Below are 72,089 nucleotides of genomic sequence, written 5' to 3' on the forward strand. Positions count from 1 at the left end.
CCAAATCAAACAGGATTCTCTCATGACCATACTAAATGCACACTGCACAGCCCTTAGCTGTTTGTGCACAGTGGAACCCGCCTAACCCTCGCCGGATTTTAAGGTCTCTCTCAGGTCAACCGGTGACCTCTGAGGTCAGGTCAAGTGGCCCAAGGTACGGGTTCGGTTTTGGCGAATAACTTCGCAAAAAATGATTGCAGGGCCGCGATTTTGACAGCATCGTATTCGCCCTGCTCAGGCGCGTCGAATGGTATTCTTTTTATTTGGGTGAGGCCAACTTTGGGTGTTGACCTCGGGTTACGGTGAGGTCAGAGATCCCAAGGGCACGAACTTGGTCGAAGGAGGTCATGTCACATATCCTTCGATTTGGCAGGTCTTCCCGAGTCTACTGGTGGCTTTCCCGACTCGCTAGCTCAATTTGATCAGAAGTTATTGTCGAAAAACTTATGACACTAGTGACGTCATCAATGACGTCACGCAAGCTCTTGGTGCAAAAATGAAGCATCGAACCTTGTAAAGAGTGCATGAAATAATCACGGTTGCGTGTGCTACAGCTAGTCTGAGATCGTTCTGGGCTCCAAAATAGCTGTTTATAAGTTTCCCCCATTGGCTTATAATGGTGACTTCATATGACCGGCCTGACCTCATGTGACCTTGAATAAAAAAGCGAGATATACACGTTGTGAGACTTCTGGAGGATACCAGGTCCTGCAAGTTTCATCTCCCTGTGAAATCTGCTTTGACACTGAGGGCGTTGCGAACTTGCGGTATCTGAGGACCGTGCAGAGGTTCACTTATGACGTCAAAGGTCAGTGACCTGACCTGACCTGAAAAAGCTTCTGGTATTGCAAGATCCGGCTTGAATCAGAGGTCAGGTTCATCACTACTCGGTACGTTCCGAGCATTCGAGAAAGCAACCATCAAGATGTAATTGAATAATACCGTTTAGGATGACATCTTCCCGCTTATCGCCATATTCCAGCGTTTTATGTATGTACAGTATGTCTAAAAAGAATGTACCGTCGCCACTACGTGGCGCTGGTGTCGCGAGCCGGTAGTTGGCTGAATCCGCACCAGACCACACATTCCCAAGCGCTAGGTGACAGCTGCGCAGCGGCCGGTAGTAGCGTAAGCCCGAACCTTCGTGACACGACCCCGGGGGGGGGGGGGGGGGGGAGCGGGCGGGGCAGCGCGTGTAGGGAGGGGTGCTCCGGCAAGCTGGCAGTTGTCGCGGCCAAAGGTCAAGGGGTCACACACCAAGCGAACGGACGCTGATGTGGGTTCGTGGGGATCATGAACTTGTGTGTGGTAGGTGCGTCTTGCGATGCACGGCTGATACGCCAGGTCTAAGCCAAAGGATTCAGGAGAGAGCTGAAGAAAAACACCTGGTCAACTACGGCGAATAATGGTGCTGAAAAATGGAAAGTATGGGTCAATGCAAGCCTTCATGACTATAAACAACTTTTCTGAGGACGCAAAGACCAGCATTGAATAACGATATCCGGATCGAAATTAGCAATGATTTATAATTACATGCCGAACTAATAGCGCTGCAAAACCCTCCTAGTAAATTGTCAAGTCGGATTATACCCACTTGAATTAAACTATCCTAAATAAAATTGTTAATTAACTTTCTAACACTGACGTTCTTTATCATACGATAAGTATGGGGTTAACCAAGATTCAGCATCTTCCGCGTTCAAACAATCACATGTAAGGCTAGAACATTAATGGCCAGGTAAAAACATGGTCGGGATTTGATTAACCGGATTATAAGTCGATTTTTTTTAGTCGGGATTTGATAAGTCGGATTTTTTTTTACGCCAACCGCATTTCTAAGTCAATTCAGGTCACTGATCTATGACGTCATAAACGAGCAGTCCTAAAATGAACTGTGTGAAACTGTCCTAAACTGTCCTAAAATGAACATTTTAGGACTGTGTGCACAGTCCTAAAATGTTCCAACTTCGCAACACCCTCAGTGCAGAGCTTTCATAGGGAGATGAAACTTACAGGATCTTATAGGAAGCATGATCGAGAGGTCTCACAACTTGTATAAATGTATATCTCGGATTTTCTGAAGGGTCGCCTGAGATCAGGTCGGTCTCTCACCATTAAAAGCCAGGGGAATATGGAAATTGCTGGTTTGGTCCGGAAATGATATACAACTATCTCAAATTCTCAAGCACACGGAATCGTGATTTCATGCGCTCCTTGCAAGGTCTGATGCTTCAATTTTGCTTTGTTGATCTTGCGTGACGTCATTTATCACGTAACTAAGGCTATCAGTTTTTCGACAGTAACTCCCGATCAACTAAAGCTACCGAGTCGATAAAGCCACTAATGGACACGAAGAGACCTGCCGAATCGATTGATATGCAATATGACCTCCTTTGACCAGCTTCGTGACCTGACGAGCTGTGACCTGACCTTGACCCGAGGTTAACACCTTAACTCTCGCCCGTATTGTTGTTTTTCCAGCCGCAAACGTATAAGGGGGGGGGGGGGGTCCGTTGGACCCCCCTTGCCGTTTCGCCCCTGATCGAGCTAGAGCTTCGCCGAAAAAACGAGCGTGCTGCCCGTCACGAGAGGAAGCCGATGATACCCAATTTTAAGGTCCTACGTCATCGGTTGACCTTCCAGGTCAGGTCAATGACCCAAAAGTCGGGAAAATCGGGACCTGTTAGAAAGTCGTAAAGCGTGGCTGCTATGGGGTTTTCGGGGTGCTGATCACGAATATCATGTTAGTTTTGATCACAGATGATGTCTTCATTCATTTAGGCCAGGTCGGGTCAGGTCAGGTCAGGTCAACCAGTAAGGGTATTCGTAGTAGGTGGCAACCGGCTCTGACAGCTTCGCAACATGTTACAAGGGCACCAAAACTACTTCGGAAATGCTCACATGGCTGCTAAATTCGAACTCAGCTCCTAAAACTGGGCTAGAAACATGTAAAACTCGAAAAAGCGAACCGAGGTCATCAAAGATCAATGACCTGACTTAACTTTCCGGTGACCTTGACACCCACCCTAATGCATGGAAGCAACATCATATCCCATGTTTGAACGCTTAAAACCACGAAAAGACTGCAAACGCGCCGCTAATGCGAGCCGACATACGCCGAATCGCGATTCCGGCCAAACATGGTCTCGAAAAGTAGGTCACAGGTCAAAGGTCATTAAGGTCAGGGTCATGACAATTTCAGGGTGGGTGTAAAATTGATTAACGCGAGGGTACTGAAAGTTTCGTCGCAATCGACCGCTTTTTACGCGAGTTATTCGCGAAAAACCGAGGGAGGGGGGTCCGTTCGACCCCCCCCCCCTATACGGGCGAGTGTTAAGTTGATCTCACCCGAAGAAAAAGTATACCATTCGACATGCCTGAGCTAGACAAACACGATGCTGCTAAAATCGCGGATCTGCTATCATTTTTAGCGAAGTTATTTACCAAAAACCGAACCTGTGCCTTGGGCCACTTGACCTGACCTCCGAAGTCATCGGCTGACCCTGGTCCTTAAATCGGAGACCAATCGCTGCATTTCGTAACGACGCACACGATCGTTTCTTTCGTGAGGCTCTAGCTCAATTAGGGGCGAATCGGCGAAGGGGGTTGTTTCCTCACTTCCAACCCCCAACGCCCCCTCGGTATTCAGAAAACCTGAAGGTCCGGTGAGGGTTAAAACGTTGCTCCTGAACGAGGAAGAAATGTAAAAGTCAAAGCTCTATAGACGTCCTGTAAAAGTGGCCATAATAATAAATTCGTTAGAAATAAGATGCTTTTTAAACGACTTCCTCATATAAAATCGGGTGCTGGGACCAATCTTATAAACGCTTTAGAATGGACAGGGCGTCACTGGCTTAAGTTTGGGTGCAGAAAACGGCTATTACCTAAATGCAAAATGGTTTTCATGCATTTCAGTCAATTGTATATTGTCGGTCCCAGTGGCCGAGCTAAAAAAAAATCGGTAGTGTTTTGCATCTTTTACGCCCTAAGAAACTACACAATCTATCGAAGTTGGCGGGCTTATTTGAATGGGAGGGTGCATTATGCACGAATCGTGTGCTTTCGTTTGCTTTGGACTGTATTTTACCACATCCACTGCTGGTATCACTATTAATATTATCTAATGCCGTGAATACGACAGCATTCCATTTATAAGATTGGGCCAATGGAGTCGCGCCCCGCGAGCTCGGTTTTCAGCTGGGCCGCTACAGGCCAGGAAGTCGGTCTTCGCCTGAGGGCAGGACAAAGGTCAGCGAGGGAGCGCGGGGTCAGCCAGGTATCGCCCAGTGCCGAGCGGATGCCGCTCCCTCCCCTCTCTTCCCCTCTTCTCCCCTCCCCACCTCGGTATAGATGGGGAGGGACCGAACTACCAATGACATGCGAGCGGTCAAGGCCGCTCGCACGGCAGCGACCCTGGCGGCCGGGTGCCGCAACTGGGATTCAGCCAAGTTACCGATTCGCCTCCTGTGGGAGAGCCAAACCAGGGGACATACTTTTTAGATATACTGTACCATCGCCAAAGTGGATACGGGTATCGATAGAAGAAAGATCAGGCAGTCGTGTGGTACACTAGGTTTTTACGTATCTCGACTAATAAGTTCATAAATCGACTTTAAGTTTTGCCCTCGAAATCGGTTTCTCCCATAGGTTTAGCACTAGTGAAGGGAAAATAAAAAAACCTTCACGCTCTGCTTACGTCACCAGAGCTGAAGCTGCCAATGCCATTGACCGGGGGCCGGTTGCAACCCCCGCGGCCTCTTGGTGTTGAAAAAATTCGTTCCCTTCGTTTGAAAATGGGCCTTGTACAAGGCCCTATCTTCAACATGGAGCGACCGTTAGTGTGACGTCACCTCGTTTAGTCATTCTGATTTAACCCGCGCCCTGCTGGGGGTCCTGGATTTCCACGCCCTGCTGGGGGGGGGGGGTGTTTGAACACCCCCCCTTCTAACTCGGCTCCTGGGCCACGTAGCGATACGCGGAAGGCGGCGTTCGAAAGAGCGTCAAAAATAATGAGGAAATCACTTTTGTCAATTTTTTGGTCAGGTCGAAGGTCAGGTCACCAGAGGTCATTGAAGGCTAAATTTCGCCGATTTCCAGGTCGAATGTCGACAATTTCCAAGAAGCCAACGCATAACTCGGGAACCAATAGAGCTACAGCGCCGCGGAAAAGCGCATTCGATAGCCCTATTATCGCCCTTTCTGAGTAATGTTCTCAGATTCGACCTAACGTCAACGGTTTTGCCTGCAGGGGGCAAAAACTGCAAAAATAACAGATTTTTTCGGAAACAGTTTTTCTGCAATAACTTTTGACTTAAGCCTTGTACGAGCTTACTTTTACCGGCATCGTGCTCCTCTCGTCAAGACGCATCGAATGAACTGTAACTTGACCTTGAAAGGTCAACTTGAAAATTTGACCTCAGGTCAAGGTCATGACCTGACCGGAAAGGGTCAAGTTGCATATCAGTCGATCCGTATCGTCGAGCTGAACACATCTAAGGCGTTTTCATCGCTCTAGCATGCCTCTATCAAAAGTTATTTGCGAAAAACTGTTAGATACCATTCGTGACCTAAGATGACCTCAGGGCATTAACAGGGGTCAAGGATACCATTTTCATGTTCAGTGTGTCTAAACCACTTATAATTCAGTGTTTGGGAGTGTTTATAATGTCTTTCGTCCAAAAGAGGCGCATTTCAATTTTCTCCCATTGACTTATAATGGGGAGGTCGCAAAATTGACCTGACCTTAGGTCATCGATATCAAAATTCTGAGAGATAAATTTTGTACATGCTATTGCTCTTAGCAATCGCTGAAAGTTTCAAAGCGATCGGTCACTCGGTGTAGCTATGACAGACATTGAAACTTTTTATGAGGTGAGGTCACTTCAAGTGACCTGGTGACCTGACCTTGAATGACCTTGGTCTGAAATTTTAACAAGATGTGTAGAATTGATGTATGATAAGGTGTGCCAAAAACGGCGAATATAACCACAAGGGGGGTGTTCAAACACCCCCCCCAGCAGGGCGCGGGTTAAATGGGTTTGTTCGTTGAAAAATCGCTTAAAACTTGGTCTGAACTTTGTTGTGGTGCCTACAGAGTAAAAAGAATCAGCTTTATGACAGTAATGTGGCCTGGGGGAAGGAGGTAATTTTGGGCTGTGACGTCACATATTTGAAAGTTTGTGTTTGGAATATGGGAAGCCTAAGATGTTTAATGAAAAATAAATGCCAGAACCGTGTTCCTGGTCATCCAATCTATAAAGTCGGGCACAATTTAACTGGTTTTAACAACATTTTAGAAGGTGGGATAGTCCCTTTAACCCTACCGGCAGAGGGGGGGGGGGGCGGGTGCCGCCCCTCCATAGGGTTTTTTCGCGATAGCTCTGAACACGCTGGCGATAGAGAGCTGAAACTTAGCATACCTGACCTTTGATTCAAGCCGGACCTTTTGACACCAACCGCATTTTTGGGTCAGGTCAGGTCACTGACCTATAACGTCATAAGTGAACCTCTGCACGGTCTTCAGATGTCGCAACTTCGCAACGCCGTCACTGCCAGAGGAGATGTCACAGGAAATGAAACTTGCAGGATCTAGTATCCATTATGAGACTCACAACTTGCATATCTCGGATTTTTCCTTAAGGTCATATGAGGTCAGGTCATTTTCGTGACCTCACCATTATAAGTCAATGGGGAAAAATGAAAACTGCTATTCTGGCGCCGCGCCACGATCTCCAACTACCTCAAGCACACAGAATCGTGATTTAATGCACTCCTTGCAAGGTTAGATGCGTCACTTTTGCAATGTTGACCTTGCGTGACGTCATTTATGACGTCCTCAAGGTCATATTAGTTTTTCGTCAATAACTCTTGATCAAATTGAGCTAGCGAGTCGGGAAGGCAACCTATGGACTCAGGAAGACCTGCCGAACCGAATGATATGCGACATAACTCTTTCGACCAACTTCGTGACCTGGGGGTGCTGACCTGACCTTGAACTGAGGTCAACACCCCAAGTTGATCTGACCCGGACAAAAACTATATCATTCGACGCGCCTGAGTGAGGCGAACACGATGCTGCCAAAATCGCGGCTCTGCGGCCGTTTTTTGCGAAGTTATTCACCAAAAACTGAACCGTACCTTGGGGCACTTGACCTGACCTCAGAGGTCACCGGTTGACCTAGGACCTTAAAATCGGGTACCAATCTCTGCGTCTCGTAACGGCGCACACACTCGTTTTTTTTCGCGACGCGCTAGCTCCACCAGGGGCGAAACGGCTAGGGGGGGGGGTCTTACCCGCCCCCCCCCCTCGGCCGGCGCGTATGTGGAAAACCAATAGGTCCGGCGAGGGTTAAGGTATCTTATAATCGGCTCCAACTGCTCGTCCTTGAGCTGGTCTGCTCGCAGCTCCTCATCCCTCAGCGGTTTGTTGATCTCAATGACGGTACAAACCGGCCGAGTGTTCGAGTCGGTCGATGTCTGCGGTCACTTTTTGGCTTTGCCCTTCTTTCATTGCCTTCCAAGACAAACGGATCAGTCCATCCACGTGCGGTATTTCGGGTCCCGGGCGATGCCGCATCTCGAACTCGAAATCGAGAAACTTCAATGAATCCCTCACAAGTCTAGGAGCTTGGGTTCCGTTGTGGCCTGGAGCAGGTATCTGAGAGCGCTGTTGTCTGCGGTCAGTATGAAATGCCGTCCGTCGCGATAGGAAAATAACTTCTCACAGACGGCAAAGACGACCGCCAAGCTCTCTTTTACCAGTATAGGCTGCGGCAGCTCGGACGGCGTCATCACCCGGCTAGCGTAAGCTATAGGGTGAGAGCCATCCTCAAACTCCTGATGCAGCGCCGCTCCCAGTGCTCGTGAGCTCGCGTCGGTGTAGACGTGGAATGGGACGTGGAACCCAAGAAGTCGGGGTACCGGAGCACCGGACTCTCGCATAACACCGTTTCAGCGCCTCAAAAGACTCCCTGCACTCTTCGGTGAATACATAGGGCACGTTCTTCTTCAGCAAGTTCAGTAAGGGTCGTGCCAGGGCCGCAAAACCCCGTACGAAGCTTTTGTATTTAGAAGTTGGCCAAGCCTACGAAAGCTCCTTTCTCTGTCTTATTGGCCGGTTCTGCTATTTGGGCGATTGTCTGTGTTTTGCTGTTATCGACACTTATGCCCTCGGATGAAATGACATGTCCCAGCAGTTTCACTGATCGACAGAGAAGCCAGTTTGTACTTCACCCCGTGCTTCTGAGCCAGCTGGAACGTGTCCTCCAGCGTCTCCAGGTGCTCAGTTTCGGTCGTGGTGGAGCAGATCAGATCATCAAGATAGCAGTGGATCCAAAGTGGACCTTTCCTGTGGCCAGCACTGGCGCGTATGTACGCCTTCATACCAGTCTGTGAGCACAAAGGAATATCTGACCGCACATGTAACTTACTTACGTCACCTAAACATTTATCCATTCGTGACCACAGTCTCCAATGTGACACACCCTTCACCATGGAAAACTTAACGATTTTGGACAATGAGCAGCAACATCTTATAATTTTGGAATCAATTTACATCCATCGATATCGACCAAGAATCAACGGGAGTAGCTCAGCTCACCCACTGTACGTCGTACAGTGATCCTACTATGGACGTCAAACCCCTTGAGACCCCACTTTTTGCGATAATTTTTAAATGCGTTAACTCTCGTTGACGATATGCTGGCAATGTGTGTTTCAGAACCTGCCGAACTTTTATAACTAAGGTATTTTGACGCCAAACGATTATGAAAGGTATTTCTCATTCAATCGTAATGCTAAGGTCAATTCAGGCCCGGGCAGAGGATTGCGTTCGGCCATACTCGAGCCCCGCCACCAGCGCCATCTGCTCTTAATGTCATCTACGAGCGCCCGCTACCGCTACCAGCTACCGCCCACCATCAAGCCTAAATGGAGCGCGAGACGCGAGTGACCGGTCGCCGGGCAAGGAGCGCCGTAGGGGTAGGGCGGAGCTTAGCGCTGACGTCATTAAGTGGCTCCGCCCCATGGGCGCGTAGCCTCTACCCAAACAGCAGATTCGTTCCGTGAAATTTAACATTACGAGTGAATGAGAAATACCTTTCATAATCGTTTGGCGTCAAAATACCTTAGTAATAAAAGTTTCGGCAGGTTCTGAAACATACATTGCCAGAATATCGTCAACGAGAGTTGACATATTTAAAATAATCGCAAAAAAGTGGGGTCTCAAGGGGTTTGACGTCCATAGTACACCTTTTTGCATTTGAATTCAACCATTGGCCTTAACTGTTTGAGGAGCCATTTCGACAATCGGCATTGAGCACAATTATTCCGGCGTCGTGTGTTTCATTTCAGCCATTCACCAAAACAGATTGAACACTGAAATGAGCGATCTGCAAAACAGTTTGACACTTCGCCATGACTTCGGCAATGGGCAAAGCACCTCGGCATTTGGTGATATCCCCTCAGCAATGTTTAAAGCAGAATAGATGGATATCTGGGCTAGTTTTTTTTTCAAATGAACTCAACACACATCGACCATTCAACACTTGAGCATTAACATTTAGGGCATTTCTAAGCAATAAGTCAGCCGTTCGTTATAATTTCTTTATAAATGGAACAGTACGGTAATTGTAATTTTCAGTCAAGCTTATATGCAATACGGGACAGATTAAGTATATCGATTGACAAGTGTTGCTGAGCGTTTAGGAAGGCCTTAATCCTATTCCTGGCGGGCTCCGCCGGGACAAGAAACTGGCGGGGGGGGGGCGATTCGGCCCCCCCCTTCAGATCTAAAAAACTACACATCGCAGCGACAAACGGTAAACGGCATCGGATACGCACGGTCAAGATCTACAATTTTTACTAAGGTCATTTTCAGGTCAGGTCAAAGATGACGTCACAGGGGTCGAAAAAGTCAAAATGGCGGCGCTAGATATGGAGAGTTTTTCTCGAATAACTTTCGAATTAGTCAAGATAGGAACAAACTAAGGGCATCATCGTGATCCTCTGGTCAATCCGCATCGAATGATATATATGTTGACCTCGAAAGGTCAAGGTCAAAGGTTGACCTCAGGTCACGTGACCTCGAGGTCATCATGTATATCATTCGATGCGTCTTGACGAGCTGAACACAATGAGACCATCCACGCGTCTGTATCTTGTTCCTGTACGGAGTTATTGACCAAAAACCTTTGGTGACCTTTGATGACGTCACATGACCTCACACCTGCCCAACAGCAAAACAGACCTCAAGGTAGTGAAGGTTGATCGTATATGAAGTCATGTATGGTATATGGGGCCATTCCGACCCGTTTTAGTGGTAAAAACAGGGAGTTGATTTTTCCCCCATTGACTTATAATGGGGAGGTCGCGAAACTGACCTGACCTTAGGTCACCGATATCAAAATTCCGAGATATACAAATTGCACATACTGGTACCCTAACTAAAGCCTGAAGGGAAGAAATTGATCGGTCAAAAACTCTAGCTCTGGCGTGATTGCAAACTTTTCTGAGGTAGGGTCACCAAACCGCCTCTGGTGACCTGAACTGAGGTCAGATCAACTCAAAATTTTCAGACATGTTGCGTAGAAGCCTTTTAGGAAAAGTCAGAAAATTTGAGCTTCCTAGCTCAACGCGTTTGGGAGAAACAACCAAAAAACCTCAGGGGGGGGGGGCTCCTGAGGCCCCCCCCGCCAGGAATAGGGTTAAAATTAAATATTCATATTAATATTTGATATATTATGAATATTTAATTTAAAGTCTTCCTAAACGCTTAGCAACATTAAATGCAATACGTTTATCTAACCGGCGAGCGATATCAATCCATGCAGCCGAGACATTTGGACTTTAGTTTAAAATCACCTACGACGTCATTTTAGTCAACAAGAAAAAAACAATGTGTTCCCTTCGCGATTTTTTTTTTGCTTGCAATGTGTTACCCAAGTTACCTACAACACACAGCTGAATTCAATATGTTCAATGCATTCATTGAAGTCATTTCCATCAATGCACCATACCATTACATCCTAGCACGCCTACGTTAGTCGATGGGCACTTTACAAAAACTTCAATTAATTCGCCTATTCAAAGACGAGCTCTCTATTGGCGCATCGAATAAACAAACTGTCCTCATGGCGGAACCTGACGGACACCATGCACATCTGTCATGACGGTCGTCTTGGCATCCCGGAACTCTCTCATGAGGGCAAGGTTTCGCCAATTTATGAGACCTATCTCATTTCCAGCACCAGGGCAATACCGTTCACCTGACTTAGAATGAGCGCAAGGTGTTGTTTACATGTTTGGTGTGGGACTCACCCCCAAAGATACATGGTGACTTCCCGGGCTTAGCCGAACCTACGCTGAGTGTGCAGGCTGAGGCCGGTCTCGTCCAGTAAACACTCACCGGCCGCCGTGTGCTTTTCCATCATCCACTCGGTTATATGAGGGAAATGGCAAGGATTGGGCCCCATGAGCTGTTCCATGCCCCCTGCGGCCGCCAGTGCACGCGATTAATTGTTTCAATCATTGCTGATCTGTTTTTCTGAATGCTGAAATATGCATAGACGGTTTTGGCCAATGATGGATTCCCGGCTGCTCAATGACGAATAGTTTCGACCATTGACGATTTGTTTTGCACAATGTCGAACAATTCGCTCAATGTCGAGTTGTAGACGAGGATCGCCGAATAGTTTTGCACAATGGTGATTCTTCGTGACCAACCGCCCATTTGTAGCGCCATCTATATGGCGAATGTGTACAAATGTTTTGCCCAATGGTCAAAAGCTAACGCAAAAAGGTGTAGTAACCTGCAAACTGTGCTTTGTTTACGATTGAACGGTGTCTTCGAACCACGAGTGTTTTACCAAATATGTCTCGAACTTTTCAACAACTGTGATTTTATCGAAGTGTGTCATGCCAACTCATTTGAACCGCCTTGTCATGTAACATGTATTTGTTTTTACTTCACTGAAGATGATGTCCTAACAATTGAAACCGGTCTGAAATGAATACATCTAATGATAAACTAAGGTGTTACAAAACTCACATAAAGACGTTGAAGTGGGCCATATGCTTATTTATCATATCTAACCCGCGCCCGGCTGGAGGTCCTGGATTTCCACGCCCTGCTGGGGGTGTGTGTTTAAACACCCCCCTTCTAACTCGGCTCCTGGGCCGCGTAGCGATACGCGGAAGCCGGCGTTCGAAAGAGCGTCAAAAATAATGAGGAAATCACTTTGGTCAATTTTTTGGTCAGGTCAAAGGTCAGGTCACCAGAGGTCATTGAAGGCAAAATTTCGCCGATTTCCAGGTCGAATGTCGACAATTTCCAAGAAGCCAACGCATAACTCGGGAACCAATAGAGCTACAGCGCTGCGGAAAACCGCATTCGATAGCCCTATTAACGTTCTTTCTGAGCAAGTCACTCAGATTTGACCTAACGTCATCGGTTTTGCCTGCAGGGGGCAAAAACAGCAAAAATAGCCGTTTTTTTCGGAAACAGTTTTTCTGCAATAACTTTTGACCCAAGCCTTGTACCAGCTTACTTTTACCGGCATCGTGCTCCTCTCGTCAAGACGCATCGAATGAACTAAAACTTGACCTTGAAAGGTCAACTTGAAAATTTGACCCCAGGTCAAGGTCATAACCTGACCGGAAAGGGTCATGTTGCATATCAATCGATTTGTATCGTCGAGTTGAACACAGCTAAGGCGTTTTCATCGCTCTAGCATGCCTCTATCAAAAGTTATTTGCGAAAAACTGTTAGATACCATTCGTGACCTAAGATGACCTCAGGGCATAAACAGGGGTCACGGACACCATTTTCATGTTCAGTGTGTCTAAACCACTGTGTTTGGGAGTGTTTATAATGTCTTTCGTCCAAAAGAGGCGCATTTCAATTTTCTCCCCTTAACTTATAATGGAGAGGTCGCAAAATTGACCTGACCTTAGGTCATCGATATCGAAATTTTGAGAGATACATTTTGTACAAACTATTGCTATTAGCAATCTCTGAAAGTTTCAAAGCGATCAGTCACTCGGTGTAGCTATGACAGATATTGAAACTTTTTATGAGGTGAGGTCACTTCAAGTGACCTGGTGACCTGACCTTGAATGACCTTGTCTGAAATTTTAACAACATGTGTAGAATTGATGTATGATAAGGTGTACCAAAAACGGAGCGCCGCCGTTTTTGAGATATTCGCGAAAAACCACAAGAGGGGTGTTCAAACACTGGGCTGCTGGGGGTGTCCCCCAGCAGGGCGCGGGTTAAAGTCTTCCTAAACGCTTAGCAACATTAAATGCAATACGTTTATCTAACCGGCGAGCGATATCAATCCATGCAGCCGAGACATTTGGACTTTAGTTTAAAATCACCTACGATGTCATTTTAGTCAACAAGAAAAAACAATGTGTTCCCTTCGCGATTTTTTTTTTTGCTTCCAATGTGTTACCCAAGTTACCTACAACACACAGCTGAATTCAATATGTTCAATGCATTCATTGAAGTCATTTCCATCAATGCACCATACCATTACATCCTAGCACGCGCGGCGCGGGCAATTGGAGCCATTCGAAAAAAAAATCCTCAGGAATTGTCATGACCTCTAGATCACCTGAGGTCAACCGAATTTGAACACCCAGGATCCATATTATGGCATTCGATGGGTTTAGCATATAATCCTGAAACTTTGAATCAAATCGTCCCAAAAATCAAGGTTTCATAGAAAAATAGTGTAATTTCAGTACTATTTTTGACAATTTACTGTTTTTTGCAGCATGGTGACCTGGCGTGAGGCTAACGTGAGGCTGACCTGACATGAGGAAACTCAAAATTCCTAGGTCACGTCAACTGAAGGAGCCAGGGAATGTCTGAAATTTGGTGGCGCTACGTGCCATGGTGCTTGCGCTATTAACGAAAAAGTTTATAAAGTCTGATGGCCAAGAGTTGCGAACGAAAATTATAATTAAAATCTAAATCTTTTTGTATTTCAGACGTTTCGACAACACTGTGCCATCGTCAGTAATTGATATAAAATATTTCCTAAAGTCACAAATCACATTTTAACAATAACACTGGTGGATGTTATTTTTAAAATGTGATTTGTGACTTTAGGAAATATTTTATATCAATTACTGACGATGGCACAGTGTTGTCGAAACGTCTGAAATACAAAAAGATTTAGATTTTAATTATAATTTTCGTTCGCAACTCTTGGCCATCAGACTTTATAAAAAAATTAACGAAAAACTTTGTGATTCCGTTGCCGCTGAAATAATCCAATTATCACATCCAAACCTCCATAGCGGCAGTGTGCAACGGGGCGTGGGTCTAAAGTGTATGCGGAGAACGCAACGGAATGGCTGTTTTATATAGGCTCGTGCACTGAACTAAATGTTCAGAACACCCAGGAAATTAGTGATGTCAATTACAGAAAATCGGAATACCGATACCAAACCAAATACCAAACAAAACCGTGAGGAAATACCGAACCCGTACCGGGACGGCTGGGACCACTTCTGCACCTGCCATCTATCGGGCAGTGTTTGAACTACCGCGGGCGACGGCCGGCCGCGCCGCGCGGCGCCGTTACGGGGCTATGGAGGCGAATGAAGTGGTGTAAAACCAGACGAATTTTACGCTTGTAAAGCAAAAAACGAAAAATGTACACTCACCACGGTGTTCAGGAAAGTACTGGGAACAATATGGATATAATTTAAAGCTAGTACGATGCGAACTGTTGGTTCCCTAGAGCAGTATTTACATACTTGTAGGAGATAGGACTTTAACATTACTGGAGCTTCTAAACTGCGCTCGCGAAGTACTTGATTGTAAATATTTCCATTTAGAGGCAAAAATCTAAAAATGTACAGTCAGAACGTTGTTCCCAATGCTTCTAGGTACATAATGAGCATAAATTTAGCTTGAAGTGTCATCACACATTGGTTTCCAGTCCTGTTTAAAACGACACTTTGTGCCGCGGAGCCTAACTCTTCCAATGGATGGCGGCTGGGTGGCGGTTGTAGTGGCGGACAAGACAATTCTTGAGTGAAATGAAATCATTTGCTTTCAAGGAAGAATTTTGAAAGACTAGTAATAATTGACAAATGATCGTTAATTACAGTGTATAATTTCAAGTACATGGCAAATGAAAAGATTTTAAACAATGCTTGTGAACGCCAGTACCGCCGCGCGAGTAAGCAAGTACTCGACGCACGGTCTGCCCGCCACTTCTGAAAATGGTCCGCGGCCGGCCGGCCGCGACCCGACACGCCGAACCAACCTAGAAACGTGAGGCAAATACCTACCAAATTCATACCAATTTCTCAGCCTCTTATACATAAGTGAGAGTTCATAATACCAACAAAATATCGAATATATTAGGATTGGAATACCAAATACCAAGGTGGTATCGGTTTGGTATCAGTATACCAAAATGTTGGTATCCGATTGACATCTCTACAGGAAATGTCCCGCCCAAAGACCACCAATGGGACCAGCTCGAGGTGGAATCCCTCGGACTTGCCAGGCAATACAGTCAAATTCGTCTTTAAGCACAGTTTTGCGATTCACCCACCGCCCCCTAATGGAGGATATCCCCTGAGGCTCTGACTCGCTAGTTTCGATAGAGTGCGGAATGAGTGACGCTACCTAGCGGTGCTGCTGGTGGAACCCCTCGGCCGCACCAGACCATGCAGCCACAGAGTCGTGTAAACAGAGCTTCGCAATCCAGCCCTGCCCCCCCCCCCCCCCCCGAGGATATCCATTGCGGCCCTGACTCACTGCTCCACCACGGTCTGTCGCCAGATAACGGGACAGTTTCAATAAGGAAAGAGGAAGCTCCCAGCCGTTAGTATTAGCACGACCCTCGAGATTCCACTGATTGCCGGTACCTATCAGCAGAGTAGACATGACGGAGCGCTACCAGAGGTGACCTATTGGTGGGTGGTATGTTCATGGTACGTACATATTAGTGGTTGCCAGTTTCACAATATGTATCTCCAATGTCCGTCCAATGCCCGGTATTTTCGACGACCGTCCATCCAAAACTGTCCAAGCAGCCATTTTTCACAGTGAAGCGACGCCCGGTGGACTTAATACAGCGCACGTGATTTTTGGGTGATAACTGGCCTGGGTCGGTAACCAGGGATGTCACAGATCATACGAATGAATCGATGTGGACTAAAATGACAGTAGGCATTTTAGTTCGCGGGTCACCCTACATGGTCATGCAAAACGTGCGCTCGTTCAGTGGCAGCCAAACCGTGATAGCCATTGGAATGCATCATCCAGTCGATGCTCGCTTAGCTGGCATGTTTCAGCGCAATTCGCACAGTCAATGCGGAGTTATTGTAAGTGAAACAATTTGAGAACCCCTGACTTGACAAGTGGCACGTTCCGTGCCGGTCACCCATATGCATCAAAAGTAGCTGGACTCGTGATTGAATGAATGGATCTATCTGGTGCAGGATCGCTTGTCGATCAGTCGAGCGCTTTGAGCCATAAGGTTTTGGAGAGCGTCACAGGGTGGCGTCTGTCCAAACTGAGCCGCTCAACTGGACATCTTTTCCGCTGGGTCTAAATGAACTTACTCGTTCGCTTCGCTCGCTCGTAAATTATCGTGCATTGTTCTTTCCTGACGCAAAATGATATTTGTACCTGCCAATTTTCCACATTTATTTCAGGGCCTTAGACCGTTACAAAGGGGCCCGTCTGGAAGAGGGACGGGGGGGGGGGGGAGAAACTGGGCACACTGCCCAACCACCCATCGAAAGGTTCCGGGTACGCTCCTGCTTGAGTTGATCCCGGGCCCTGGGTGGCCCGCGGGCCCCTTCGAGAGCAGGTGGCCCCCTCCTGGGAGAAATCCTGGGTAGGGGCCTTTCGCATGCTTTCAGTTGTTGGCTTGTAATTTGTACAACTGTACATATTGTGTTGCCTAGTTCCGTTTCGTGTCCCTTTAACCCTCGCCGGACCTATTGGTTTTCTACATACGCGCCGGCCGAGGGGGGGGGGGGGGCGGGTACGACCCCCCCTCGCCGTTTCGCCCCTGGTGGAGCTAGCGCGTCGCGGAAAAAACGAGCGTGTGCGCCGTTACGAGACGCAGAGATTGGTACCCGATTTTAAGGTCCTAGGTCAACCGGTGACCTCTGAGGTCAGGTCAAGTGCCCCAAGGTACGGTTCAGTTTTTGGTGAATAACTTCGCAAAAAACGGCCGCAGAGCCGCGATTTTGGCAGCATCGTGTTCGCCTCGCTCAGGCGCGTCGAATGATATACTCTTTGTTCGGGTCAGGTCAACTTGGGGTGTTGACATCAGGTCAAGGTCAGGTCAGCACCCCAAGGTCATGAAGTTGGTCGAAAGAGGTCATGTCGCATATCATTCGATTCGGCAGGTCTTTCTGAGTCCATTGGTGGCTTCACCGACTCGCTAGCTCAATTTGATCAGGAGTTATTGACGAAAAACTAATATGACCTTGATGACGTCATAAATGACGTCACACAAGGTCAACATTGCAAAAGTGACGCATCTAACCTTGCAAGGAGTGCATCAAATCACGATTCTGTGTGCTTGAGATAGTTGGAGATCATTCCCGGCGCCAGAATAACAGTTTTCATTTTTCCCCATTGACTTATAATGGTGAGGTCACGAAAATGACCTGACCTAATATGACCTTTAGGAAAAATCCGAGATATACAAGTTGTGAGACTCATAATGGATACTAGATCCCGCAAGTTTCATTTCCCTGTGACATCTCCTCTGGCAGTGAGGGCGTTGCGAAGTTGCGACATCTGAAGACCGTGCAGAGGTTCACTTGTGACGTCATAGGTCAGTGACCTGACCTGACCCAAAAATGCGGTTGGTGTCAAAAGATGCGGCTTGGATCAAAGGTCAGGTATGCCAAGTTTCAGCTCTCTATCGCCAGCGTGTTCGGAGGTATCGCGAAAAAAACCTATGGGGGGGGGCGGCACCCGCCCCCCCCCCTCGGCCGGCGAGGGTTAAAAATGCACCCCACGACTGTGCATCCTGTCACTTTGTACGCTGAAATGCTGCATGAACTGCCTTAAGTAAACCCAATTTATTTTGCCTGGCATGAACGCTGTCAAGTGTAATTTTGTTTATACTTAAGGTGACCATCCCACCTTAACCTTCCAGGCGGTGGGGGGGGGGGCATTTTTTGCCCCTTTAGTTTTTTCGATATATCTCGAGAACCGCTGCGCCGATCGTCGCCAAACTTTCAGTATCCTCCCGGGAGTAGCTAGCGCACATGGTGACCAAAAATTTTTCCAAAGGCTATGATAGGTTGGCCGCTAATGACGTCAGAGTGACGTCATTTCTGCCATTTTCGACCCAAAAAAGGGTTTCGCGGGAAGAGCTGTCAGGCCTACAGCTTTAGAGATACAGAAAAATGTTTCCGACATAAAAGGTGTAAAATCAAGAGGGCTACAAAACTGCTATTTCGGTTTCCGATCTTTTTGGATTTTGACCCCCAAAAATAAAAAATAGATTTTTTTAATATAATAGCCGAAAAATCCAAAAAGTTTTTTGAATTTCGAAAAAACGGAATATATGTGATAGTCCCTACCGCCTTCTATCTACAAACCAAATTTGAGATCGATACCTCTTTTTTGGCCAAGTTATAGCGAAAAAAACTGTTCAAAATTGATGACGTCAAATTTTCAAACTCAATTTTTAGCAATTCTAGACCTCGTAGCGCAAAACAAAGACCACCATTAGACTTCCCTTGACAAGCTGCATCGAATCAATACCCATTTTATGCAAAAATATCAGCTTTGAAATTTGACCTTTTTTTACCTGACCTTGACCTGACCTCCACCAGAAAGTGAACTAAACCGTACCTGATGGTCTTATAACCAACACCATTGAGTTGGAAATGAAAATCTGGCCATAAAACATGCATCGCATAACCTTAGTAAAGTTGGGTTCATGTGGTGAGTCGGTGACCCTTGGTGACCTTTGGTGACCTGACCTGTGACCTGACCTGGCATGACCAGTGACCTCTAATAGCAACATATGTACTAGACAACTGACGCCTTATCGCTGATTTTCGACAAAATGCGTTTTACTCGGTGTTATAGCGCTTTCCCTAGAAGCCCCGTGAACGGTGAAACATTTTATCTTTGACCTGACCTCTGACGTCATCGGTGACCCCGAGGTCAATGAAATTTTCCTCAACAAATTTGACAGGGCTATCGAACACCGTTTGAATTTTCCGGATCCGTCCAGTAGTTTCGGAGATACGGGTGGGGGCAAAAAAATGCCCCCCACACCGCGCGGAAGGTGACCGGGAGGCCCCCCGCCTGCCGGGTTAACCCTCGTCCGTATTGGTGTTTTTTTCAGCCGCGAACGTATAGGGGGGGGCAGGGGGGTTTATGAAATCGATTGTGGGTGCTCAACTTGCCGGTGCTCAACCTAGGATACCCCCAACTCTCGTTTTCTCATCGGATTTAGACTACTTATTTTTCGTCACAGGCTAATAAGATGATTTTTAACAAAAAAAAGAGAAATAAAATAAAAAATTGAGGAGGCCATGTGGCATTGGCACCAAAACTACTTCTCAAATGTTAAAATAAGTTCTAGACTATTTTCGATATCATCTCCAAAAACGAAACCAAAGTCATCTGTAAGTTCGATGACTGACCTCCATCCGCTCGTCTTCGGCAAATCTCAAATGTTCTCAGTAGACCAGAAGAACCCAACCCAAGAATCAAGATGCTCTCAGAATCTGATGGGGCCCTCAGGAGTACACGGTATGGGACCTAATCGGAGTCGCCGATTGGCGGCCGTCAGATGTGCTGATGTGGGGCCCTCGGCGTCACCGATGGGTAACCGTCAAATGTACTGGTGTATGGCCCTCAGAACGCCGGTGGTGCCCTCGGAATCACCAGTGTAGAGCACCCAGGGCCGTCGGGCACTGGTGTGGGACCTTTAGAGGCACTTGTGTGGAGCCCTCAAAGGTGTCGGTGTGGGTTCCTCAAAGGCAGTGGGATCCTAAGGGGCACTGGTGCAGGAACCATAGAGGTGCCGGTTTGGGCCCCCAGAGGTGCTGGTGTGAGGCCCTCATAGGCGCCATTGTGGTGGTCTTCAGCGACACTGGTGTGTCGCTGAGCCCACACCCCTCACAGATGGGTGTGACCCTTGAAGTTGCTGGTGCGAATCCTTAACACTCGCACCGACGGGGGTCTGCGCCAACTTCGTACCGACGGGGGGGGCGCCCCTCCTGAGATCTCGAGAACAAAGCAAGATAGCGACAAGCGGTAAACGGCATCGGATACGCACGGACAAGGTCTACAATTTTTACGGAGGTCATTTTCAGGTCAGGTCAAAGATGACGTCACAGGGGTCAAAAAAGTCAAAAATGGCGGCGCTAGAAATGGAGAGAGTTTTTCTCGAATAACTTTCGAATTAGTCAAGATAGGAACAAACTAAGGGCATCATCGTGATCCTCTCGTCAATCCGCATCGAATGATATATATGTTGACCTCGAAAGGTCAAGGTCAAAGGTTGACCTCAGGGCACGTGACCTCGAGGTCATCATGCATACCATTCGATGCGTCTTGACGAGCTGCACACAATGAGACCATCCGCGCGGCTGTATCTTGTTCCTGTACGGAGTTATTGGCAAAAAACCCTTTGGTGACCTTTGATGACGTCACATGACCTTAGAGCTGCCCAACAGCAAAACTGACCTCAAGGTAGTAAAGGTTGATCGTATATGAAGTCATGCATGGTATATGGGGCCATTCCGACCCATTTTAGTGGTAAAAACAGGGAGTTGATTTTCCCCCTTTGACTTATAATGGGGAGGTCGCGAAATTGACCTGACCTTAGGTCACCGATATCAAAATTCCGAGATAACAAATTGTAGCTACTAATGACCTTATAACATCCTGCGACTTTCAAAGGCCTCCGACATCTACTGTAGCTTTGGCACGGTGACAAAGTTGCAAAAAAGTGACTTGAGGTTGGGTCATTCAAAGTGACCTGGTGACCTGACCTTAAAAGTTAGGAGGTTCAAACTTGCACACCATGGGTAAAATTGATGAGAGAATAGTCGTACCGAATTTCGCGGCGCTACGCGCCGCGGTTTTCCCGCTATTCGCGAAAAACCTCAGGGGGGCGGATATCCGCCCCCCGTCGGTAATGGTAAGTCAAATATTTTTAGGTTAAGTGGTTGTGTATCTGGCCTCAGGCCGATTAACCCTAGAACGCCTAGGGGGGGGGGGTTGTATCAACCCCCCCTGGGGTTTTTTCGAAGTGCACGCTAAACAACGGCTTGTCGTAGCGGGCTGAAATTTTCAATACCCTCTGGGGCAACCTTTGCGCATCTTTTGCCGAAAAAATTGATCGGGTCATGTCAGGTCACGGAGTTATGACGTCATAAGAGGTACAGCCTCCGGCCGACAGTTGCCAAACGTGTGCGCCGAATCCCTAGGTTTTCTGCCGGTGATACCCACATTGTTTGATGGATCATGATGAAACTTCCCATGCATGTTGGGGCAAGCATTGGCTATCGTGTGGTGCAAGAAAATTGACCGGGTCAGGTCAGGTCACGGAGTTATGACGTCATAAGAGGTACAGCCTCCGGCCGGATTTTCACGAAGTGTGTCTTTCATGATGTGTCTTTCATATGTGATGATATGTGATACATCGTTTGCTGTGAATTGATTGTTGGAAGTTGGAAATACACTTTTCTGAGTCGTTACCTACAGTATTTATAGCGGAGCAGTGGTCAACAGCCGACGAATCGGGACAAACACCGGAGGGTGATGTGACACCATATCACTCATCAGCAATAGGCCTCTTACTTTTATAGGGTAAATACACCAAAAACACCATATATGATGCAGAATTGAGTGGGGAATACGTTGTTGAAGGTTTGAAGTTAATATCTCTCACCGTTGTGCCGCAATCGTTGCGCAAAGTTGAAAAAGTTTGATTTTTTTCGGAAAATTTGACCTTTGACCGGTCATAAGTAGGTCAAATGTTGACCTAGGACCAAAAAATATACCACCAATCGCGAGATCTCGTTGAGAGCAATCCGTTGGTTTTTTCCGATAAGCTCTACGACCTTCCGTTTCGAAACGCCAGGGGGGGGGGTAGTAACAACCCCCCCCTGGTCGTTCGTGTTATGAGAAATGGCCTGGTCGTGCGAGGGTTAACCCGCACCCTGCTGGGGGGTGTTTGAACACCCCCTTGTGGTTTTTCGCGAATATCTCAAAAACGGCGGCGCGGAGCGACGCCGTTTTTGGTACAACTTATCATACATCAATTCTACACATGTTGTAAAAATTTCAGACCAAGGTCATTCAAGGTCAGGTCACCAGGTCACTTGAAGTGACCTCACCTCATAAAAAGTTTCAATGTCTGTCATAGCTACACCGAGTAACCGATCGCTTTGAAACTTTCAGCGATTGCTAAGAGCAATAGCACGTACAAAAATGTTTATCTCAGAATTTTGATATCGATGACCTAAGGTCAGGTCAATTTTGCGACCTCCCCATTATAAGTCAATGGAAGAAAATTGAAATGCGCCTCTTTTGGACGAAAGACATTATAAACACTCCCAAACACTGAATTACAAGTGATTTAGACACACTGAACATGAAAATGGTGTCCGTGACCCCTGTTTATGCCCTGAGGTCATCTTACGTCACGAATGCTATCTAACAGTTTTTCGCAAATAGCTTTTGATAGAGGCATGCTAGAGCGATGAAAATGCATTAGATGTGTTCAGCTCGACGATACGGATCGACTGATATGCAACATGACCCTTTCAGGTCAGGTCATGACCTTGACCTGAGGTAAAATTTTCAAGTTGAGCTTTCAAGGTCAAGTTATAGTTTATTCGATGCGTCTTGACGAGAGGAACACGATGCCGGTAAAAGTAGGCTCGTGCAAGGCTTGAGTCAAAAGTTATTGCAGAAAAACTGTTTCCGAAAAAATCAGCTATTTTTGCAGCTTTTGCCCCCTGCAGGCAAAACCGTTGACGTTAGGTCAAATCTGAGAGAATTATTCAGAAAGGGCGTTAATAGGGCTATCGAATGCGCTTTTCCGCGGCGCTGTAGCTCTATTGGTTTCCGAGTTATGCATTGGCTTCTTGGAAATTTTCGACATTCGACCTGGAAATCGGCGAAATTTTGCCTTCAATGACCTCTGGTGACCTGACCTTTGACCTGACCAAAAAATTGACCGAAGTGATTTCGTCATAATTTTTGACGCTCTTTCGAACGCCGCCTTCCGTGTATCGCTACGTGGCCCAGGAGCCGAGTTAGAAGGGGGGGGGGGTGTTCAGACACCCCCCAGCAGGGCGTGGAAATCCAGGACCCCCAGCCGGGCGCGGGTTAATAAGCCAGCAGGGCCTGTCAGAGACCGACAAAGGGCCCTCAGAGGCCGGTAGGGCGTCATATGATGCCAACAATGGGCCTTCACAGGCCAGCAAGGGGCCCTCAGAAGCCGGCAGTATCTTCAGAAGCCCTGTGGAGTCCTGGAGATCGGCATGAGTCTCTTACACATCGGTGTAGGGCCCTCAGAGTCACTGGTGTATGACCCTCAGACCCGCCGGTATAGGACCTAGTTACAGAGTTACCGGTGGCTGGCTGTCAGGCGCCGGTGTGGGGGCCCCAGAGGCGCCAGTGTGGGACCCTCAGAGTCGCCGATGTGGGGCCTTAACCCTGGCCGGCCGAGGGGGGGGGGGGCGGGTGCCGCCCCCCATAGGGTTTTTTCGCGATAGCTCCGAACACGCTGGCGATAGAAAGCTGAAACTTGGCATACCTGACCTTTGATCCAAGCCGCATCTTTTGACACCAACCGCATTTTCGGGTCAGGTCAGGTCACTGACCTATGACGTCACAAGTGAACCTCTGCACGGTCTTCAGATGTCGCAACTTCGCAACGCCCTCATTGCCAGAGGAGATGTCACAGGGAAATTAAACTTGCAGGATCTAGTATCCATTATGAGTCCCACAATTTGTATATCTCGGATTTTTCCTAAAGGTCATATGAGGTCAGGTCATTTTCGTGACCTCACCATTATAAGTCAATGGGGAAAAATGAAAACTGCTATTCTGGCGCCGGGAACGATCTCCAACTATCTCAAGCACACAGAATCGTGATTTGATGCACTCCTTGCAAGGTTAGATGCGTCACTTTTGCAATGTTGACCTTTCGTGACGTCATTTATGACGTCATCAAGGTCATATTAGTTTTTCGTCAATAACTCTTGATCAAATTGAGCTAGCGAATCGGGAAAGCCACCAATGGACTCAGGAAGGCCTGCCGAATCGAATGATATGCGACATGACCTCTTTCAACCAACTTCGTGACCTGGGGGTGCTGACCTGACCTTGACCTGAGGTCAACACCCCAAGTTGACCTGACCCGGACAAAAAGTATATCATTCGACGCGCCTGAGCGAGGCGAACACGATGCTGCCAAAATCGGCGCTCTGCGGCCGTTTTTTGCGAAGTTATTCACCAAAAACTGGACCGTACCTTGGGGCACTTGACCTGACCTCAGAGGTCACCGGTTGACCTAGGACCTTAAAATCGGGTACCAATCTCTGCGTCTCGTAACGGCGCACACGCTCGTTTTTTCCGCGACGCGCTAGCTCCACCAGGGGCGAAACGGCGAGGGGGGGTCGTACCCGCCCCCCCCCCCTCGGCCGGCGCGTATGTAGAAAACCAATAGGTCCGGCGAGGGTTAAGAGGCACTGGATGTAGGGCCCTCGGAGGTGTCTGTGTGGGGCCCTCACAATCGTCGATGAATTTACCTATATCTCGATGTTTGAGAGTGTCTAGAATAGCGTTCGTGCAAAACAGACGCTTTTCAATTTTCTCCCATTGACTTATAATGAAGAGGCCGCAAATTTGAGCTGACCTCAGGTCACCGATATCAAAATTCCGAGATATACATTTGATAGATGATGTTGCTCTTATCAATCGCTGAAAGCTTTAAGGCAATCGATCAATCGGTGTAGCTATGATGAGCATTCTTATTTTTTCTGAGGTGAGGTCACTTGGCGTGACCTGGTGGCCTGACCTAAGGTGACCTGGGTCTGAAATTTTCACAACATGTGCGGAAAAAATGCACCAACAGGGCCTCGTTTCATAAAAGGAATTCCTTACGGCGTTCCGTCAATTATGCCAGATTTGGCGTATTTGATGCCAATTCGGTTTCATAAAGCCGGAGACCGGAGTAATTCACGCCATCGAAATTACGGAGCTTCATTTACGGCAAATGCTCGATTCCGGACCATTTGATGCCATTTGGGTTTCATAAAACGACGTAATTAACGCCAAATATTTTATCAAGTTCTTGATATCAGTGGTGTAAACTACGCACAAAAATGTTGCGTGAATTTGAATTAATGTGAAGATTCGAAGCTAATTTTTAATATATTTTATAATGTTGAGCCCGGCGAGGAAGAAACAACAGCCCAAATGAGAAAAAGAAACTGCAAATCTTCGACTGTACCAGTCAAGAGTCGCTTTTTGTGGCATCTATCGGAATTTTGTTTATTCGCCGCGCCGCGCCACTTTCGTAGTAAGGCACTTCTGCTTAGCTGGCTTTCTGCTGTTTTAATATATTGATTTAATAAAGGATGGTCATCAATATCAATTTCGCTTTATCATAAATAATTTTTAAGATTAAAATTCAACGTAATTGTTTTATAATTTCTCGTAAAAAATAAGTGTTGACACGAAATTGTAATTTGTAGGACGCTTGATAAATTACGGCAACTACGCAAATGTGCTTAGTTACGGAGGTGTAAACAATTCCAGTTGTGGCTTTGTGAAACCGCTTCATTTGCGCTCCGTAGTTTGAAAGGGTGTGAATTACGGAAAGTTGTAAGTTACGGCAGAGTTTTATGAAACGAGGCCCAGGTGTGCCAAAAACGGCGGCGCTCCGCGCCGCCGTTTTTGAGATATCTGCGAAAAACTGCAGGGGGCCCGGCGCGGGTTAGTGTGACCTTTTGTGACTTGACCGGTGACCCTGAGCTTGACTCATGCCTAGCATGATACTTATGCCCCCAGGGTAGGTATCTTCACAAAACCTTCGATGTCACTTCGGGCGAGTTTCGGGCAGGAGCTACGGATTCCGCCGTTTATAAGCCTCGCCATGCAGATGCCCCAAAATTTGACTCGACCTGATTTTGACCCGTATTCTGACCTCAATCTAAAATCATAAGAATGCTTATTGCTTAACCCTCGCCCGCACATGCCATTTTCCCATCCTAGAACGCACATGGGGGGGGGGGGGGTGGTTGCCACCCCCCGCGCCATTTCGTTCCTGTTGGAGATAGAGCTTAGCGGTAAAAGCCAAAAGATTCTTTGGGAAGAGACCAATCCAGTGATACCCAGTTTTACCTTCTCAGGTCAGTCATTGACCTTCCAGGTCAGGTCAAACTAAAAAATTAAGCCGATGACGATGCCGTTTTCTTGTGCCAAGCCAGCTAGAACCTCTTTGTCACACTACCCGACCAGGTTTTGCTGCTGAGGTCATTTCAGGTCAAGTTAGGTCAAGGTCAATTATATGTGTTTGTATGCCTGTGTGTCTGTGTGTATACTGATGTGTGCACCGATTGTTTATGTGTCCATATTACATGAAATCATGATCAGTAATATGGAAATCAGGATCAGTAAAAGCTCATGAAATCATGAGCTTTTTCCAAAAATGCAGTCAAAAAACTTCACAAAAAGTAAATTCCGCTTGCCTAAAACGCAATTATCTTAGATGACCTAGGTTGACCTTGACCTTGACCTTGACATCTGTACATCGTCGAACAACATGTTCCATGATAGGTGGGAGGTAAGGCTGGTAAAAAAGGCCGAAATCAAGGTGTCCAAAGCTCACAAGGCCCATAGCCAACACAAGATGTTGAGAATTGGCCATTTGGGTCATGACATGACCTGAAAAGCAAGGCCATATCTTCGAAACCAAAAACCACAGAAACTTGAAATTTTCAGTGGACATCAAAAAAGGATAGAGGAGCAGCTATACGAAAAATCAGCCTTCTAGTTCTAAAAATGTTGAGTGCAGAGCAGAAAAACTACCTAGGGGGGGGGGGGTGGCAACCCCCCCCCCCAGGTAGTCTTTCTGCTCGTCACTCAACATTTTTTTGGGCTAGAAAGCTGATTTTCCGTATAGCTGCTCCTCTATCTTTTCTTAATGTCCACTGAAAATTTCAAGTTTCTGTGGTTTTTGGTTTCGGCAGGGTTGCCAGATCCAGAATGGTCCTTATCGCCAAATTCGCCCCTCGAATTTCGCCAAAATTCGCCAAATAGGATGCACTGTATAAGCATACGCAGCAGCGCAAGATGGCGTTCGTGTAACCGTGTTCACGATTCGTTTCCAAGTTCACGATTTACCTATCTCGTTTCTCATATTCATCTACATAACAGCGTACCTTAAAGGGACCCTCCCACCTTCAAAAAAGTTTATGAATTGGCATGAAAGTGATGTCGCTCGGTTCAGAAAGAGCGAAAAGGAATATCTACCCAAATTCACCGAAAAATATTCACCGGTTTTCAAGATATCAGACTTTTACTTTTGTTTACTTTTTGGGATCTCCGCTGTTCCTAGCGACTTTATTTGGAAGCAATAGTTTGGCAGCTGAAAGTGCGGCACTTGTTGCGCGCAAAGCAGCATATACTAGTGGTGTCAATTTCAGAAAACGTATGTCCAAAGTCCGTCCAATGTCCAATGCTTACGTCGATTGTCCGTCCAAAAATGTCCAAGCCAGCCATTTGTCCAAAGATGTCCGACACCTACGCAATAGTTTACACTCAACACTGTTATTTAATTTGCTTTTCATGTACCGTTACAAGCTCAAAAGTGTTAATCATATCGAAAGCTGAGCTTTCTAATAGCCAATAAATGTTAAACACGACTACTTTTTAAAATGTTGAGGTGTAGCAAGCGATTGTCCAAAGTTGTCCAAAGCCTGCTGCCATTGTCCAACCGAATTCCGAATTGGATATTGGACAAAATCGGAATTCCGAAGATTTAAGTTCCGATTGACACCACTAGCATATACCACCGCGTGCTACAAAACGTTTTAGTCAAACATTTAAAAATCGCTAGATATCTGCGCTGACGTCACACATTCAGAGGGGTATTCCTATGCATTAGCCCCTCTGAATCAAAATGCTGCAATTTTGAAATTCAATATTTCCGATTTAAGGCATTTATCGATGTTGTGTGTGCCGAAACCGGTAATTGTGAGCCAGGGACCCCATTTTGGCTATCTCAACTCAAATCTAATGTTAAAGTGGGAGGGTCCCTTTAACCAGCGCCAAATAAAATAGCAAAGGTCGTGCGAGATGTGGTTCAGACAAGGCTATGTAAACCGGTTCAGAAGATATTTTCATCAGGAAGCTTTTATATTTGACTAATATGATACGTTGGAAGGTTAAATTAATCAGATTACGAAATATTTTGTAACGATGTTTTTTGCTTTGTTTTGTTTGTTTTTTAGAATAATATTCGGTGATTTGGAGGTGAATTATGGAAATTCGCCAACATTTGACGTTTTATCGCCTAGCGCCAAACGCCGTGCTTCTATCGCCAATGACTTTCAAAATTCGCCAAATTGGCGACATATCGCCAAGTCTGGCAACCCTGGGTTTCGGAGATATGACCTTGTTTTTCAGGTCATGTCAAGATCCAAATGGCCAATTCTCAACATCTTGCGTTGGCTATGGGCCTTGTGAGCTTTTGACACCTTGATTTCGGTCTTTTTTGCCAGTCTTACCTCCCAACTATCATGGAACATGTTGTTCGACGATGTACAGATGTCAAGAACAAGGTCAAGGTCAACCTAGGTCATCTAAGATAATCGCGTTTTAGGCAAGCGGAATTTACTTTTTGTGAAGTTTTTTGACTGCATTTTTGGTAAAAGCTTCTCAGATCATGATTTAATGTAATATGGACACATAAACAATCAGTGCACACATCAGTGTACACACAGACACACACAGACATACAAACACATATAACTGACCTAGACCAAACTTGACCTGAAATGACCTCAGCAGCAAAAACCTGGTCGGGTAGTGTGACAAAGAGGTTCTAGCTGGCTTGGCACCAGAAAGCGGCATCGTCATCGGTATATGATAAGCAGCGCACTTGATATCCAACGGTGACCCAAAACAGCAACATTTTTTAGTTTGACCTGACCTGGAAGGTCAATGACTGACCTGAGAAGGTAAAACTGGGTATCATTGGATTCGTCTCTTCCCAAGAAACCTTTTTGGTCTTACCGCTAAGCTTTATCTCCAACAGGAACGAAATGGCGCGGGGGTGGCAACCACCGTCCCCCCCCCCATGTGCGTTCTAGAATGGGAAAATGGCATGTGCGGGCGAGGGTTAAGGAAGATCCCGTGGAGAGCTTGCAACACCGCGTCTCGGGGCTCGATACGACCAATGGTTCTCGAGATAACAGAGGGGTCGTATCTGACCCCTCCTCCCCCCCCCCCGACTGCCGTGGATAGGGAAATTGCCCAGACAGTGCACGGATAAACGGCTTCTGCGCAAGCCGGCTTTGGGATTTTAAGTGGCTTTTGCAACCATCTGATGATTAAATTAAATATCAAATTCACCCTAAGTATTTGCCCGAAGTAAATATTACTATAGTTATGACCTTTTCAAGTAATAAGAATGAACTGTGAAGTGTGAACCATTGTCTTGCCTAAAATATAGCAAAAAATGGAATAGCTCCTACTCTTTTTGATCGATTGTTCTAAACATTGAAATGCAGATGGACAGCGACTACTTCTCTAATATGTATTCCAATTTTTCCGATACACTAAAAAATGATTTTATAATGATTTGCCCCCAAATTCTTTTTTTTTTTACTCAGATATCCCCGATCCGTCAGTAATCCGTCACTTATATAGTTGCACATATGTATTAGACAAACAATGCTCTATCGATGATATTCAACACCTGTCATATACTCGATTCTATAACAATATTTTGTTACTTTTATTTATAGTAAGAAATATGCTATTTTTAAAGATATTTTTTACCTATTGTTTAATTACTTTTTCATACAATATTTTTCCTTTTTATATGCCTTTAAAAGGTAAAAAATGCGTCATTTCCTGACCTGTGACGTCATCTTTTGCAGCTAAGTGAATGAAATTGTGTCACGCAGTACGTAGTGCCCAATGGGGCTATCGAGCTGGGATCAGCCAGGACCCAGTTGAGGTCTGGCAGGTTACATGTCCTGTTGGGGGAGGCGGGGGAAGGCCCCTCACTACAATCAGTAACAACCTTACTCTGATGAGGAGGGGCACAGGGTGCGGCAAATAGATTGCAATCTTAGTGTCATCTGGTGGTTTGTACCTACAGCTACTCCTGGAAGTACCTTACGCTCATCGGTGCGTCGGATCCATCCATCACGTCCAACCGACGGAAGGCTACTAAAATCGAGTCACCCAATCAATTGAGACGCATTTAAGTCCCCCAGGTCCCGATACGTACAGATAGATTGATTTAGATGACCAAGTAATTTTTTATTTCTACAATCGCCCGAAAAAATTAGTGACGTAATAAATCAGCCCCAAACGAACTCAGCGCATCACCTATTCCCGATGCTCAGACCCGGCTGGATTACGCAGGCCTGCGGTAGGATACCCGACGGCCGAAAGTAAGTCCCCGCTGGGATTGCAGTGACAAATAGCTGATTTCATTGTCAACATACCGACCGGCAGGGCGGCGGCGGGACTTCCCCCGCGCGCCCGGGCCCCTCCCGGCTTCTCCGTAGGTACCTAAATAAACTGGCCGCCAGCGTCGAACCGTGGGATTGGATGAGTGTGTTTGTACGAGTGAGTCATGTGCAGTCCCCTATCAGGGGCACAAAAGACAGTGGCGGCGGCTCCGCCCGGTCACAGTTGCAGGATGTCGTTCAGCGGAGAGACCGCCGCTGGGCCGGAGGCGGCCGGCGAGAAACAGGTGAGCTGATAGTAACAACTTTTTTTAAGGAAATATATCACTTACCCTAAATTAGTTATTTTCCTACGGTTTTATAATTTATTATGCTTAGCCTGCGCCCCACTGGGGCATTTCTATAACGCGGCTCGGGGGGGGGGCTATTCATATCCCCTCCTGACTTCAAAACTACTGGGACGATTGTCAAATATCAAATGGCGTCCGATAACCCGTGCCCCGTTGGGGCTGCCGAGCAACGCGCCCCGTTGGGGGGGAGGTTGCCCCCCAAGTTCTCGAGAGCCAAGCAACGTAGCGACAAGCGGCAAACGGCGTTGGACAGCCCTTGGTGTGAGCTATCTAAGGCATGCATTTTTTAATCGAGGTCACGGGTCAGGTCAAACTGAGGACAAATATCAAATATTATTATTTTTACTATGGCGCCTGCTGAGACAAAACAATGCTTTATAAACTTTTTGTTTTGTTTTGTCTCTGGACAGTCCTTAGATAGCCACAGCAAGGTACTGAAGTGCCCATGGGATGGTGCTAAGTAAAGATCAGGTCAAGGTCAGGTTGCAAAAGATCAACTTTTAAACATGAAGAAACGTGGTCATGCGGCACAAGTTTTTAGGTCATCTTTCAAAAAGGTATTAGCTTGTAATGGTCTAAAAGTTATGTAAGACATTAAAGCGAAAAAGAATGAATGACATTGGTCAAGGTCAGATCACAAAAGTTCCAACTTTAAAAAATAAAGAAAGATAGTCATGCGGCATATTTCTTGAGGTCATTTTTCCATACGGAATTCACTTGTTAGAGCATTGAATGTATATCCCGACAAGTACAGGTCACAAAACATAGCTCAGGTCAAGGTCAGGTTATCAAAGTCAACTTTCGTACAGTATTGAATATAGTCGTTACGGAGCGAGCGAAGCGAGCGTAGTCTTTCCTTAGATTAACGGAAATTTCTGAGTATGAGCGGCCGGCCGGCCGGCCGGCCGTGCGGACGCTTTTGCGAGGCTTATATCGTATGTGTAATCGCTTAATAGGTAGGACGCGAAAAGCAACAGAGAAATGATAGGTAGGTGAAACAAAACATGGATTGGGAATAAGCAGAACCCTAATTGCAAACAATTCATTGAAACAAATCAAAAAACTATCTGAGACCAAGATAAATTCGCAAAGTCTTTGGTCGTCTAAAGACGTCTGATTTAAACGTCGGAAAGGAACAAGTTCTTTGCGGTACTTAGGCAAGTAAATACCAAGTACTTTGGCAGGTTTTCAGTACATTAGCAAGTTTTCAGTACATTACCAAGTAGCAGGTGATACAGCAAGCTGGCAGGTACTTTGGCAAGTTCAACAAGTTTTTCGTGAATATCTAAGCTTCTAGACGTCCGATTAACACGGGACGAGCACCAATCGATCCCAAATTTTCTCCCTCATACTTTGATTGCCAAAGCGACGCGGAGCGAGCGCAAGATATCTTGTTTAATTATCCATTTGAGTAGGATTGCGGGTTTTTTGAAGCGCTGAGTTTTTGCAGCGAGCTTTTTCTCTTAGGGCTTGCGAGATATCTGCGTACACACATATCTCTTAAGCATTGCGCGCCACACAGGAATGCGGCTGATTCACGTGCTTTTGTGAGCGAGGTGCTTTCCTCCGGGAGAAATTCGCCGGCCACCGGCCGGCCGACGGCTGGAAAATTCCACCGGCCGGCCCGGCGGCGGTGTGCAATGTGGGCAGGTGCTGCCACCTGTGCAGTCGTCCGGCCAGAGCCGCCGTGCGCGGTAGTTCCGCGTGCGGCCGCCAGAGGCATATCGCCCCGCGCGTCGCTTCAAACCTGACGAATCTACAAAAAGTTAAATAACTTTAATAAGAGGGACGGTAAAGCCACAATTCCAACGCTGAATGTTGGGCAAAAGTAAAGGGATCCAACACAGCCATCTGTATTTACTGTATTTACCCTTTTCAGTCAGCGATAAGCCCCAGCAATCGCACCGCTGCAAAACTCGCAAGCTGTTCACCGTGCAGGGTATTGCATTATAACCACCCACCGGCTCTTTCACCGTAAGTGTAATCGCTTAATAGGTAGGACGCAAAAAGCAAGTGAGAAATGATAGGTAGGTGAAACAACAGTCGAATTGGAATTAAACATAACTCTAATTGCAAACAATTCATTGAAAACAAAGTAAAACGAACTGAGACCAAGGATATTTGGAAAGTCTTTGGTCGTCCTTTGCGGTATTTAGGCAAGTAAATACCAAGTATTTTAGAACAAGTTCTTTGCGGTATTTAGGCAAGTAAATACCTTTGGCAGGTTTTCAGTACATTAGCAAGTTTTCAGTACATTACCAAGTAGCAGGTGATACAGCAAGCTGGCAGGTATTTTGGCAAGTTCAACAAGTTTTTCGCGAATATCTAAGCTTCTAGACGTCCGATCAACACGGGACAAACACCAATCGGTCCCAAATTTTCTCCTTAATCATTTTATGGCCAACGCGACGCGTAGCGAGCCAAGATATCTTGTTTAATATACCATTTGAGTAGGATTGTGGGTTTTTTGAAACGCTCAGTTTTTGCAGCGAGCTTTTTCTCTTAGGGCTTGCGAGATAGCTGCGTACACACATATCTCTTAAGCATTAGACGATGACCAGGAATGCGGCTGATTCACGTGCTTTTGTGAGCGAGGTGCATCCCTCCGGGAGAAATTCGCCGTCCCCATATGCTTAACACAGAGCCGAGCGGCGGCTGACAGGTGGCCGGCTCTCGGGAGATCGGCAGCCGACACTCGAAAAATCGACAAGCCGCCACTGAATGCGCGTGCGAAGATGAGCGGGCTACTGCCGTTCCGGAGATCGCGGCAGCCGGCGGCCGGCCTGGCCGCCGTAAATGAACAGTCGGGGAGGTGCTGCCACCTGCGCAGTCGACCGGCACGCACGCTTGATAGGTGCTGCCAGCTGGCGGCAGCATCTCATGCCACCTAGCGGCCGGCCCCCAGCGGCCAGGCGACAGAAACGGCGGAGCGGCAGAAAGTCGCCGTGACGTCACTGGTGGCCAACAGTTCATATGACGTCACTGGCGACTGACAGCATTTCGTTGATACTTATATCTCAGATTCTAGATGTCAGATCGACACCGGACAAGCACCGATCGATCACAAACTTGGGCGGTGGACCTGGGGGGGGGGGGGGGGAGGGAGGGGACAGCAGCCTAGAATAGAGTGGCAAGTTTTCCTACCTGACGAACACGGAACTATCCCGAGGTAGAAAACTATCCCGAAGTACCAGGCAAGTACCAAGTAACTTTGCAAGTCCTAAGCAAGTACAAAGTATCTTTGCAAGTACCAAGCAAGTACCAAGTACTTTTACAAGTGCCAAGCAAGTACCAAGTACTTTTGCAAATACCAAGCAAGTACCAAGTACTTTGGCAAATACCGAGTACTTATGCAAATACCAAGCAAGTACCAAGTACTTTGGCAAGTACCGAGTACTTTGGCAAGTTTCAAGCAAGTACCAAGTACTTTTGCAAGTTCAGCATGTTTTTCGCGAATATCGAAGCTTCTAGACGTCCGATCGTCACCGGAAAAACACCAATCGATCCCAAATTTTCTCCCTCATACTTTGATTACCAAAGCGACGCGGAGCGAGCGCAAGATATCTTGTATAGTATACTATTTGACTAGGATTGCGGGTTTTTTGAAACGCTCAGTTTTTGCAGCGAGCTTTTCCTGTTAGGGCTTGCGAGATAGCTGCGTACACACATATCTCTTAAGCATTAGACGATGACCAGGAATGCGGCTGATTCACGTGCTTTTGTGAGCGAGGTGCTTCCCTCCGGGAGAAATTCGCCGTCCCCATATGCTTAAAGGGACCCTCCCACCTTCAAAAAAGTTAATGAATTGGCATGAAAGTGATGTCGCTCGGTTCAGAAAGAGCAAAAACGAATATCTACCAAATTTCATCGAAAAATATTCACCGGTTTTCAAGATATTAGACTTTTACTTTTGTTTACTTTTTGGGATCTCCGCTGTTCCTAGCGACTTTATTTGAAAGTGCGGCATTTGTTGCGCGCAAAGCAGCATATACCACCGCGTGCTACAAAACGTTTTAGTCAAACATTTAACGGACGTTCGAAAGCCTGATGACGTCATCAGATTCCCGTAATGGTTAAGAGATAGGGACCACGCTGGTCCCACCCTGCAAGTAAAGGGAAGAAATTTCTTGAACACCATAAAGCTGCGGGGGTTGCGACCAGGATAAATGGTGGTTTCTGAGCCTGGCCGCAAACTTGGCTATCTCAACTCAAAACTAATGTTAAGGTGGGAGGGTCCCTTTAACACAGAGCCGAGCGGCGGCAGACAGGTGGCCGGCTCTCGGGAGATCGGCAGCCGACACTCGAAAAATCGACAAGCCGCCGCTGAATGCGCGTGCGATTATCAGGGAGGCACCGCCATTCAGCGGATTTCTATTGTCGGCCGATATTGTCGGCTGAGATGGGCGGCGGGCGGCGGGGCGGGGTTTCCCCGTCCAGCGGCCGGCAGTGCTGAGCCGAGTCGTTCCCACGGTCTGGCGGCCAGCTGGGTGGGGGCGGGGTGGGGAGTGGGGCGGCCGATTGCCAGCCGCTTCTCCACGGGCAGGTGCTGCCACCTGCGCAGTAGTTCCACTGGCGGCCGCCAGGCCCGTGTGCGGGCCGTGCGCGGTAGTTCCGCCAGCGGCCGCCAGATGGATACCGCCGCGCGCGTCGTGTCTAACCTGACGAAGCTACAAAAAGTTAGATAACTTTAATAAGAGGGACGGTAAAGCCACAATTCAAACGCTGAATGTTGGGCAAAAGCAAAGGGATCCAACACAGCCATCTGTATTTACTGTATTCACCCTTTTCAGTCAGCGATAAGCCTCAGCAATCGCACCGCTGCAGAACTCGCAAGCTGTTCACCGTGCAGGGTATTGCATTATAACCACCCACCAGCTCTCTTAACGTATGTGTAATCGCTTAATAGGTAGGACGCGAAAAGCAAGTGAGAAATGCTAGGTAGGTGAAACAAAATACGAATGGAAATTAAACATAACTCAAATTGCGAACAATTCATTAAACACAAGTCGAAACGATCCGAAATCAAGGCAAATTCGCAAAGTCTTTTGTCGTCTAAAGACGTCTGATTTAAACGTCGGAAAGGAACAAGTTCTTTGCGGTATTTAGGCAAGTAAATACAAAGTACTTTGGTTTTCAGTATATTAGCAAGTTTTCAGTACATTACCAAGTAGCAGGTGATGCAGCAAGCTGGCAGGTACTTTGGCAAGTTCAACAAGTTTTTCGTGAATATCTAAGTTTCTAGACGTCCGATTAACACGGGACGAACACCAATCGATCCCAAATTTTCTCCCTCATACTTTGATTGCCAAAGCGACGCGGAGCGAGCCAAGATATCTTGTATAATATACTATTTGAGTAGGATTCCGGGTTTTTTTAAACGCTCAGTTTTTGCAGCGAGCTTTTTCTCTTAGGGCCTGCGAGATACCCGCGGAAACACATATCTCTTCAGCATTAGACGATGACCAGGAATGCGGCTGAATCACGTGCGATTGTGAGTGAGGTACCCCCAGTTGGAAGATTCGGCTGTAGAATACGTAGTTATAAATACGTAGTTTGACGTAGATCTCGGAAAAGTGAGATACGGCCAGAAATGAGTGTGGGTCCCTCCGTTCTGAAGATTCTGATCGACGCCGATTGAAATAATTCGCCGTGCATATCTCGGGCGCCGATTGAAATAAGTCGCCGTGCATATCTCGGCTTATTGACGACCGATTGACACGGGACAAGCACCGATCGATACCAAATGACTGTGGGGGTGGGGTGGGGGGCGGGGAATGGAGTAGAGTGATAAGTTTTCCTGCCCGACGAACCCGGAATTATCCCGACGGGGGGGGAGTAGAGTCGGGTGGGAAACTGGCGGGGGGGGGTTAGAGTAGCAAGTTTTCCTACACGACGAACCCGGAATTATCCCGAAGGGAGAGTAGAGTGGCAAGTTTCCTACTGCAAGTACCAGGCAAGTACCAAGTACTTTCGCAAGTACCAAGCAAGTACCAAGTACTTTTACAAGTACCAAGCAAGTACCAAGTACTTATCCAAATACCAAGCAAGTACCAAGTACTTTGGCAAATAACGAGTACTTATGCAAATACCAAGCAAGTACCAAGTACTTTGGCAAGTACTGAGTACTTTGGCAAGTACCAAGCAAGTACCAAGTACTTTTGAAAGTTCAGCAAGTTTTTCGCCAAAATCGAAGCTTCTAGACGTCCGATCGTCACCGGAAAAAGACCAATCGATCCCAAATTTTCCCCCGAATCTTTTTATGGCTAAAGCGACGCGGAGCGAGCCAAGATATCTTGTTAAATATACTATTTGAGTAGGATTGCGGGTTTTTTGAAGCGGTCAGTTTTTGCAGCGAGCTTTTTCTCTTAGGGCTTGCGAGATACCCGCGGAAACACATATCTCTTAAGCATTAGACGATGACCAGGAATGCGGCTGATTCACGTGCTTTTGTGAGCGAGGTACCCCCAGTTGGAAGATTCGGCTGTAGAATATGTAGTTTTAAATACGTAGTTTGACGTACATCTCGGAAAAGTGAGATACCCCATATGCTTGACCCAGAGCCGAGCGGCGGCTGACAGGTGGCCGGCTCTCGGGAGATCGGCAGCCGACACTCGAAAAATCGACAAGCCGCCGCTGAATGCGCGTGCGGCAGTGCTGAGCCGAGTCGTTCCCACGGTCTGGCGGCCAGCTGGGTGGGGGCGGGGTGGGGAGTGGGGCGGCCGATTGCCAGCCGCTTCTCCACGGGCAGGTGCTGCCACCTGCGCAGTAGTTCCACTGGCGGCCGCCAGGCCCGTGTGCGGGCCGTGCGCGGTAGTTCCGCCAGCGGCCGCCAGATGGATACCGCCGCGCGCGTCGTGTCTAACCTGACGAAGCTACAAAAAGTTAGATAACTTTAATAAGAGGGACGGTAAAGCCACAATTCCAACGCTGAATGTTGAGCAAAAGCAAAGGGATCCAACACAGCCATCTGTATTTACTGTATTTACCCTTTTCAGTCAGCGATAAGCCCCAGCAATCGCACCGCTGCAAAACTCGCAAGCTGTTCACCGTGCAGGGTATTGCATTATAACCACCCACCGGCTCCACTAACCTAAGTGTAATCGCTTAATAGGTAGGACGCAAAAAGCAGGTGAGAAATAATAGGTAGGTTAAACATAATACGAATTGGAATTAAACATAACTCAAGTTACAAACAATTCATTGAAAACAAATTAAAACGAATTGAGACCAAGATAATTTGGAAAGTACTTGTTCGTCTTTTGCGGTATTTAGGCAAGTAAATACCAAGTATTTTAGAACAAGTTCTTTGCGGTATTTAGGCAAGTAAATACCTTTGGCAGGTTTTCAGTACATTAGCAAGTTTTCAGTACATTACCAAGTAGCAGGTGATACAGCAAGCTGGCAGGTATTTTGGCAAGTTCAACAAGTTTTTCGCGAATATCTAAGCTTCTAGACGTCCGATCAACACGGGACAAACACCAATCGGTCCCAAATTTTCTCCTTAATCATTTTTTGGCCAACGCGACGCGTAGCGAGCCAAGATATCTTGTACATATGTTTCTATTAGAGGTCACTGGTCATACCAGGTCAGGTCACAGTTCAGGTCACCAAGGTCACCACATGAACCCAACTTTACTAATGTTGTGCGATGCATGTTTTATGGCGAACTTTTCATTTCCAACTCAATGGTGTTGGTTATAAGACCATCAGGTACGGTTAAGGTCACTTTCTGGTGGAGGTCAGGTAAAGGTCAGGTCAAAAAAGGTCAAATTTCAATGGTGGTCTTTGTTTTGCGCTACGAGGTCTAGAATTGCTAAAAATTGAGTTTGAAAATTTGACGTCATCAATTGTAATGTTTTTTTGCTATAACTTGGCCATAAAGACGTATCGATCTCAAATTTGGTATGTAGATAGAAGGCGGTTGGGACTATCACATATCTCCCGTTTTTTTCGAATTTCAAAAAACTTTTTTCGGCTATTATATTTTTTCGGCTATTTATTTTTTCGACTAGATTTTTCGGCTATTATATTCAAAAAATATATTTTTTATTTTTGGGGGTCAAAATCCAAAAAATTCCAAAAATCCGAGATGGCAGTTTTGTAGCACTCTAAATTCCACACCGTTTATGTTCGGAACATTTTTCTGTATCTCTAAAGCTGTAGGCCTGACAGCTCTTCTCGCGAAACCTTTTTTGAGTCGAAAATGGCAGAAATGACGTCACTCTGACGTCATTAGCGTCCAACCTATCATAGCCTTCGGAAACTTTTTGGTTACAATGTGCAATAGCTATTCACAGGAGGGTATTGAAAGTTTGGTGACGATCGGCGCAGCGGTTCTCGAGATATATCGAAAAAAACTAGGGGGGGGGGCAAAAAATGCCCCCCCACCGCCTGGAAGGTTAAAATTAAACTCATAAGCTTCATATACAAACAACTTGCAAACAAACATTAAAATGCTTCGGTTATTGACGCATTATCACTTGAACGCTTGAATTTTTTCGCTATGAACCAGCGAGAATTTATCTTTGTATTTCAGAGGGATGGAAAGATAACTAATTCTTATCTTTGCATCTCAGATGAGTGCGAGATAGAAATATCCCTGCGCTGTAGACCCAATGGCAAATAAACCTCTACTAGAAAGATACACATTTTATATAGTTTTTGAAAAAAGGAATTCATTACAACTGGTCTCAAGTCTGTATTTCACAGTCTTCAGGGTTAAGTGCATAAGTTAGTCGAGGTTAGTTAATAAATGGTCATATTTTCGTTCAACCACGGACATTAAAAAATCAATTTACCTATCAATAAAATGAAAAATAACAATTTTCTAGATTTTGTTTTACCAAAATTATGAAATTCCGGGATGGCAAGTTTGTAGACCTATCATTTCTCTACAAGACCAAATAACAACAATAGTGCTTAGAAACTCGTAGAAGACGTCGTAATGCCAAAAGCGAGGACTGAATGAGTCCGGCACTATTGACACATCAGGCGGTCAAATTCTTTTCAGGGCTAAAAGATGGGAACCAAAAATTATCACTGCCTGGAATTGTGTGTGCTTGTGTACTATATAGTGATCTAACACATATATTTCATTTTCTTTTTTAACAAAGAAAAAATTATTTTTACGTTAGTTTTTCAGTTTTTTTTTAACGTTTTGAAAACCTGAGATAGCAGTTTTGTAGAAGACTCTTTTTTCTACAAGATCACATACAATTTGTAAATTGCATGTTAACTCTAGCTTTGGTGAGCGTTTGAAGAGTGCATGATTTTTGCTTATTTTGCTCGAACATATGACCTCGATTTGACCTAAGTAACTCATGACCTAAGGTGACCTAAGATTTGAATTTTTGTGTGGAGAAAAAATTGATGCCCGGGAAGGTACCAAGCTGCCGTTTTCTTGCTATTCAGGAAAAAACACAGGGGGGGGGGGGTATTGCCCCCCAACGGGGCGAGGGATAACCTTGGAAAACTGTCGAGCAAAACCTACCATTTTTGACCTTGAGGTCGCCTATGACGTCACAGATCAGGTCAAAGTAAAACATTATCAACGTTTTGGCTTGTTCACAATTTGGGTCGGGAGAAAATTTGACTAGTTTAGCGGCAACTGAATGACAGAGTTATTCGTTAATAGCGTCGGTGCTATTGCACGTAGCGGGTAAATGGGTATTGATGCGATGCAGCTCGTCACGGGGAGTCAAATGGTGGTCTTTGTTTTGCGCTACGAGGTCTAGAATTGCTAAAAATTGAGTTTAAAAATTAGACGTCATCAATTTTAAACAGTTTTTTTTTCGCTATAACTTGGCCAAAAAAAGAGGTATCGATCTCAAATTTGGTATGTAGATAGAACGCGGTAGGGACTATCACATATATTCCGTTTTTTTCGAAATTCAAAAAACTTTTTGGATTTTTCGGCTATTATATTCGAAAAATCTAATTTTTTTTATTTTTTGGGGTCAAAATAAAATAAAATTTCGAGATATTAGTTTTGTAGCCTTTCTAATTCTACACCTCTTATGTCTGAAACATTTTTCTGTATCTCTAAAGCTGTAGGCCTGACAGCTCTTCCCGCGAAACCTTTTTTTGGGTCGAAAATGGCAAAAATGACGTCACTCTGACGTCATTAGCGGCCAAGCTATCATAGCCTTTGCAAAAATTTTTGGTCACAATGTGCAATAGCTATTCACAGGAGGGTACTGAAAGTTGGGTGACGATCGGTGCAGCAGTTCTGGAGATATATCGAAAAAAACTAAAGGGGGGGGGGGGCAAAAAATCCACTCCCCCACCGCCTGGAAGGCTAAGAATTGAATTTTCGTGTGAAGATAAAAATTGATACCCGGGAAGGTACCGAAAATTTGGCGCATCGCCGCCCAAGGCGCCGTTTTCTTGCTATTCAGGAAAAAACACAGGGGGCATATTGCCCCCTCAACGGGGCGATGGATAACCTTGGAAAACTATCGAGCAAAACCTAGCATTTTTGACCTAGCATTTTTGATTTTTTGGTCACCGATGACGTCACAGATCAGGTCAAAGTAAAACACTATCAACGTTTTGACTTGTTCACAGTTTGGGCTCGAAATATCGAGGTTTTAGTGACGCCATGATTCTGAGTTTCTGTCCAAAACTGGCATATGTTAACCCGCGACAGGGTGGGCCTCTCAGCCAACTTCGCCATGGTGAGGGTGGGGCCTTTTTGGCCACACCAGATTATCTCAAAAAGTAAGCAAGCTACATAGAAAGACGCGGTATAAAGCAATAGATAGCTCACTACAAGATCTTTCAGAATCATTTAGACCATTTTTATCAGGTCATCGTTGAGGTCGCTGTAGGTCAACAAAGGTTAAACAAATACGACCTTTTGTTCCCGATTTTGACAGCTTTTTTTAGGAATCGGCGCATAAGTCGGGAACCAATATAGAGCGCTGCAAAAAAGTGCATTCATTAGCTCTTTCACAGGCCTTTCTGACCAATGTTTTAGATTTGACCTAAGGTCAACTGTTTAGCATCCAGAGGGAAAAACTATCAAAATTTGACGTTTTTGCGGAAAGGGTTTTTGTATAATAACTTTTGACCCAAAGCTTGTGTGACGCTGATTTTACCACCATCGCGTTTGTTTCATCGATACGCGTCGAATGAACTATACGTTGACCTGACAAGGTCAACTAGAAAATTTGACCTCAGATCAAGGGAATACGTCATGTTGCATGTCATTCGATTTATATTGACTACGTTTCCATGGCACGTCTAAATCGATTCAGCGAAATTTCACGTGCGTTTTCTCGAAAACTATTTACCTTATGCAAAAGATGAGCGTATATATGGTTTTAGCTAGCACCTAATCCTATATTTACATTTTAACCCTCGCCCGTTGATGCAACCCCCTCCCCCCACTAAGGTTTTTCGCAAATAACGTAAAAGCCAAATTTGGCATACCCTCTGGGGCAACATTTTCGCACCTTTCCTGAAAATTTGAAGTCCCAGTCTTTTCAGGTCAGGTCACCAGGTCACAAACACCGGTACAAGGTCAGGGGAAAATTGGACTAGCTTAGCGGCAACTAAATTCCAGAGTTCACTAAAATTGGTAACAAAGCATATCATTCGATGCGCACTGACGTCCTGAGTTCACTGGTGCTTTTATTTTTGCTCTATCTTTACTAGGTAAAAAGTTATAAGCGAAAAACTTTTAACATGTTGTAGCAAATTTGTTGAGCTCATACCCCCCAAAACCCCCCTAAATATTGACTTAGAGTCACCAAACTTTCACCGGGGCGAGATATCCTATGGACCCACTTACCCTGTAAATTTTGTGTTTCTAAGTGCCATAGGAGCCAATCGCGAGGGGGGTCCTACCAACCCCCCCCCGCTCGCCGTCCGTGTTATGGAAAAGGCCCTCGCCTGGCGAGGGTTAAAATTATGCCTAAATGCTATGATGGAGCAAAGCCATTTTTCTAAATAGGCTTAGCTTGGGCCATGGAAACGTAGCCATTGTTGAGCTAAACACATCCGTTTTTTTCAGCGGTCTAGCTTGTTTCTATCTAACCTTATTGTCAAAAAACTTTTATAGACGTTTAACCTGGCAGGCGGTGGGCCTCCCGGCCACCTTCCACGCGGTGGGGGGCATTTTTTTTTTGCCCCCCCCCCCGTATCTCCGAAACTACTGGGCGGATCCGCAAAATTCAAACGGCGTTCGAAAGCCCTGTCAAATTTGTTGAAGAAAATCCAATTTCATTGACCTTGGGGTCACCGATGACGTCACAGGTCAGGTCAAAAACAAAATGGCCGTTCACGGGTCTTCCAGGGAATGCGCTATAGCATCGAGTAAAACGCATTTTATTGAAAATCAGCGATAGAGCGTCAGTTGCCTAGCACATATATTGCTATTAACCCTCGCCCGAATTGGTGTTTTTCCAGCCACGAACGATTAACCCTCGCCGGCCGAGGGGGGGGGGGCGGGTGCCGCCCCCCCCATAGGGTTTTTTTCGCGATAGCTCCGAACACGCTGGCGATAGAGAGCTGAAACTTGGCATACCTGACCTTTGATCCAAGCCGGATCTTTTGACACCAACCGCATTTTTGGGTCAGGTCAGGTCACTGACCTATGACGTCATAAGTGAACCTCTGCACGGTCTTCAGATGTCGCAACTTCGCAACGCCCTCACTGCCAGAGGAGATGTCACAGGGAAATGAAACTTGCAGGATCTAGTATCCATTATGAGTCCCACAACTTGTATATCTCGGATTTTTCCTAAAGGTCATATGAGGTCAGGTCATTTTCGTGACCTCACCATTATAAGTCAATGGGGAAAAATGAAAACTGCTATTCTGGCGCCGGGAACGATCTCCAACTATCTCAAGCACACAGAATCGTGATTTGATGCACTCCTTGCAAGGTTAGATGCGTCACTTTTGCAATGTTGACCTTTCGTGACGTCATTTATGACGTCATCAAGGTCATATTAGTTTTTCGTCAATAACTCTTGATCAAATTGAGCTAGCGAGTCGGGAAAGCCACCACTGGACTCAGAAAGGCCTGCCGAATCGAATGATATGCGACATGACCTCTTTCGACCAACTTCGTGACCTGGGGGTGCTGACCTGACCTTGACCTGAGGTCAACACCCCAAGTTGACCTGACCCGGACAAAAAGTATATCATTCGACGCGCCTGAGCGAGGCGAACACGATGCTGCCAAAATCGGCGCTCTGCGGCCGTTTTTTGCGAAGTTATTCACCAAAAACTGAACCGTACCTTGGGGCACTTGACCTGACCTCAGAGGTCACCGGTTGACCCAGGACCTTAAAATCGGGTACCAATCTCTGCGTCTCGTAACGGCGCACACGCTCGTTTTTTCCGCGACGCGCTAGCTCCACCAGGGGCGAAACGGCGAGGGGGGGTCGTACCCGCCCCCCCCCCCCTCGGCCGGCGCGTATGTAGAAAACCAATAGGTCCGGCGAGGGTTAAGGGAGGGGGAGGGGTGTCCGTTGGACCCCTTCTTGCCGTTTCGACCCTGATCGAGCTAGAGCTTCGCGGAAAAAACGAGTTATTCACGAAAAACCATGGGGGGGGGGGTCCGTTCGACCCCCCTATACGGGCGAGGGTTAAAGGTCACTGATAATACCAGGTCAGGTAACAGGTCAAGTCACCAAGGGTCACCACATAAACCCAATTTTACTAGGGCTGTGCGATGCATGTTTTATGGCCAATTTTTCATTTCCAACTCAATGGTGTTGGTTATAAGACCATCAGGAACGGTTTAGGTCACTTTCTGGTGGAGGTCAGGTCAATGTCAGGTCAAATAAGGTCATTTTTCATAGTTGATATTTTTGCATAAAATGGGTATTGATTCGATGCAGCTCGTCACGGCGAGTCTAACACTGGTCTTTGTTTTATGCTACGTGGTCTAGAATTGCTAAAATTTGAGTTTCAAAATTTGACGTCACTAATTCTGAACAGTTTTTTTTCGCTAAAACTTGGCCAAAAAAGACGTCTCGATCTATAACTTGGTATGTAAATATAAGTTCGTAGGGGCTATCACATGTATTCCTTTTTTTCGAAAATCGAAAAACTTTATGGAGTTTTTGGCTATTAAATTCAAAAAAATGTTTTTTTTTATTTTGGGGGTCAAAATTAAAAAAATCAAACTTTCGAGATAGCAGTTTAGTAGCCCTTGTAATTCTACACCTTTTATGTCTTAAACGCTTTTCTGTATCTTCAAACCTATGGGCCTGACAGCTCTTCCCACAAAACCTTTTTTGGGTCGAAAATGGCTGAAATGACGTCACTCTGACGTCATTAGCGGCCAACCTATCATAGCCTTTGGAAAAAAATTGATCACAATGTGCAAAATCTACTTCCAGAAGGGTACAGATAGTTTGGTGACGATCGGCGCAGCGGTTCTGGAGATATATCGAAAAAAAACTAAAGGGGGGGGGGGGCAAAAATGCTCGAACCCCACCGCCTTGAAGGGTAATGACCTGAGATGATCTCAGGGTCATAAAAGGGGTCACAGGTGCAATTTTACGGTTCGGTGTGTCATGCTTACCTGTGTCACGAAGTTTGAGGGTGATTTCGGTCAAAAAAGACCATTCAAATTTTCTCCAACTGACTTATAATGTAGAGGTCGCAAAATTGACCTGACCTTAGGTCACCGGTACAAAAATTCCGAGTAATACCAATTGCTCATACTGATTTCCTCATGCAAAAGCCTGAGGTTCAAACTCCTGGGATATGAACTGTAAGAATGACATTATGACAGAATCACACAGTTTTTAGAGGTATGGTTACTTAACCCTAGCCCGTATAGGGGGGGGGGGGGGGTGGTCGAACGGACCCTGCTCGGTTTTTCGCGAATAACTCGCGTAATAAGCGGCCGATCGCGACGAAACTTTCAGTACCCTCGCGTTAATCAATTTTACACCTACCCTAAAATTTTCATGACCCTGACTTTAACCCGCCCCCTGGTGGGGTCTGTTTATAACGCAACCTGGTTGGGGGGGCTATTTTTTGCCACCCCTTGTATCTCCAAAACTACTGAACGGATCCGCAAAATTCAAACGGCGTTCGAAAGGCCTGTCAAATTTGTCGAAGGAAACCAAATTTCATTGAACTCGGGGTCACCGATGACGTCACAGGTAAGTCAAAGATGAAATGTTTCACCGTTCACGGGTCTTCTAGGGAGTGCGTTATAACACCGAAGAAAACGTATTTTGTCGAGAATCAGCGATAGGGCGTCAGTTGCCTAGTACATATGCTGCTATAAGAGGTCACTGACAATACCACGTAAGGTCACAGGTCAGGTCACCAAGGGTCACAGGTCAGGTCACATGAACCTAACTTTAGGTACTAAGGTTGTGCGATGCATGTTTTATGGCCAATTTTTTATTTATTTCCAACTCAATGGTGTTGGTTATAAGACTATCAGATACGGCTTAGGTCACTTTCTGGTGAAGGTCAGGTCAAGGTCCGTTCGACCCCCCTGTCCCGTAGCTCAGTTGGTAGAGCATTGGACTCCCGGTAGTGAGAGCCCGGGTTCGAGACGCTCCGGCGCTCGATATTTGAGACTCCTGACGGGGATGGTCTGCGGTTGGTGGGAGCAGCCGCAGCCAGTTGAAGTCAGTTGAGTGGGACAGGCCGTGTCCGGCTTTGAAGGGCACGTTAAACTTTGGCATCTAAATTCTCCCGTTACCCGGAATTGCGCGATCGGACGGTAGGGGTCGGGGTCTACGCAACAAGCTCTGCTTAGCGTGGGCTCCGGCTCTGTCAATCCGTCCATTCATACATTCGAGCTAAATTTATAAAAAAGGTCAGGTCAAAAAAGGTCAACTTTTTAAGTTGATAGTTTTGTATAAAATGGGTATTGATTCGATGTAGCTCGTCACGGGGAGTCTAATGGAGGTCTTTGTTTTACGCTACGGGGTGTAGAATTGCTAAAAATTGAGTTTGGAGATTTGACGTCATCAATTTTGAACAGTTTTTTTCGCTATAACGTCGCCAAAAAAGAAGTATCAATCTCCAATTTGGAATGTAGATAGAAGGCGGTGAGTACTATCACATATGTTCCGTTTTTTGCGAAATTCAAAAAACTTTTTGGATTTTTCGGCTATTATACTCAAAAAATCTATTTTTTGATTTTTGGGGGTCAAAATTCAACAATGTCAAAAATCTGAGATTGCAGTTTTGTAGCCCTGTCAATTCTACAGCTTTTATGTTTTATGGTTTTTCTGTATTTGCAAAGCTATAGGCCTGACAGCTCTTCCCGCGAAACCCTTTTTGTGTCGAAAACGGCAGAACATGACGTCACTCTGACGTCATTTCCGGCCAACCTATCATAGCCTTTGGAAAGAAAATTTGGTCACAATGTGTAAAATTGATGTCCAGGAGGGTACTGAAAGTTTGGTGACGATCGGCGCAGCGGTTCTGGAGATATATCGAAAAGTCTGGAGGGGGGGGCAAAAATAGCCCCCCACCAGGGCGCGGGTTAATGACTTTTGACTTGTGACCAAATTTTTGAGACCATGTTTGGCCGGAATCGCGATTTGGCGTATATCGGCTCGATTTAGCCGCGCGTTTGCAGTCTTTTCGTGGTTTTAAGCGTTCAAACATGGGATATGATGTTGCTCCCATGCATTAACCCGCGCCCCGCTGGGGGGTGCTTGAACACCCCCCTTGTGGTTTTTCGCGAATATCTCAAAAACGGCGGCGCGGAGCGCCGCCGTTTTTGGTACACCTTATCATACATCAATTCTACACATGTTGTGAAAATTTCAGACCAAGGTCTTTCAGGGTCAGGTCACCAGGTCACTTGAAGTGACCTCACCTCATAAAAAGTTTCAATGTCTGTCATAGCTACACCGAGTGACCGATCGCTTTGAAACTTTCAGCGATTGCTAAGAGCAATAGCATGTACAAAATGTATATCTCAGAATTTTGATATCGATGACCTAAGGTCAGGTCAATTTTGCGACCTCCCCATTATAAGTCATTGGGAGAAAATTGAAATGCTCCTCTTTTGGACGAAAGACATTATAAACACTCCCAAACACCGAATTACAAGTGTTTTAGACACACTGAACATGAAAATGGTATCCGTGACCCTTGTTTATGCCCTGAGGTCATCTTAGGTCACGAATGGTAGGGGAGAGTGGGGTAAGAAGCCCAGGGTGGGAAAGACGCCCCACCCCCTCTAGCGGCGAAACAAAGAATCGGACCTGGAAATTAACCCGCGCCCTGCTGGGGGGGGGGGGGGGTGTTTGAACACCCCCCCTTGTGGTTTTTCGCGAATATCTCAAAAACGGTGGCGCGGAGCGCCGCCGTTTTTGGTACACCTTATTATACATCAATTCTACACAAGTTGTGAAAATTTCAGACCAAGGTCATTCAAGGTCAGGTCACCAGGTCACTTGAAGTGACCTCACCTCATAAAAAGTTTCAATGTCTGTCATAGCTACACCGAGTGACCGATCGCTTTGAAACTTTCAGCGATTGCTAAGAGCAATAGCATGTACCAAATGTATATCTCAGAATTTTGATATCGATGACCTAAGGTCAGGTCAATTTTGCGACCTCCCCATTATAAGTCAATGGGAGAAAATTGAAATGCGCCTCTTTTCGACGAAAGACATTATAAACACTCCCAAACACTGAATTACAAGTGGTTTAGGCACACTGAACATGGAAATGGTGTCCGTGACCCCTGTTTATGCCCTGAGGTCATCTTAGGTCACGAATGGTATCTAACAGTTTTTCGAAAATAACTTTTTATAGAGGCATGCTAGAGCGATGAAAACGCCTTAGATGTGTTCAGCTCGACGATACGGATCGACTGATATGCAACATGACCCTTTCCGGTCAGGTCATGACCTTGACCTGAGGTCAAATTTTTAAGTTGACCTTTCAAGGTCAAGTTATAGTTCATTCGATGCGTCTTGACGAGAGGAACACGATGCCGGTAAAAGTAAGCTCGTACAAGGCTTGGGTCAAAAGGTATTGCAGAAAAACTGTTTCCGAAAAAATCGGCTATTTTTGCAGTTTTTGCCCCCTGCAGGCAAAACAGTTGACGTTAGGTCAAATCTGAGAGAATTACTCAGAAAGGGCGTTAATAGGGCTATCGAATGTGCTTTTCCGCGGCGCTGTAGCTCTATTGGTTCCCGAGTTATGCGTTGGCTTCTTGGAAATTGTCGACATTCGACCCGGAAATCGGCGAAATTTTGCCTTCAATGACCTCTGGTGACCTGACCTTTGACCTGACCAAAAAATTGACCGAAGTGATTTCGTCATTATTTTTGACGCTCTTTCGAACGCCGCCTTCCGCGTATCGCTACGTGGCCCAGGAGCCGAGTTAGAAGGGGGGGGGGTGTTCAAACACCCCCCCCCCCCCAGCAGGGCGTGGAAATCCAGGACCCCCAGCTGGGCGCGGGTTAACCCGCGCCCTGCTGGGGGGGGTGTTTGAACACCCCCGCTTGCGGTTTTTCGCGAATATCTCAAAAACGGCGGCGCGGAGCGCCGCCGTTTTTGGTACACCTTATCATGCATCAATTCTACACATGTTGTGAAAATTTCAGACCAAGGTCATTCAAGGTCAGGTCACCAGGTCACTTGAAGTGACCTCACCTCATAAAAAGTTTCAATGTCTGTCATAGCTACACCGAGTGACCGATCGCTTTGAAACTTTCAGCGATAGCTAAGAGCAATAGCATGTACAAAATGTTTATCTCAGAATTTTGATATCGATGACCTAAGGTCAGGTCAATTTTGCGACCTCCCCATTATAAGTCAATGGGAGAAAATTGAAATGCGTCTCTTTTGGACGAAAGACATTATAAACACTCCCAAACACTGAATTACAAGTGGTTTAGACACACTGAACATGAAAATGGTGTCCGTGACCCCTGTTTATGCCCTGAGGTCATCTTAGGTCACGAATGGTATCTAACAGTTTTTCGCAAATAACTTTTGATAGAGGCATGCTAGAGCGATGAAAACACCTTAGATGTGTTCAGCTCGACGATGCGGATCGACTGATATGCAACATGACCCTTTCCGGTCAGGTCATGACCTTGACCTGAGGTCAAATTTTCAAGTTGACCTTTCAAGGTCAAGTTATAGTTCATTCGATGCGTCTTGACGAGAGGAACACGATGCCGGTAAAAGTAAGCTCGTACAATGCTTGGGTCAAAAGTTATTGCAGAAAAACTGTTTCCGAAAAAATCGGCTATTTTTGCAGATTTTGCCCCCTGCAGGCAAAACCGTTGACGTTAGGTCAGATCTGAGAAGATTACTCAGAAAGGGCGTTAATAGGGCTATCGAATGCGCTTTTCCGCGGCGCTGTAGCTCTATTGGTTCCCGAGTTATGCGTTGGCTTCTTGGAAATTTTTGACATTCGACATGGAAATCGGCGAAATTTTGCCTTCAATGACCTCTGGTGACCTGACCTTTGACCTGACCAAAAAATTGACCGAAGTGATTTCCTCATTATTTTTGACGCTCTTTCGAACGCCGCCTTCCGCGTATCGCTACGTGGCCCAGGAGCCGAGTTAGAAGGGGGGGTGTTCAAACACCCCCCCCCCAGCAGGGCGTGGAAATCCAGGACCCCCAGCCGGGCGCGGGTTAATGTTCTTAGCGTAAAGCGAAAGCCTGCCTTGTTAACTGCACAAAAAATTGCGAAGCTCAGTTGGGCAACGGCTGGCTGATGATTGCATGTTTTTTATTTGCTGCTTTCAAAACATATTTTGGTGTCAGAACATTATAAATATCAAAGAAGGTAAATAATTTTTGCGTCCCTTGCTATAGTCGTGATACATTAGCATGCGTGTACTGTGTCCCAAACAGTTTGTTTCAGGGTGTAGTTTTATGGCTAACAAATTGTACTGATTTAATGTTAATTCGGTACCTTGGTGTAAGATGCCCCCTGTCCTGATGGGGAAAGACGCCCCCCTAAATCCGTAGGCTGTCCTTCAAACAGCCCGTCAAATTATTTATTACATACTTGTGATGTAGACAAAAGCCGATCTGGGACTATTGAGAGTCCAGTACGGTCGGGTGCTCCCCATGCCGGTCTCTCGGCCCACATAGCGACTTTTTGGGCGGCATCTGACTCTGAGAGCCCTCACGACGGCCTCTGTGGGCCCCATTATTGGCTCCAGGGTCCCCCACGACATCCTTTGAGGGCTCCCACGTTGGCCCCACGGGCCGCGCTGGCATCGGAGGTCCCCACGATGGGCTCGAGGGCCCTCAAGCATCATGAAGACCTATAAAAGCCCCACAGTGGTCTCCGAACGCCATCACGGAGGCTTGTTTGGCCGCGCTGGACTATGATGGCCCTAACGATGACCTCTGAAGCCCCTTACGTCTACTTTTGAGGGCCCTTATGATGACGTTTGGTGTCTACTGCAGGCTCGAAGGGACTACTGATTCGTTCAGGCGATTCACGTGCCCATTTATGTCACTTATAGTGCCGGGGGCATCTTTCCCAACGTCAGGGGGCGTCTTTCCCACCCTGTGGGGTAAGATGCCCCCTTTCACTTCTTCAGGAAAATGCTTAATAGCAAAAAAAGTTATAATATTTCAGGCACGAAAGTGTGATATTTTTGGAGAAAATGATGTCGGCTTCCGTTACAACTCCCAGTTTTTGCTTTCCAATCGTCATTTTCGAATAATATATGACATAGCAAAACCCTGGGCATCTTTCCCCACTCTCCCCTATCTAACAGTTTTTCGCAAATAACTTTTGATAGAGACATGCTAGAGCGATGAAAACGCCTTAGATGTGTTCAGCTCGACGATACGGATCGACTGATATGCAACATGACCCTTTCCGGTCAGGTCATGACCTTGACCTGAGGTCAAATTTTCAAGTTGACTTTTCAAGGTCAAGTTATAGTTCATTCGATGCGTCTTGACGAGAGGAACACGATGCCGGTAAAAGTAAGCTCGTACAAGGCTTGGGTCAAAAGTTATTGCAGAAAAACTGTTTCCGAAAAAAATCGGCTATTTTTGCAGTTTTTGCCCCCTGCAGGCAAAACCGTTGACGTTAGGTCAAATCTGAGAGAATTAATCAGAAAGGGCGTTAATAGGGCTATCGAATGCGCTTTTCCGCGGCGCTGTAGCTCTATTGGTTCCCGAGTTATGCGTTGGCTTCTTGGAAATTTTCGACATTCGACCTGGAAATCGGCGAAATTTTGCCTTCAATGACCTGTGGTGGCCTGACCTTTGACCTGACCAAAAAATTGACCGAAGTGATTTCGTCATTATTTTTGACGCTCTTTCGAACGCCGCCTTCCGCGTATCGCTACGTGGCCCAGGAGCCGAGTTACAAGGGGGGTGTTCAAACACCCCCCAGCAGGGCGTGGAAATCCAGGACCCCCAGCCGGGCGCGGGTTAAAGTGGGTGTCAAGGTCACCGGAAGGTCAGGTCAGGTCATTGACCTTTGATGACCTTGGTTCACTTTTTCGAGTTTTACATGTTTCTAGGCCAGTTTTTTTTTAGCTGAATTCGAATTTGGCAACCATATGAACATTTACGAAGTAGTTTTGGTGCCTTCGTAACATGTTACGAAGCTGTCAGAGGCGGTTGCCTCCTACTACGAATACCCTTACTGGTTGACCTGACCTGACTAGACCCGACCTGGCCTAAATGCATGAAGACATCACCTGTGATCAAAACTTACATGATATTCGTGATTAGCACCCCTAAAAACCCCATAGCAGCCACGCTTTACGGCTTTCTAACAGGTCCCGATTTTCCCGACTTTTGGGTCATTGACCTGACCTGGAAGGTCAACCGATGACCTAGGACCTTAAAATTGGGTATCATCGGCTTCCTCTCGTGACGGGCAACACGCTCGTTTTTTCCGCGAAGCTCTAGCTCGATCAGGGGCGAAACGGCAAGGGGGGGGGGGTCCAACGGACCCCCTCCCCCTTATACGTTCGCGGCTGGAAAAACACCAATACGGGCGAGGGTTAACTTGACCTGGTGACCTGAATGAACGTGACCTGGGGTCAAAATTTTGACACACGATGCGAAATTGATGTATGATAAGCTATATCAAGATTGCGAGCTGCGGTTTTCTTTACACGCGCAAAAAATACCTTATATTTGCGAAATACCTTAGGGGGGCGGTTGCATCACCCCCTGTGCTGTCGACGGTTAAAGACATTAAAGGTGTAGAATTAAGAGGGCTATGAACTGCTATCTCGGATTTATAAAATTTCTAGATTTTTACTCCCAAAAATCAAAAAAAAAAATTTTTTTGGGAAATTATAGCCGGAAAATTCTATTTTTTATTAAAAAACGTAAAATATATATATATATATATATATATATATATATATATATGATGGTCCATACCACCTACTATCAACATACCAAATTTGAGATTGATACCTCTTTTTTGGCCAAGTTATAGCGAAAACACTGTTCAAAATTGATGACGGTAAATTTTCAAACTCGAATTTTAGCAATTCTAGACCACGTAGTGCAAAACAATGACCACCATTAGAATCCCCGTGACGAGCTGCATCGAATCGACACCCATTTCATGCAAAATATCAACTTTAAAATTTGACTTACTTTGACCTAACCTTGAACTGACCTTCACCAGAACATGACCTAAACTGGCCCCAAAGGTTGCCTGACCCACATAATCGCATTGGTCATGTAAAATGGACCATAAAACATGCATTACACGACACTTTCATATTGTGACCCTCAGTGACCTCAACTCTGTGACCTGACCTGGTATCAGTGGCCTCAGTTAGTAAAAGATGTGTTTGACGGACAATTCTTCATTGATGATTTTCAATGGTATTCCTTTTTACTCGAATTTAGAACACATTTCTTGAAATGCCTGTAAACGGTAAAATTGGACTTTCGACTTGACCTGTGGGCTGTGACGTCATCGGTTAGGCCGAGTCAATGAAATTAGGTCACAAGGTAGTTCCCTGTTGGGGCTATCCACGCCATTTGAATTTTGAAAATCGGTCGGTAATTTTCTGAGATCTTAGGGGGCCTAAACGCCCCCCCCCCTACGGGTGGTAGGGTCTGGTGATAGCCCTACGGGGCGCTGGTTAACGGTGTTGGTGGCACCGCTAATATCCGTATAACTAAAAACTCAAGACTTGCAAACCGTAACGTTTCCGTATTTTCCCATTTCAGAATATTGCAAGACAGTTCCTGTACGTGGACGACACCGGACCGGAGAGAAAGCTGCAACTGAAGGAGGAAGTCCTCCAGGCCTTCCTAGAAAGTGATGACGTCTCCGACAAGCCTGTGGCGGTGATTTCGGTGGCCGGAGCATTCCGAACGGGCAAGTCGTTCCTGTTGAACGAGATGTCCAGATATCTGACAGCCGAGAACAAAGGGCAATGGCGTGACGTGAAAAAGGGGAGCTTCACATGGAAAAATGGAGCAAAGTCTCATACCAATGGCATGTTCATATCGCCTCCAATCAAAATCACTTTGGATTCCGGAGAAGAGGCTGTCCTCTTCCTTCTAGACACGCAGGGGCTGTTCGATGAGGATTCGAACATGTCTGACGCGACCAAAATATTCGCTCTGAGCACCCTCCTCAGCTCAATGCAGGTGTTCAACCTTCAGGGCAACTTGAAGAGCGATGACCTGGATCACCTACAGCTCTTCGCCGAGATCGGTCGCATGGCCAGAGATCGCTCTAACAGAACGGCCTTCCAGAACCTGCTCTTCCTGATTCGCGATTGGGATCACCCAGATACACATCCGTTCGGGAAACAGGGAGGCGATGCTTTGGTCCAAACACGTATGGGAAGTGGCAAGAAGGACCCCAATCAGAGACGACAGCACATTGAAACATGCTTTGCAAAAATCGGTGGGTTTCTCATGCCCTACCCGGGAAGTACAGTCGCCCGGGGTTCGACCTTTTCTGACGACGAAATGGGTAAAGAGTTTTCGGATGCGCTGGACAAGCTGCTGACCTTACTGCTCTCTCCAGACAAGATCCCATTGAAGATGAACGGCAACCGCCCAGTGACGTGCGGAGAGCTGGCAACTCTCATCAGGATGTACTCGGAGCTTTTCCAAAGCGACAAGCTCCCGGAACCAAAGAGCATTCTCCAGATCGTCGCCGAGGCGTGCAACACCGCAGCCGTCGATGCTGAGCTCAGCAAGTACGTGACGAAAATGAACAAACTACTGGCCGAAGACGCTCCGCCGCTAACAGAAAAAATTTTCGAGCAAAAGCACAGCGAGGAAAAGTTGGCAGCAGTCGAAGGTCTGAAAAACAGGGACACCGTTCCAGATTCCACAAAGTCTGAAGTTCATTATTGCTCACTGCTCGCTTACAAGATAGAAGAATGGCTAGAAACGGCGCGAAACAAGTTCACAGCAAGGTGCGCAAACGACAGAGAAAAGGCAAGGAAGGCGAATGAAAATGTGGTGAAAGAGTGCATGGAGACATTCGACGCATCGATGCGTAACTTGGAGAGTGACATGCCTGTTGGGGAAGAGAAGATCAGAGAAGCCTACTACGAAGCAGGAAAGGTCGCGGTAGATCGCTTCACACGGGACATGATATCTCTGGGATCGTACGTACCAACAGACTGCAAACACAATCTGGAAACGAGTTTGAAGGAAAGGCTCGACCAAATGTTGGCAAGAGACGAGGACTTGTCGAACACAAAGGAAGTGGAAAGACAGTTCCTTAGGTACAAAGCTCAAATGGAAGATCTTCTAGCTGACGGTGCCCCGAGTCTGGACAATGGCATGGTTGAAGGCCATCACGGCAAGGAACTACGCTTGGCTCTGTCAGCCTTGCAACCACTGATTAGCATGAAACATTCAACTAACTCCGAAGACCACTACTCTGGACGCCTTGAGAGCAAGATACTTAACTGGTTCCAAGAATCACAAGAACTGTTCCACGAAAAGTGCACAGCAGACAAAATGAGAGCGGATGAGGTGAACTGTGCACTTGCGACAGAGTGCTTGGCGTCATTCAAACACGCACTTACTGCTATAGAAAGAGACCAGGCTGCCAACAAAACGAAGATGCAGGAAGCAATGGAGGTAGCTGAGCGGAACGCCATGCAGTGTTTCGAACGTGAAGTGGTTACCTTTGGGTCGTACGATGCTGATGAAGGTCGTCAGAAGCTGCACGAGAACATTCGGACATGTAGCCAGGATCTTCTGACAAGACAGGAAGAGATGTCGAACTCGGCGTTAGTGAGGGACCTTTTAGAGGAGTACAGCATGGAAATGCTGGAGCTCCTAGCTGATGACGGCTCACTTATTTGTGGTGACCTTGTCATCAGCACTCACTCACAGGCGAAAACACATGCGATTGATGTACTCGAAAGCAAGCTCAGCTTGCAGCATTCCACCAAGCCAGCAAGTGAGTACTGGCGTCTGCTGTATAACCAAATAGATGAATGGTTCAGCAAATCCCAAAAAGAGTTCGAAGACAAATGTGAAAAGCAAAACGTGAATATGGCTGTCAAAAGCCTTGAGGATTTTTTCGAGAATTTCCAGAAGAAACTGCCAACGGTGGACTCTTGGATGTATCTCAGAAGTCGCGATTCAGAAAAGCAGATTGTGCTGAGAGACTATACTGAGCATGCTGCGTCTTTCGGATCCTACAGTGCAGAGGGCCTGACAAATCGACTCGACCAGGTACTGGACCAAGTAGCGGGTCCGATGATCGACATAGAGAAGGCGCGTCGGAATGCTATGGCAATATGGCGTGGTGTGAACTTTGTTACAGGAGTCGTCTTCACAGCAATGGTCCTGTCTGGACCTGTTGGTTGGACAGCTGCCGGAACTTACGGAGTCGGAGGGGCAGTTGTAGCTGCAGGTGAAGGGTTAGTAACATTGGGTGTTGGTGTCTTTGCAGCCAATTTGACAAAGGAAATCATAGCTAAGAGTGGCACACCGCAGGAGGCCAGGAGGAAGTTATTTTTTATCTTAATGGAAAGGAGAGAGGGTTACGAAAAGTTTGACGGAGAAAACATCAAAACGATCCTCAAGTTCACCTTTGAATAACTATTCTATTTGTCCCAACCATCAAATCTAGTCTGCGCCGTAGCTGATTTTACTCTGGCTAGCTCCGGCATTTGCTCCGGCCAAAGTACGGGCAAAGTCTGGGACTCTACTGGAGCTGACACACGATCCCAGAGCTCGCCCGAACCACAGCCGGAATTAAGCCGTATCAGCCGTGCCGTACCTCAACCGTACTTCAGCCACAGTAAGCCAGAGCAGCTACGAGGCAGCCGGTCCTGGCCGTAGGAAGCCGGACTTGAGCCGTGGCAGGGAGCCGGACTTGGGCTAGGCTTGACGGTCCGAAACCATACCAACTCGGGAGCGCTACGGCAAAGGCTGTCGAACCGGAATGGAGCCATATGGACCCAAACCCCGGCCCTGACGGCGTTCCGTTTACACCGGCCCAAATCTGGCATGTCGGCGTTGCTGGGAAAAACGGACTTGAGCCAAACCAAATTGCTGGCTAGGAAAGGTTCCAAACTGGCAGCCAAATGATCGGCAGCTGCAAACCCCGCAGTCGGATTTCCGACGGCTTTCTAAAAGCCAAGCCATATGTTATCTGTAGTTGCTTGTAGTTGCCTGAATTGATTATTTCCTTTGACCATGTGTGACGCTGATATCGTGTGCGTAGCGCGCTCCTGATAGGCAGTTGTGTCCTGGTGTCTGTCGACGACCATCTAGATAAAATTGGTATTGTTTGAATTATCATCCGCACCGCTTTCCCGGGTTACCGTCCGGAGACACCTGTATCGTGGAGTGCAGTGTAGTGCGTCACAGGGTGCAGTGGGTTGCTTCTGGTGAGCCATCAGCTGCCGTTCACAATAACAGGTTAGAAATACTGAGGTTACGCTGGGGACTTACGCGATTGGTACGTAAATGTGACGCTTCGTGATTCTATGGCATTGATGGCAATCCAATGCGTATCATGTGATTTTGTGGAATACACGCAGCAGAAAATGTACGGAAAATGTTCCCGGCATGATGGTGCAGAAAATATACAACGATGGCTAATCATGGGAATTGTAGTGTGGTGTTGTGTGGGGTTCTGGGATACCTGAGCGCGCCTATGGGCGACTGGCGCGCCTCTGGTGGACGGGTCGGACATCAGCTGACCCACGAGTCAACGCGGCGGCGGAGCATCAGTTACCTGGGTTACATGAGCAAGTAAATGCGTATCAGGAACGGATTTTCCTATTCGCTCACCATTGTAGTCCGTTTGTAATGCGTATTAACTCTGCTCATGTAACCCCGAGCAGTGCTACAGTGACCGGTGAGTGGGGCGGACCGTCACAGTGGTGGCAGCGATAGTCGCGATGGACGGGCATGGGGACAGCCGTGTGGTGTGGAGTGAAGGGGAGGAACTTGATACGTTCGTGCGGAAAGTGAAGGCGTACCGGCTGCAAGTGGGAGATGAGAAAAAGGCGATCGGCAAGGCGTTGCTGGGCCTGGGCTCGAGGATCGGCATCATGGACTCGCTGACGGAAGACGACACCAGCTCGGTGGCGTCGCTGGAGGCTGCTCTACGGCGAGAGTTTGGATCTTCCACCAGGTCGTATCAGACTGCGTTCGGGACCCGCGCCAGACTTTCCGGCGAGACTTACGGTATGTTTCTGGCTGCGTTGCAGTCTCTGTTTGTGAACGCCTTCCCTGATACCAAGGCGGACACTTCGGTCGCCAAGGCTCTGATAAAATCTCGGTTTCTCGACGGTATCAATGCGACTGTGTCTGCTCAGCTGCGGTTACTATGCCCCGACCTGGATGTCGAGAACCTTCCAACCCGTGCAAAACAGATTGACGAGGCAATGGCGGGCGCAGACGACAAACCTGCGTGTGCTGTGGGGATCATAGGGAACTCTGCTGGCAGTCTGGAGCCGGTGGGTCAGACTGTGCGTGAGCCAGACAGCATCACAAAGTTGAGAACGAAGGTCGCTGAACTGTCCCGTTCCGTTCTGGCAATTCGTGATGTCATAACAGGAGCTACTGGCGGGTGCAGCAGCTCGGGGGAGGAGAATGTTGCGCGTATTTTTCCATCCCGCGGGCCGGTCGGTCGCGGCCGGATGGGCGCCGCGTGGCGGCGGAGCGGGGCTGCTGGCGCCCCGGGGCCGCGAGCGGGTCGCGGCTGCATGACCCCAGCACGTGACTCGGCGGCCGGCGCCGGCCCGCCGGGTGGGCAGGGACGGAGCCAGGAGCCACATTGGGGGCACGCTGATCCTGGTATGGAGCATGGAGCGATGAGCCGCGTCGTCTGCTGGACTTGTGGAGAAGCTGGGCATATTCAGCGGTTTTGCACACGCGCACCTCTGGCGCGCGGCCGGGGACGGGCCAGCCCGGTCATGTGCTGGCGCTGTCGTGAGTTTGGACATACGCGGCACGACTGTCCGCTGTCTTTAACCCGCGCACCGACGGGGGGGGCGGATATCCGCCCCCCTGAGGTTTTTCGCGGATAGCGGGAAAACCGCGGCGCGTAGCGCCGCGAAATTTTGTACGACTATTCCCTCATCAATTTTACACATGGTGTGCAAGTTTGAACCTCCTACCTTTTAAGGTCAGGTCACCAGGTCACTTTGAATGACCCAACCTCAAGTCACTTTTTTGCAACTTTGTCACCGTGCCAGAGCTACAGTAGATGTCGGAGGCCTTTGAAACTCGCAGGATGTTATAAGGTCATTAGTAGCTACAATTTGTTTATCTCGGAATTTTGATATCGGTGACCTAAGGTCAGGTCAATTTCGCGACCTCCCCATTATAAGTCAATGGGGGAAAAATCAACTCCCTATTTTTACCACTAAAACGGGTCGGAATGGCCCCATATACCATACATGACTTCATATACGATCAACCTTCACTACCTTGAGGTCTGTTTTGCTGTTGAGCAGCTGTGAGGTCATGTGACGTCATCAAAGGTCACCAAAGGTTTTTGGCCAATAACTCCGTACAGGAACAAGATACAGCCGCGTGGATGGTCTCATTGTGTTCAGCTCGTCAAGACGCATCGAATGATATATATGATGACCTCGAGGTCACGTGACCTGAGGTCAACCTTTGACCTTGACCTTTCGAGGTCAACATATATATCAGTCGATGCGGATTGACGAGAGGATCACGATGATGCCCTTAGTTTGCTCCTATCTTGACTAATTCGAAAGTTATTCGAGAAAAACTCTCTTCATATCTAGCGCCGCCATTTTGCATTTTTCGACCCCTGTGACGTCATCTTTGACCTGACCTGAAAATGACCTTTGTAAAAATTGTAGATCTTGACCGTGCGTATCCGATGCCGTTTACCGCTTGTCGCTAGCTTGCTTCGTTCTCGAGATCTCAGGGGGGGGGGGCGGTCATCCGCCCCCCCCCCCCGTCGGTGCGAAGTTGGCGCAGACCCCCGTCGGTGCGCGGGTTAAACTGAAGGCGGCTGGTCCCTCTCTGCTGAGTGCGGGCCAGCCGGGAAATCAATCGCTGCATGTGGGCGGGACAGTAGACAAGATTCCCTGTTCCTCGCTGGTAGACACAGGGGCGGCGGTCACGTGCATTTCAGCCTCGCTACCTGGGATAAATGGTTTGAAAATGAGCCCGACTGCTCGGAAACCGATTGGCGCTAATGGACTGCCTTTAAATTGTATTGGTGCCATCACAGCGAACGTTGGCATTGGCCCGACGCAAGTAAGCCACGTGCCGATTATTGTCGTGAAAGAATTATCTGCGCCTGCAATTCTTGGTATGGACGTTCTCCGCCGATTTCCTAGTTTTTCGGTCGACCTTAACCCGCGCCGCACTGGGGTCTTTTTATAACGCGCCCCACTGGGGGGGGGGGGCTATTTATAGCCCCCCCTCCTAACTCCGAAAGTACTGGGCCGATTGTCAAAATTCAAACGGCGTCTGATAGCCCTGGAAAACTGTCGAGCGAAACCTAATTTTATTGACCTCGAGGTCACCGATGGCGTCACAGGTCAGGTCAAAGTAAAAATTATCGACGTTTTGGCTTGTTAACTATTTGGGCTCTGGCCGCCGGCTCAAAGGTCGGATCAGGCTCATTTTTGGTTTACACACTCATGAAGACATGCCTAAGATACCCTGAGGGTACCAAACTTGTACTTTGAATTTTCAAGGTCACGGCCAGGTCATCCTAGGTCACGGAAATATTATATTTAATCGGTCACGTGACACATGTTTTATGGTCCATTTAGGCCATAGATTTCGAAATGAGTGTCGTCTGTGTCATATCAGGCCATTTTCAGCTGAAAAAAGCTGAGGTCAGGTCATTTTCAGGTCAAAAAAGGTCAAATTTTAAAGTTGAAGTTTTTCAACAACAAAAGTCTCTATCAGATGCAGTTTCATCTCAGGAACACGATGGTGCTATTTATTTTGGTGTACGATGTCAAAAACGTACCGAAAAATTGATTTGAAAATTTGATAATGACGGATATTTTTACTACCTATAGAGCGTATAACTTGGCTATTTTTGAAGATATCGGGCTAAAACTTCCTAGAGTAGGTCACCGGTATGTGTTCTATCACATATATTCCGTTTTTTTTTTTCAAAAAAGCAAAAACTTTTTTGAAAAATTTTAAAAATATAATTTTTGATAGCTTATATGTGTAATTTTCGAAATTTTTAAAATTTCGAAAATCCGAGATAGCAGTTTGATAGCACTGTTCATTCTGAGTCCTCTCATTTAAAGAACTTGGATCTATCTTAACCCGCGCCCTGCTGGGGGGGGTGTTTGAACACCCCCCCCCTGTGGTTTTTCGCGAATATCTCAAAAACGGCGGCGCGGAGCGCCGCCGTTTTTGGTACACCTTATCATACATCAATTCTACACATGTTGTGAAAATTTCAGACCAAGGTCATTCAAGGTCAGGTCACCAGGTCACTCGAAGTGACCTCACCTCATAAAAAGTTTCAATGTCTGTCATAGCTACACCGAGTGACCGATCGCTTTGAAACTTTCAGCGATTGCTAAGAGCATTAGCATGTACAAAATGTATATCTCAGAATTTTGATATCGATGACCTAAGGTCAGGTCAATTTTGCGACCTCACCATTATAAGTCAATGGGAGAAAATTGAAATGCGCCTGTTTTGGACGAAAGACATTATAAACACTCCCAAACACTGGATTACAAGTGGTTTAGACACACTGAACATGAAAATGGTGTCTGTGACCCCTGTTTATGCCCTGAGGTCATCTTAGGTCACGAATGGTATCTAACAGTTTTTCGCAAATAACTTTTGATAGAGGCATGCTAGAGCGATGAAAACGCCTTAGATGTGTTCAGCTCGACGATACGGATCGACTGATATGCAACATGACCCTTTCCGGTCAGGTCATGACCTTGACCTGAGGTCAAATTTTCAAGTTGACCTTTCAAGGTCAAATTATAGTTCGTTCGATGCGTCTTGACGAGAGGAACACGATGCCGGTAAAAGTAAGCTCGTACAATGCTTGGGTCAAAAGTTATTGCAGAAAAACTGTTTCCGAAAAAATCGGCTATTTTTGCAGTTTTTGCCCCCTGCAGGCAAAACTGTTGACGTTAGGTCAAATCTGAGAAAATTACTCAGGAAGGGCGTTAATAGGGCTATCGAATGCGCTTTTCCGCGGCGCTGTAGCTCTATTGGTTCCCGAGTTATGCGTTGGCTTCTTGGAAATTTTCGACATTCGACCTGGAAATCGGCGAAAATTTGCCTTCAATGACCTCTGGTGACCTGACCTTTGACCTGACAAAAAAATTGACCGAAGTGATTTCCTCATTATTTTTGACGCTCTTTCGAACGCCGCCTTCCGCGTATCGCTACGTGGCCCAGGAGCCGAGTTAGAAGGGTGGGTGTTCAAACACCCCCCCCCCCAGCAGGGCGTGGAAATCCAGGACCCCCAGCCGGGCGCGGGTTAAAAACTGAGCTCTTGAGAGCGATTGCCGTAGTTCAATGTTTTGCATCAAAATCGGCCGAACATGACGTCACTCTGACGTCATTTCCGGCCGACCCATGGGAGCTAGAAAGATTTTATTTGGACACAAGGTGTCAAATTGATGCAGGCGAAGGTACTGAAAGTTTCGTGTTGATACGTCTAGTGGTTTAGAAGATATTCTAGAAAAACGAGAGGGGGGAGCTATAAATAGCCCCCCAGTGGGGCGCGGGTTAACGCACAGTTGTTGCACCTCGGTGGTCACCGTATGCAGTTGGAGGCCAGACACTGCGGTGTCCCTACGCAGCCAGTCTCGGTTCGTTTGCTGCAAGACTGCGTCGTTGAGCCTCACTCCGAGCGGGTCGTGTATGTAGGCGCGGACGATTTTGGCCGTCTTCCCAGGGAGGTACTATTCGATCCTGATCCTGAGAAAGCTACTCGTCACGGGGTAGCATCAGTCCCCTGTTTCGTTCGGTCTGACACGGGGAATAGGATGCCTATTCTGATTCACAATCCTAGCGCAGAATCTGTCAAAATATATGGGAACTCCGTCATGGGCCAGGTTACGGCTGCAAGTGTGGAGGAAGACGCGGAAAGGGACAAGTTCCTGCGTACGGGTCCGGCAGAAGTGGATATTTCGGAAGCGGATATTGGGGATGCTGACAAGAAGAAGTTGCAGAGTCTTTTGAATGAATTCAGAGATGTATTCGCGAATAACGAGGATGAGTTGGGCCGCACACACATGGCAACGTTCAAAATCACCACTACTGACGGGCCGCCGGTGGCGGTGCGCCCGCGCCGGACGCCATTCCACTTACGGGATGAAGTCAGGCGGCAAGTTGCGTCGATGGAGGCAGGGGGCATCATTCGGCCGTCTGTTTCGCCGTGGTCAGCGCCGATCCTGATGGTTAGGAAAGCTGACAACTCATATAGGTTTGCGATTGATTATAGAGGTCTGAATGAAAGGACAGTTGAAGAGGTTACGTACCTGCCGACGGTGAAGGAATGTTTGGACAGTTTGTCCGGTTCGACCTTGTTCTCGACGCTCGACCTTAATTCTGCTTACTGGCAGGTACCCGTTGCACAGGAAGATCGGCATAAAACAGCGTTTTGTACAGAAGATTCAAAATGGGAATTTCTGGTGATGCCTTATGGAGCCAAGGGTGCGCCGAGCTGTTTTACCCGCCTCATGTCCGTCGTGCTGGGGGGCCTTCTCGGTAACGGTGTTACAGCATACATGGATGATGTCGTCGTGGGAGGAAGGACGGTAACGGAACACCTCACTCTGCTACGAGCAGTGCTTGAAAGATTGCGGAAAGCAGGTCTAACTGTGAAGAGTAGAAAAGTAGTGGCTTGCCGTTGCCGCATACGCGTTCTCGGTCACGTTGTTTCTGGCTCTGCAGTACAGCCAGATCCGGAGCGAGTAGAGGCAATCAAGGGCTGGCCAAGTCCAACAACGACAAAACAGGTGCGGCAGTTTTTGGGGATATGCACCTATTACAATGACTTTGTTCCACAACTGCAACTCCTGGCGGCGCCTCTCCACCAGCTTTCCGGAAAGTCTCGTTTTTATTGGGACGAAGGCAAAGAACTCGCGTTCCAACAGATGAAGCAGGCCCTCTGTGAAGCTACAACATTGCAGCTACCAGACCTACAACGGGACTTCGAGGTGAGCACTGATGCAAGTGATACTGGATTAGGATGTATTCTTTCTCAACGAGATGATGCTGGAGTTGAAAGGCCAATCTGCTTTGCGTCCAAACTGATTGTGAAAGTAATTGGCACATCAGAGATAAGGAGGTCTTCGCTTTGATTTTTGCTGTTCGCAAGTTTCGTCATTATCTTCTTGGGAGGCCGTTTCGCTGGTACACCGATGACTTTGGTATACAGTGGTTAAAGAACACTAAAGATCCACGAGGCAGGTACGCTAGGTGGATTGAAGAGCTAGAAGAGTTTCAGTTTTCCATTCATTTCCGGAAGGCGGAGGAAAATGCGCCGGCTGACGCGCTGTCTCGGGCTCAAGTGTGTGCCACTGCTGAGCTACCGGTTCCCGTTCATGAGCCAGTCGATGCTTGCCCAGAGGCGGATGTGCCGTCCCTCGAAGAGCTGCACAGAGCTCAGCAACAAGATGAGCGGCTCGACGCCCTGAGCAGCGAACTACGTCTCCGCAGGAGGGACGGACAGATGTCTACACAGTGGCGTGCTGCTGGGTACGAGCCAGTGTTTGACCCGGGTAATGGGTTAGTGTTGGCCAGGAAAGGAAGAAAGCAGTTCGTGATGATTCCTCAGAATCTCATTCCACGGATACTGGAGCTCAAGCATGACAAACTTGGGCACTTCGGTTCAAAGAATACGAGGCAGAAGGTGATCCAAGCAGGATACATGTGGCAGGGGATGTCGGCTGATGTCAGGAACTACTGTCGTAGCTGTGTAGTGTGCGCCCGATCAAATGACCCACCTCGGCGATTCAGGGCACCAGTGCAGCTCACTACGCAGGCTACCTCGCCATGGCAACACGTGGCTGTAGATCTCATGGGTCCGTTTGGGCGCTGTCCGACACAGCGTGGTAACCGATTCGTCCTGGTCGTGCTGGACTTGCTTACCAAGAGTGTGGAGCTGGCGGCACTCCCGTGTAAGTCCGCTGAAGCTGTTTCTCAAGCACTGGTGGAAGTACTTGTGTATCGCCATGGCATTCCAGAGTCATTGCTGACTGACAGAGGGCTAGAATTTGAGAACAGTCACGTCAAGCTTCTGGCCTCTACGCTAGGAATCGACAAGAAAAGAATCAGCAGCTTTCACCCCCAGGCGAATGGGGCAGTAGAGAGAGTCAATCAAACTATCGGGTTCTTATTGCGGAAACGTTCTCAAGAACGTGCCGCAGACTGGGATACTCAGCTCAATATCGTTCGTTTCCAGTACATGAGTTCACCTCACTCCACAACGGGCAGATCCCAATTCTACCTCCAATATGGACGTGAACCACGCACTCCGGAGCTCATTAGATTGGAGAACAACACGGCTGGTCGTACCACAGAGGCAAGTTGGGCGAAGAATCTCGTGAGAGACCTCAACAGCGCTCATGAGGAAGTAGTTGCCAGGGAGCAACAAATGAAAGAAGCGAGAGTAAGAAAAAGCTGGGGGTCTGGGAATGCTGTCCAATATCAGGTTGGTGACCGTGTATTCATGAAAATTCCACCCAAGCCAGGAACTCCTGCAAAGCTTCAGGTCCGTTGGAGTGGTCCATTCATCGTGGTTCAATGTCGCCAGGGTAATACTTACTGGATCAAGCGAGAGGACAACTTCAGGCAACGTTTTCTGAGGCATCATGACCAACTTAAGCCGGTAGAGCCACGGAAAGAGCACCTACAGGCTTCCGATCGCGCCGCAGATGGAGCAAAACTGCAAGGCCGTCGACCTTCACCGGCTGAGGGTCAGTCACAAGGGAAGAGTCAGCACCCAGGTCCAGCAACTGCCCAAAGAGAGCTGATATTCGAATCGGAAGAAGAGGAGGTTGACGATACTGAAGGTGAAGATGATGGGGAAGATGACAGCGAAGAGGAAGAGCCGGTTCCCCACCCAGTGGATGTACCAGCTCGGGAACTGCGGCGGAGTGCAAGGGAGCGGAAGCCGCCGGACCGGCTGGGGGAGTGGACAGTATAAACTAGCAGACAGATGTGGGGAGTGGGGGGCTGAAGTGGGGGAGGAGTAGTGTGGTGTTGTGTGGGGTTCTGGGATACCTGAGCGCGCCTATGGGCGACTGGCGCGCCTCTGGTGGACGGGTCGGACATCAGCTGACCCACGAGTCAACGCGGCGGCGGAGCATCAGTACTACAGTGACCGGTGAGTGGGGCGGACCGTCACATTAGAATAACCCTCGCCAGGCGAGGGCCTTTTCCATAACACGGACGGCGAGGGGGGGTTGGTACGACCCCTCCCCCTCTGGCAATTGGCTCCTATGACACTTAAAAACGCCAAATTTACAGGGTATGTGGGTCCATAGGAGCTCTCACCCCCGTGAAAATTTGATGACTATAAATCAATATTTAGGGGGGTTTTGGGGGGTATAAGTGCAAAAATTTCGCTAAAACGTGCCAAAAGTTTTTCGCTTCTAACTTTTTACCTAGTAAAGGTAGAGCAAAAATAGAAGCACCAGTGAACTCAGCACGTCCGTGCGCATCGAATGATATACTTTGTTACCAATTTCAGTGAACTTAAAATTTTCTTAAAAATTAAGTGAACTTAAAGTAATTAATTAAGTTTAACTTGACCAAAATGCATCATATCGCATTTCATTCAAACCGCCTAATCACAAGGAACACAACGACACCATTTCTAAAGCTCTAGCCTCATTGTGTGCCAAGTTATTAGCAATAACGTAGTTTGACCTTAGTTGACCTCAGTTGACCCGACCCAAGCATTCTTGCAGCTTGCAAACACCAAGTAGATGTAAATCAAGGTAGTACAACACAAAAACGTTAAAATAAAAACACAAATCTCTTATCTTTACACATTCGGGCAAATTTCCTTAAAAAATTGGCATGACCTCTAGATAACCTCAGGTCAACCAAATTTGAAAAACTGGGGTTCATATAATGGCATTCGGTGACCTAAGGATATCCTGCAAGTTTGAATCAAATCGATGAAGAACTCTAGTTTCCATGAACAAAATAGTGCATTTTAGTGCCATTTTGACAATATACCGGTTTTTGCGACCTTGTGACCTGACCTCAAGTCACTGGAATCTTAAACTCCCAGGTCTTGTGTCAAATAGATGCCCCAAGGTGTGTCTGAAATTTGGTAGCGCTACGTGCCATAGCACCCACGCTATCAATGAATAACTCTGGCATTCAGTTGCCGCTAAACTAGTCCAATTTTCCCCTGACCTTGTACCGGTTTTTGTGACCTGGTGACCTGACCTAAAAAGACTGTGACTTAGCCCTCGCGGGACCTATTGGTTTTCTACATAGGGTGTCCGGAAAAAAAGTTTACCCATGAAAACTTTAATAAATTCTGCAATTTTAAGAATATCTTTACAATTTTCACACATCATTATCACAAGACTATGAGAAGTCCATGCTGTAATTTTCCAGAAAAATGGTTTATTTTTGTGGCTGAAATGGCATTACGAAAAAAACACGTGAAAAACGCACACAATATTGTATCTATTTGCACACGCATGGACAGTGCAATGAGAAACAACATTCATTCATTGACAGAATCGCACGCCTAGCCACGTCAAACGTTAGGCATCACTTCAGCAGTGTTCTGGTGTATCTTGTTTATTAATACATACTTTACGGTGCATTCACTGGAGATTAACCGTGCGTTAATTCGAAGGTAGCCGTGCACCAATTTAAATTGGTGCACGCGCGTGCAGTGATGAATTTCTCTACTGAAGTTTTTCGGAAGGGTCATTGACTTTATTCTAAGAATTCCCATTAAAGGTCCTTTTAGTGTCATGGACTAAGTTTAATTTTAATTTAAATTCGCACCGTTAAGCATGTATTAACCCACGAGCCGCTGGGGGGGGGGGGGGGGGGGGCTTAAAGTTGCCCCCCTTTACAGGGTGTCCCATAAGTTCGTTCTCACCTTTTATTTGCATGTAAAACATAGTACATTGCGTTTTGATATGTTTATAACCCCTCAATGTGCTCCCCATTTCATAGGCAAACACATGAATACATGCTGCGACATGCCAACCGGCATGTTTGGCAGCATAGCAGGCTTGAAGTTAGCCCAGACGGACTTGGCATGCGCCGTAAGCTCCTCAATGCTGGAACACCGCTTCTCTTCGACGAGCCTCGATTTCAATATTCCCAACACATTTTTATGAAATTTGGATCCGATGAGTTGCCTGGGATGTGATCTTGCCACACACGCCTATCACAGTCTCCTGGCACTGCTTTTATGCTTTGCTTGACCTCTGCACTGATGCACTGTCTTGCTTGAAGATGGGCCTACGACCTCCCGGATGCCATTTTCTACTAAAAAAAATGTGGTCATACTTGCGGTTCAAGTTAAGCTAGAAAGCTGAAACTCCTCCTAGATCTTCTTGGAGAAGCGTTCTGCGTCCCAAGACTGTTCCTGGAGCATCATTCGCAACGTGATCAGTGTCTGGACGCATATTACCCCACATTACCGTGACCCTGGCCTTTTGCATAGGAATAAAGCTGGATGATACAAAGGCCTTTTCCGTCGCCCATATGGGACCGTTTTGGGGTTTGGACGGGTGTTTTATCTCGAGCACGGACTAGGTAGTCCAGATGACCACATTGATGTCATCGACCCTCCAGTTTTTTTTAGCCTCAGGCATAACGAAACACATGTTTGGCCATTTTAAGACGTTTTTGACTGTTTTGAGCCCTCCGGTAAGTAGAGCTTAAGTCACCTTGAGTTAGGTACCCCGAAATGATACTCTTAGACAGCTGGTTATACATCCTGGAAAGCCTGTTTACCAACTTTCTAACGCTAAGACCTTTTTACGGCCATTTTGGCGCCACACAGTTTTGGCCACATGGCTCACTCGTGAAAGCTGACAAAAAAAGAGCATAAACTTGCAGCGATTGACTCCCGACAAATCATCGGCGTCACTTGTTGACTGTGCGTCCAGTTAGCGACAGACATTGGCTACATACTGGATGGCCTCAATCACCCTCAACCGTCGTGAATGGCCCAGTGCGGTCTAAATACCGAGACGTTCCCGTATCAGAGACCTCTATGTTGCGGCGTAAGCCGTCTCCAAAGGAAGTGAACTCTCTGGCAAAAAATATTTTGTCTAGACGAATTAGTTACCGTGGAGCACATTCACAGTTGCCATGGCAACCCCAAAAGCTCAGTTTCAAAATAAATTAAGCGTGGCTTTAAATAAGAGAGCCTCTTAAAAAAAAATTTAGGTGAGAAGGAACTTATGGGACACCCTGTACGTTTGGTGGAATATCTCCGAAACGGGATAAGATACGAAACTGAAACTTAAAATAACTTCAAATGAATACCTAGGCCATATGTGAGGAAAATTTGGTGGTTGTAGCACTTAAGATGACGTCACAGTGACGTCATAAAGTTTTGTCGTTTTCCAATACGGAGCGTTTCCGATGTCGCTGAGCATGAAACGCGGCGGTAAATGAAGTAAACAGCACCTGTTGTCATTCTGACACATCTAAGTACATTGTTAACTATATCCTGACCAGTTATCGGTCCTATATTCTCGGTCTCATATGTCGGATATATCGTGAGGAAACTAAGAGATGCCAATCTACGATTGCGCTTCTGACGTCACTGTGACGTCATTTCAAATGGGATCGACACCAAATTTGGACACAACCTCGGCTAGGTATTTAGGAATATGTGTGCAAAGTTTTGTTTCTCTATCTCTTCGCGTTCCGACGATATCGTCGGAGAAGTAAAGGGGGGGGGGGGCAACTATATGCCCCCCCCCAGCGGCTGGCGGGTGGCGCGGAGGCCCAGCGGCCGCCATGGTTTCCGTGCATAAATGGTTTTAACGCACTCGTGGATGGAATGGAGCACTTGTGCGTTAACCCTCGCCGGCCGAGGGGGGGGGGGCGGGTGCCGCCCCCCCATAGGGTTTTTTTTACGCGATAGCTCCGAACACGCCGGAGATAGAGAGCTGAAACTTGGCATACCTGACCTTTGATTCAAGCCGGATCTTTTGACACCAACCGTATTTTCGGGTCAGGTCAGGTCACTGACCTATGACGTCATAAGTGAACCTCTGCACGGTCTTCAGATGTCGCAAGTTCGCAACGCCCTCACTGCCAGAGGAGCTGTCACAGGGAAATGAAACTTGCAGGACCTAGTATCCATTAGGAGTCTCACAACTTGTATATCTCGGATTTTTCCTAAAGGTCATATGAGGTCAGGTCATTTTCTCGACCTCACCATTATAAGTCAATGGGCAGGGCTGGTAAATTGTTATGTCCTATTGACGTCGTCGGGGACACAGTACCAGTAAAAGTTCAAGTACCCGGGGTCAAAATTACCACATTTAGGAAACTTTTACAGTAATAAATAACTTTCAAATAAAGCAGAAACTAAACGCAAGTAAAAGATATCATTGAATCCACAACGTATATCCCCTTTAACAAGGACATAAAAAGCCCCTATACCTAATACATACCTACAACATGGTTATGAACAATTAGTAGCCACAACTCACTTCCGTTAACAGCAAAACTACCGTCGACAGTTGCTAACGAAAACTAGATCAAACTAGATGATCAAACACATACTAACAGACGCTTAGACACCGACCCCGCTGTCGGCTGTGCTATTTCAAGCGGGGTTGATTGACGACCAGTTGTAGCCAGCTATACGACTAGACAAACGACTAGATTCGGAACCGGGGTCGGACCGGTTGGACATGGTAAATTCATGCGGGGTCGATAGTTTCTAGCCGTCGTCGTCGTGAGCTACCGATACAATAGCGACACCTATTGCATCTGTTCGACGATCGTAGCGCCCCCTACCCTTTCCGGGTTCTTCGTCTGTTACGCTACCCGCTGACCGAGTGATGCCGTGACATTTAATTAACAAACTGGAAATTTCGAAGCGCGAGTCTGATAAGCAATTTAGTACATATGACTGCTCGTAAAACAAAAATAATATAGAAATGAAACCTAAGAAAACGCGCATCGTAGTTGCATGCAGCCTGCATACATGAATCGTAAAAAGGTCGGGGTCATTTTTCGCTCTCATTTTTTGGTCGGGGACGCAATTTGCTTTTTTACCAGCCCTGTCAATGGGGAAAAATGAAAACTGCTATTCTGGCGCCGGGAACGACCTCCAACTATCTCAAGCACACATAATCATGATTTCAGGCACTCCTTGCAAGGTTCCATGCGTCACTTTTGCAATGTTGACCTTGCGTGACGTCATTTATGACGTCATTAGGGTCATATTAGTTTTTCGTCAATAACTCCCGATCAAATTAACCCGCGCCCCGTAGGGGGGGGGGGCCGAAACGGCCCCCCCTGTCCTTTTCGGTCGATATCTCCTAAACGGCTGAAGATATCGCCACCAAACTTTCAGGACCCCTCCGGGCATCAATTTTACACATTGTGACCAAAAATTTTTCCAGAGGCTATGATAGGTTGGCCACAAATGACGTCAGAGTGACGTCATGTTCTGTC

General features: G+C 46.9%; 1 protein-coding gene across 1 annotated transcript; it reads left to right on the top strand.

Annotated features, from left to right (window-relative positions):
• Positions 1-30,914: 30,914 nt before the first annotated feature.
• Positions 30,915-58,058, top strand: LOC122386896. Its single transcript, XM_043376609.1, has 2 exons — positions 30,915-30,977; positions 54,192-58,058. Exons 1-2 carry the CDS (start codon positions 30,924-30,926, stop codon positions 57,045-57,047), a joined length of 2,910 nt encoding a protein of 969 aa, XP_043232544.1. The 5' UTR covers positions 30,915-30,923; the 3' UTR covers positions 57,048-58,058.
• Positions 58,059-72,089: the final 14,031 nt, after the last annotated feature.

Source organism: Amphibalanus amphitrite, unplaced genomic scaffold (assembly GCF_019059575.1).
Source record: "Amphibalanus amphitrite isolate SeventyFive unplaced genomic scaffold, NRLGWU_Aamphi_draft 000266F_arrow, whole genome shotgun sequence".
NCBI classification, from domain to species: domain Eukaryota; kingdom Metazoa; phylum Arthropoda; class Thecostraca; order Balanomorpha; family Balanidae; genus Amphibalanus; species Amphibalanus amphitrite.

Coding starts and splice junctions, on each gene's coding strand:
- LOC122386896 (XM_043376609.1), top strand. CDS start 30,924: ATGTCGTTCAGCGGAGAGACCGCCGCTGGGCCGGAGGCGGCCGGCGAG. Junction 30,978..54,191: donor AGGCGGCCGGCGAGAAACAG/GTGAGCTGATAG, acceptor TTCCCATTTCAG/AATATTGCAAGACAGTTCCT.